General features: G+C 36.0%; 2 protein-coding genes across 2 annotated transcripts; both read right to left on the bottom strand.

Annotated features, from left to right (window-relative positions):
* Positions 1–28,181: 28,181 nt before the first annotated feature.
* Positions 28,182–35,770, bottom strand: LOC132179747 (ABC transporter G family member 1). Its single transcript, XM_059592512.2, has 8 exons — positions 35,402–35,770; positions 34,817–34,896; positions 33,197–33,667; positions 32,505–32,591; positions 32,070–32,195; positions 30,924–31,118; positions 30,741–30,827; positions 28,182–29,004 (listed from the first exon to the last, which is right to left on the bottom strand). The coding sequence occupies exons 1-8, from the start codon at positions 35,712–35,714 to the stop codon at positions 28,345–28,347; spliced, it is 2,019 nt and encodes a 672-aa protein (XP_059448495.2). The 5' UTR covers positions 35,715–35,770; the 3' UTR covers positions 28,182–28,344.
* Positions 35,771–43,420: 7,650 nt separating this feature from the next.
* Positions 43,421–50,451, bottom strand: LOC132179748 (ABC transporter G family member 1-like). Its single transcript, XM_059592513.2, has 8 exons — positions 50,112–50,451; positions 49,554–49,633; positions 47,911–48,381; positions 47,220–47,306; positions 46,786–46,911; positions 45,831–46,025; positions 45,646–45,732; positions 43,421–44,278 (listed from the first exon to the last, which is right to left on the bottom strand). Exons 1-8 carry the CDS (start codon positions 50,422–50,424, stop codon positions 43,619–43,621), a joined length of 2,019 nt encoding a protein of 672 aa, XP_059448496.2. The 5' UTR covers positions 50,425–50,451; the 3' UTR covers positions 43,421–43,618.
* Between the last annotated feature and the right edge of the window lie 21,638 nt (positions 50,452–72,089).

Below are 72,089 nucleotides of genomic sequence, written 5' to 3'. Positions count from 1 at the left end.
TGGGCAATTGGAAGCAACAAACAAAACTATATTCAAACTCCTGAAGAAAAAGCTCGGTGAGCGCAAAGGAAACTGGGCAGAGGATCTTCCAGAGGTTTTATGGGCGTATTGCACCACCAGAAGAACTCCAACTGAGGAAAATCCTTATGCTTTAGCTTTTGGAATCGAGGCTGTCATTCCAACTGAAATCGGGTCAGGAAGTTTTCGTGTAAAAACTTTTCATTCTGAGTTTAACAATGAAGGTCTGAAACTACATCTCGATATGTTGTAAGAAAAATGAGATCAAGCTCAAATAACTATGGCAGCGTATCAATAGAGAATAGCTCGGTATTTTAATCAACGAGTCAGACATCACAGTTTTCAAGTTGGCGATTTGGTCTTGAAAAAAGTAACTATTACAACCAGAGATTCAATTGATGGAAAGTTAGCACCGAACTGGGAAGGACCATACAAAGTGATTGAATGTTCAAGAGCAGGAGCATATCATCTTACAGATTCAGAAGGCAAACGACTCCAGAGACCATGGAATGCTGAACATCTTAAGAATATTTTGTATAAAAATTATGATTTCAGAGATTCATCTTTTCTTATCCTGCTATTGTAAAATAAGTGTTTTATGAATAAAGAATCTTCTAAAGTTATGATTACACAAAAAACTTAATGTCAATAGCAAACCAGGTGTTCTACTTTACACTCGGAAAATATAGTTGAACAAAGCGCTTTTCGAACTTAACCTTTACACAAAGGTTACCCTTAGTGAAATATAGCATAGTTGCTTTCCTGAGCATAACTCGGAGAAATATAGCCAACACGCTTTCCTAAGGCAAAAGTCCTTAGAAAAATATAGCTGAACCAAGTGCTTTCCTGAGGCACCACTTGGCGAAATATAGCCACGACGCTTTCTCGAGTTTCACTTGGAGAAAAATAGCCAAAGCGCTTTCCTAAGGCAAAGACCTCGGTGAAAAATAGCTGAACTAAGCGCTTTCCCGAGGCAAATGTTCAACTACTACAGTTGAACCGAGTATTCTCTCAACCAAACATTCTCGATGAAACATTGTTGAATCAAGTTCTTCCCGAGACCGAGTATCATGCAACACAATCACAATGGTTAAATTCTTACCCTGTAATTTATAAAGATTCCCATTGTTTATTAATTGAACTTATAACCTATGGGAATCGGGGGGTACACATGTATAAAGCATATGAAGCCATTCATTCACAACACAGCACAAATCACAGAGTAAGAAAAGCAAAATGCAAAAAAATTTTATTCATTGTCAAAAAATGGAAGAAACAGAAATTCATTTCATTGCAAAGGATTACATTTGGGACTTCACTTATCTCCATCCGATACATGGTCCCATTCTTCATCTAATACACTCACTGATTTTTCCGAGTTATCATTAGATGAAGATTCTTCGTGATGCGTTTTAGTAGTAGAAGGTTCCCCAACTTCATATTTGGCAAATGGGTTAAAATCGAAAAATGTAATGCCTTTGCAGTCTGGCATTTGTTCTTGGCCGACTATAGCAATCTTCGTAATAGCTTCTTCGGTAGGGGGAATATCTTCGGGTTTAATTGTATCAAGGTCAACACCTTCAGGAGGTTTTTTGACCAGCTCCAAAAAGTTTCAAAACCCGAGATGAAACCTATGCCCCAACCGTAATCTCAACCCCAGGAAACAAATGAAAGCTGCTTGTAGAAACCCTGAGCTTTATCTTTATATCTGATCACTTGCTCTTTAGCTCAGGAAAATTTTCTTTTAAAACTTGTAGTCTTTTTCTCAGCAGCCTTAAGCTTCTTCTCGGTTGATTTTTGTTTCTTCCCAATAGCCAGAAGTTGTTCTTCGGCTATTTTCAGCTTTCCCTCAGCTACCTCAGCTCAAGTACATTGAACAGCAGAATATCTCTGTGCTTCTTCAAGTTCTTCAGAAACTGAGTTAATACGAGATTCGGTAGCTCGGCATTCAAGCTCAGCATCAGCATGCTTCTCTTTAAACTGATTAGCTTCATCTTCAAGAGTTAAGTAATGTGACGTCCCACATCGCCTGGGTATGGAGATGGGATGTGCTTAAATGTATATTACACCCTTCATGACAACAACGCATTTTAAAGCAATGATGGTCATGATCCTATCAGAACTCCGCAGTTAAGCGTGCTTTTGCTGGAGTAGTACCAGGATGGGTGACCTCCTGGGAAGTCTGGTTCGAGGGGAGCCAAAAGCGAACAATATTGTGTGTCATTGGGGTGAGATGTTACATATGGTATCAGAGCCAATGCTCAGCCTAAGATGGGGGGAGCTTGCACAAGCCCATGAAGGTCGCTAGCGGGCGCTCGCTGGGGCGGACGCCAAGAATCGGCTAATCCCATGAGGGTCGCCAGCGAGGACGCTGGGTCCTAAGAGGGAGTGCTTGCAATGTCCCACATCGTCTGGGTATGGAGATGGGGATGTGCTTAAATGTATACTACACCCTTCATGACAACAACGCGTTTTAAAGCCGTGATGGTCATGATCCCATCGGAACTCCGCAGTTAAGCATGCTTCTGCTGGAGTAGTACCAGGATGGGTGACCTCCTGGAAGTCTGGCTTGAGGGGAGCCAAAAGCCGACAATATTATGTGTCATTGGGGTGGGATGTTACAAGTAATCAGTTAGCAACCTCTCGTTTTTGGCCTTTTCAGCAACTAACTCAGTCTCTAATTCTCGGATCCGAGAATTTGCCTAAACGGATTGAGCCTCCAATTCGATTATTTGCTCTCCAGGAAGAAGAAGCTCACTCTCATGCTGAGATGATATTTCTTGTAGCCGTTTAATTTTAGCCTCAGCATCTTCAAGTCTCTTTTTTGCATTCTTGGTTTCCAGAGCTGAACTCTCAGCAGACCTTCTGAAGTGGAGATAGTAGTTCATGCTGTGCATTGATCCCTACAAAGAAAAGAAGTTTATCAGAATAAGAATATTATAATCAAGGGAAAATTACAGTTTACCCCCCCCCCCCCAAAGTTGACAATGCTTTTCAATTCAAACACCAAAGTTTCATTTTTTGCAATCCACCCCTACAAAGTTCCAATTTTTTTCAATTCGACCAATCTTATCCCAAAATTTCCATATTGCCCCTAATTTTTATTTTTTATGAAAAAATAAATAAATTTAGGTCTGCAAAAATAGCCAGATTAGCCACCCTGAATTTTTTTTAAAAGTTTTTATAAAAAATAAAATAAAAATTAGGGGCAATATGTGAAGTTTTCGATACAATTGGTCAAATTGCAAAATTTTGGAACTTTGGGGTGGTGGATTGCAAAAATTGAAACTTTGGTGTTCGAATTGAAAAACACTGTCAACTTTAGGGGGGTAAACTGTAATTTTCCCTATAATCAAAAATTCAGAAAGACAAAGGGATGTTTACCTCAAGTTGGTGGTATAGCATGTGCTCCATTACTTCCTTGGGGAATTGAGCGCTAATATTTGGTGCATGGTTAGCCTGGATTAAATCAGCCAAGGCAACACAGGGATTACCAAACCAGTAGTCATCCAACCAAGAAAGAGGGTCCCCGAATGTCCAAGTGATTAGCTCAAGTGTACGGTTTATCGAGGAACCAGCTGCTTGTGAAGTCTCGGCAGGATTCTGTGCATTATTACCAACTGGGTTATTTCTTGGCAACTGAGTTAGTTCCTCAAGGTTAATTGATTCCCCACCAGTTGGGTTATTTCTTGGCAGTTGAGATGATTCTTTAGGGTTAACTGACTCACTACCAGTTGGAAAATTAAAATCATCCTCTTCAAGTCCACTGGCTGCTACTACAGGTTCAGCACCCAATTGTTCGATAACTGCAGCTTCAGTTACCTCACATTCAGCAGTCACGTTCTCAGCAATTGTATGCTCAGCAATTATAGATTCTGTCATTACTAGCATATTATCAGCAGGTTTGGTAACCAAAGGTTCAGCAATCACAGGTTCCTCGGCTACAAGTCTAGCAGCTGTAAATTTAGAAACTACAGGATCAGTGCTAGCAACCTCAGGATGCACAGATGAACTTTCCACTTCAATTTGCCCTGGGAGGATCATTGCAAGTGGTTCTATCATTGGCATCCTTGAAGCAAGATCCCTGAGGATACAACCTACATCTACAGGGCTTCCTTCTTCAGAATCAGAAGCACTCAGGTGCACAGCTTCAGTAGGAGTTGAGGAAAGAGGCACAACAGAGAGTGGTTCAACTTTAAATGCCGCAGAAGAAGGAAGCTCGATCCTTGTTGGTGTAAGGGAAGATGATCGGGAAGGTCGGTTTTCAAGAAGGACATCTTGAACTGATGTATCTTTTGTGCCCAGAAACTTCCTAATGCCACCGAGAACATTAGAATATGCTCTAACATGCGGAGCAGGTGCTTTTACTTCAGGGACAGTCCTCTTTCCACCTGCTCCCGAATCACATGTTGTCCTAGTTTCTTCTTCTTCAGGGAGAACATCAGATACTGCTCCCACAGCTTCTAATCCCGAGTTTATCTCAAGCCCCTATGGCTCCAAATCAATAACTGGCGTCACTGTTTTTTAGCCATGTTAAGTGCTAAAATATTCATATTTTAGCCCTTAACTTACATTTGTTAATCCTTTAGTTTTGAATAATTTATGCCATTTTTGTTCTTTTATGTGTTTTCTTTGTTTTTGTAGGTTGTTGGAAGACAAGGAAGCAATTTTGGAAGTTTTGAGCATGAAAGAGCTATTTTGGGAAAATTGGAGGCTTTGGTAGTGTGATTGATCGCAGGGGGGCTACAATCGAGCACACTACAGGCGAAGACCACGAGCGCAAAGCGTGTGGTCATGCGCACCAGAGGAAGCCTCGATCGCACCATTGATCGACCGCCAGCACGAAAGATTGATCACATACCTGCGATTGATCGCACACTGGCTGCAATCGAGCGCACCCGTGCGTGAAGAGCAAGCCAGCCGCCAGCCTTCATATGGAAAGTGTGATTTTTAGGGTTTTCTAGCTTTGTACAGACTAGGGCTTAAACCCTACATTTTTTAGGGTTTCTAGAGTATTCCTAAGGCTTATAAATAGACCCTTAAACCTCCAGACTAGACAGATAATTTCCAAGGAGAAGAATTGGAGCTCTTCAAGTTCAAGTTTCAGGTTTATTCTTTTATTTTCTATTTTTATTTTATGAAGATGTTTAACATCAAACTTATGTGTAACTAATTTACTTAGTAGGGCTAGATTGAAGCCCTAGTTATGTTTATTTAATATTCAATATTTGCGTCTTTGTGATGATCATGTTGTGATATTTAATAAAAGTAACAAAAAAAATCCACACCGAGTTCTTGAGTTAATCAACATGAAAAACCGAGAGTATACACCCATGCCCTAGGTTCCATGTGTTTGTCGATTTTCATAGAATCATGCTTTCTTAAAGAACAACTTAGTATACACCCATGCTAAATCCTTTAAGAAATAAAAGAGTTAGAGTATACACCCATGTCCTTAGTTGATAAACATTAAGTATTCATAACATGATCAAAGAATTGGCATATTGATATATTATGTAAGCATGATTTGTGGTGGATATCAAAGCCCTACCTTTTATTATTATCAAATCAAAATTAATCTTTGTTTTTTTTTATTTAAGGAATTTATTTTAAGCAAAATTTAGCAATCCTCTTGGGATTGACCCCGTACTTGCATCATATACTACTATATTGACCTTGTGCACTTATGGGTAAAATGTACAATTATTTGCCTATTAATTTAGGTAGATATTTGCACAATAAGCCACCCTCGGTTTTCTTTGTTTTCTTCTTTTTCTTCTTTAGAAGTGAAATATTAGGATCTTCAGGCTCATCAGCAATCACCAGAGAAACTCTAGCAGCAATTGGAAGTCTTGCCGAAGATTTCTTCGGGAAGGCATCTCCAACATTCCTTTTGCCTTTTTCCTTTAGAAGGCTCTTCAACTCTATTAGTTCTTTTCCTCAGAGGCTCGATAGACTCGGCAGTTGATCTTCTCGAAGCCTCAGTAGATGACATCCTCGGTGGAGCAGCTTCTACTAATCTCACAGGTGTGGGGGGGGGGGGGGTCCACAAGTATAGCCTCTTATTCTCCTCAGTCATAATAGCATCATAATCCATCTCCAATGGATGTAGTTCAGTATAATCCAGAACTTGCCTCACTCGCCTCGCCTTTTCTCTAGTTAAAGAAGGTTCTTGTTGACCTGAAAATAAAACAAGTTAAGATTAGCTTTTCTGCAAAAAGAAAAAAGAAAAACAAGTAATACAATGTTCAGTTTATACCTCGATTTGAAAGGGCAATGGTTTCCCGAGGGACACTCAGATCTCTGATTACTTCTAAAGGTGCAAATTCCTAGTCACCTTGAACAATGAAAAATTCATCTTTCCACCCTTTGTTGCTGGTATAAGTGCTCCTGAAGGTGAGAAGCTTTAATCTTTTCCGAGTTTGAAAGGTCAACAAATGGTCGGTTCTAGGACCCTTTGACAGTCGGTATTCCTTCAGAAACTCCATTGCAGTAAGAGGCTGTTCTGCCCCAAGGATCCCTGGCCAGACAATTATACAAGCAAAGAAGGTTCTCCAACCATTTGGCATAACTTGATGAGGAGCTATTCAAATGTAGCTCAATAGTTCACGGACTATCCTCAGAAAAGGTAATGTCAAACCTATCCGAAACATATCCATATAAACACAAACTTCATTTCTATCAACATCAACCACCACTCCAGTTCCTTTATTATCAAAACGTAGCTGTATCGAATCAGGGATGTGACAGGTTTGACAAACTTTAGGTTCATCTTTATCTGATAAGATTACCTCCCATGCAGCTGGGTATGAATTACCCAACACACTGGGACCAGCACCACCTCTACGACTCATCAGGTATTGAAATTAGGGAACTAATTGACGAGGAATAAAAGGATAACCTTGCCGAATTAGAAGATGGGTAACACTTAAACGAAGATGACCAACCGATGGTTCAATCAAAGGAAGAAGAAAATCTAAATAGTGGAGTATTGGGCAGTTTGGATGGACAAAAGGTTCGGCAGAAGGGACAAACTCAACCGCAGTTCTGAAATAGACTACTCTTAAGAAATAGTACTGAGAAGAGCAATCCGAATGAAAGAGCGCCAGTTGTAAAAACTCAAACAAAAACTTGAAGAAGAGCAACAATGGCTTCTATTGGAATGAAAATGGGGGCTGAACGAAGGTGAAAACGGTTTAAAAAGGCTTCGGGAAGGTGAAACGCAAGCGGTGCATTTAAAACCCTAGTGGTTAGGGTTCCTCGAGAAGGCGTGTCATTTAATTCTTACCCCTTGTGCAGATGGTGACACGTGGTTGCTTGATTTTTTAACCGCAAGAAGCTCGACACCTAGTTTAAAAAGGGGGGAGGTAAATCGTTTATCGCTCCAAATATTCCCTTTCAAAATTCAAAAGTTCTGAAATTTGAATTTTGAGAGCCAACTCACCTTGTTTTACCGAAGACAAGGCCGAACTTATGAAAACTGACCCATTCTAAAAAATATGAAATTTCCATAGTCTTTCAAACTAGGAAATTGGGGGGTAACTATTGGATCATGGATCAGCCATACTAAGCCCAGTAAAACAATCATTCGGCCCACAATACAAGCTCAATTATTTACACATGTTTACTGAACTTAAGCTCCGTAATCTTATACCCACCTAAGTTCGATACACAACGCTCAGTTCAAAGGCTCAGTAAACCGAGTCTAACATATACTCCCAAAGGTTACCCTTGGGAGGCTTGATTCACTTACGTGGCATTCTCTTACTATTCATCAACACAATACATGACACGTGGATCCTCGGTAGGACCACAATGCCAGATAAGTAGCTACTATCTGATGCCTATAAAAGGAGGTCTCATCTCAGGTTTTGGTAACTACTCTTTTTCCATAATCGGATATCCTCTATTCTCTTCATCACATCTATCATTCTCAAAGTTATATTTCTCTTAAACACAATGATTGATTTAGGCATCGGAGCTATTCCCCATCGGCCAACACCGGCAGCTTTGATCCTTTTCTTACTATTTTGTAGTTAGGTGATTCTTCGGGCATCACAACATTCACAGGGTTCATCATGTATCTCCATGGCACAACTTCAACATGTATCTCCATATGATAAACTCTTACATAGACCTCCTGATTATCAATTTCTCAAATTTTTTGATTGCACCTGCTTTCCTCATTTGGTGCCCTATAATCGACACAAGCTGCTGCCTAAGTCTACCAAATGTGTGTTTCTTGGCTATGACAATAATCACAAAGGGTGCCGTTACATGGACCTTCTTACCAGCCGATTTTACATCTCTCAGTATGTTACATTTGACGAGTCCCACATCCCGTACAAGGCCCAAGCAGTCTCATCATCTTCCCAAGTGCCTTCACCTCCACGGTCTAGGCCAGCTACTCTACAACTTGTGCCCACTACTTCAAACACGCCAATATCTCCCTCTCTGACTCCTCAGACTCTACCATCTCCATCAGAATCACCTGCTGCTGCTGGACCTTCAAACACACCAATATCTCCATCTCTGACTCCCCCCACTCCGCCATCTCCACTAGAATCATCTGATGCTGCTGAACCACCCTCTCTTCTTGTCGCAGCCACCTCCCTTCCTGAGCCTCAAGAGTCACCCTCCTTTTCCACCACCAAATCCCCCTCCCTTCCTAGTTCTTCCCCGCCACCAAGGAAGTGCAAAAGCATTAACACACTTGTTTATGGAACATCCCCTTATCACTTACCCCATGCCATGACCACCCACCTTACTGATCCTCTAGACAGTCAACCCACCTCCTATACTCAAGCCTCTCAATTTCCTCATTGGCGACTTGCCATGCAAGAAGAATATGCACTCTTCTCCACAATCACACTTGGTCTCTTGTACCTACCACATCCTCAATGAATGTAGTTGGCTATCGATGGGTCTTCAAAATCAAGCAATAGGATGATGGCTCCGTTGAGTGCTACAAAGCCTGCTTACTGGCCAAAGGGTATAACCAGAAAGAAGGATTGGACTATGATGAAACCTTTAGCTCTGTGATAAAACCCTCAGCTATTTGAATTGTCCTGGCACTTGCTCTTTCATGTAATTGGCCTCTCAAATAGATTGATGTTCGCAATGCCTTCTTGAATGGTTTTCTACAGGAAGAAGTCTAAATGAAAAAACCATTTGGGTTCTCTGATCCTCTTCAACCACATCATGTATGCAAGCTTCATCGAGCTCTTTATGGACTCAAGCAAGCCCCTCATACGTGGTTTCATCATCTTCATTCCCTTTTACTCAACAATGGTTTCTTCAATAGTCAATCTGATGCTTCTCTCTTTATCCGACACTCTTCTGCTCACTCCATCTACTTATTGGTTTATGTTGATGATTTAATTATCACTGGTACTAATTTATCTATTGTTGAAGGCTTTATTGAGACACTTTGCTCCAACTTCGACAATCGTCAAGTGGGTGATCATGGATATTTTCTCAGGATGGAAGTAACTCAAAATGCTACCACTTTCCATCTCTCACAATCTCGGCATGCTACTATTTTGTTATCTAAGTTTAACATATTGTCTTGCAAACCATACCCCACCCCACTTTCCTTCAGCATTTTTCCTCTCCCTCCTCGACCATGAAGCCTTGGATGATCCTACCTTGTAACGTAGCATGGTTGGCGGACTACAATATCTTACCCTTTCTAGACCAAACATTGCATTCGCAGCCAACCAAGTTTGTTAGTTCATGCACCATCCACGAACCTCTCATCTCCAAGCTGTTAAGCGAATCTATCGCTATGTCAAAGGCACCATAGAGCATGGTCTCTCCTTTCATTCCTCTAATGGCTACATCCTCACATCCTTCTCTGATTCAGATTGGGCCGGCTCCTTGGATGATCATCGATCCACCATAGGTTCTTGTATCTTCCTTGGTCCCAATCCTATCACATGGATTGCCAAGAAGCAATCCACTATGTCACAATCTAGTGCGGAAGCAGAATATCGAGCAGTTGCTACTACTACTGTGGAATTACGATGGTTTGGTTATCTCTTTCGTGAACTGGGAATTCCCTTTCATACTCCACCACGTATATTCTATGACAATATTTCCGCACTACATATCGCCTCTAACCCAGTCTTTCATGCCAAAACCTGCCATATTGAAGTTGATTATCATTTTATCCGAGAGGTTCTTGCCTGTGGTGCTCTCCATGTTCGTTATGTTTCCTCCGCGAACCAATTAGTAGACATCTTTAGCAAAGGACTCACATGTGAACGGTTGCGGGGGCGTGAAAGAAATAACACATAATCTCTGGATTTTCTCCTCAATCCCATAATCCTCTCCTCAATTAGAATCCCTTGATTAGAATCCCATGATTGTCTGCCTATCAATTGTACAGATTTCCTTAAGATCTGTTATACTAATTCTAATATTGTAATCTATCAATAAATAATGGAAAATACGACACACCAAATGTGAGTTTTCAGTCCTTTCTCTTCTATTTCTTCTACAGAGGCTGCCAAGCAAATCAACCACTTGGCAGCTCAGAAGCCCCCATGGTGGTCGCCACACAAATCCGGTAGCTTCCACCCTTGGAGGCCAACCTTCACCTAGAAAAATAAAAGTATAAGTAACAAGGCAGCCTCCACACCTGAAAAATGAATAAGTGTTTTCAAAACATTCCTATATAAAGGTGTGATATGTTTTGCAAAAAGTGTTTTGGAATTCATTTTGAAAAGTGTGTTAGTAGTAACCGCCATATATGAAAATCCATTTGGTATCTACTGTCTGAAAAGTGTTTTTCAGTGTTTGAAAAGTGAAAACACTTCTCAAAAAGTTTTCCAAGCAAGAGATTAGTGCATGTTTGTTAAAGTATATTTTGTTTTTTGTTCAAAAAAATATTATTATGTAACATAAATGTGACAATTATTTTTGTGTTTTTAGAAGTATTTTGTGTTTTGGTTTGTTTGTTAATGTTTTTGTTTTGAGAACACAAACCGAAAGACAAAAAAAATATATTAACAAACATAACCTTAGTCTTTTATTAAACAAACTAGATTTGAGATACTAAAAATATTTTGTAAGCTCTTTGACATAATCCCAAGCATGTCCTAAGAGTTTTTTGAGTCATGGTTCTCTAACCAACTATTAAGCTATATTCGGTATACTGTAATCGTAATTTCTTAGGTATAGGAAGGATTGTTACTAAGAATACAAGAATCATGTAGGGAATGATTTTTATATTCTTTTGTTTGGTGACAACGTAAGTGTAATACCTCGCACTGAATTAGGATCAAAGACACTCTAATTAGTACTTAAGTGTTTATAATAGAGGCAAGTTAGATTAGTTATAAATTCCAAAATGGGGTGAAAATAGGATTTTAAACACATAAGAGTAATTTTATACGAAATCTGCATAAACAGTAGGTAACAAAAAAACAATAAAGAGGTTCGGTCATCATCTGAATCGTCTAAAGACCGTTCAAATGGTGATAGTCTGCATGCGAACTAGATAATGTCAATACTACAAAGATGAAGTAGGGGGTCTTTCAAAACCCCATTATGAACCCTAAGGCACCATTTGGGGTGCACCCTAGCCTCTTGAAAGAGATAAAGTGAGAGAGGAAAAGGAAGATGGATATTTCTTTTTTGTTTAAGCTCAAATCTTCTAGTGGGCAGGCCACACACCTCTTCCCTTGGCTTTATTTTTCAAAATACTTCAATTGGTATGTGCAAGAAATAATCCAATTCAGCAACTTTTTGCTCACTTTCTCGTGAAGTCAATCTCATTTATATTTTGTTTTTAATGTTGTCTTTAGATGCTATGATGAATTTATTTTCGCGTGTATGAGTGTGTTTTGGAATGTAAAAGCTGAGTTTTTGTGATGAAAGTTGGGGACTTTAGAATTAGAGGGTTGAGTTTTGTCAATAATGCGTTCTATTGTGAATGCATGATTGTATAAGAGTAAATCTCTAACTTAAACGGTATTGTGGTGTAGATCCTTGGATTTTTGGAGTGTTATTAAAGAAAGTTTTGGTTTTGGGTACAAAAAATGTTTGATTTTGGGATAAAGATTGAGACTTTAGTGTTTGAGCTTCATATTTGGTTGTGTTTAATGTCTAGATTAGTAAAAGAAAGCCTTTTTAAGCCTTAAGAACTTGTTAAATGGCAAAAGAGTAGGATTTTTCAGAATTAGGAGTTTCTGTCTTTGTCCTAATTGTCCAAGAACCGTCTTGACAGGGAAAACGTTTCAATGGTAGATGATTGTCTTGACGGTGTGTAGTGCCCCGAGTTATTACTAGGTTGTAATTAGTTTAAGTGGGAGGGTTAACGAGTTTATTACATTCATTAAGGTTCATTGAAAATAAAAATTTTTGAACTTTTGGTTTTGACCGAACATTTGACACTGGACCTCCAAACGTTCGACCTGCAACATTAGAACCATTGGGTAATAGTATACTGAATGTTTGACTGGCGACCACCGAATGTTCAACCTGCAACCCTAGAACCGTTGGATAAGTACACTGAACGTTTGACCCTAGACCACTGAATGTTCAACCATCTGCAGAATTGAGAAAGTTGTGTCCTCAGCTTTTCCAACCCTATATTTACCCCTCCTCCATTTGACCCCTAAGCCTCATTCAGCGCATGTTGCCTTGTGAAACCTCTTTTTAAGAAGAGAATGAGAGATTTCTTTGAGGTTTTGCTTTAAGGAGGTAATATTCTTCATTTAACCCATTCCTTACTTAATTATTATGTTGTTTAAGTGTTTTTTATAGTTTAGTTAGAGGTTTAAACTTGTAGTTATTGGCTTTGTTAGGCTTTAGTTTGCCTGTATTCAATGCAAATGTCCTATGATTAAATTTGCTGTTTAAAACCATGGGTTAAGTGTGGAAGATTATGAGCATATTGGCAACTTTCTGGTTTTCCGTCAGATGGGCGTCATGGCAGGCTCGTGACGGCACCTAAATGAGTACTCACTATTTTCTCGTCAAAAGGCAAGTCATGACGGGCTTGTGACAGCACTTGGAGATGTGCTTACTGTTTTCTCGTCAGATGGCAAGTCATGAAGGGTTTGTGACGGCACCTAGAGATGTGCTTACTGTTTTCTCATCAAATTCATCGTCAAGACAATTACATGATGTGACTGAAGAATGAGCTCCCTGGTTTCTTATCAGATGGATCATCAAGACGGGACACATAACGTGACTAAAGAACGAGCGCCATGTTCTCCCGTTAGATGGTTCGTCAGGACGGACTTGTGACGAGGTTGAGCTAATTTTACTCTTCATGTCATGACGAGATTCCTTTCCCGTTAAGACTTGGACATTTCTAGATCTCAAATCTGTGTATTTTGTTCATCACGTCTTAACGCGAAATGAGTCACATTAAGATGTTGTAAGTAAAAATTCTTCCTTATAAAATCTTTTTTCCTATTACTATTCAAAGCATATTTTTTCGGTATTTTTCTCGATAGTCTCAAAGGTTTTCCTCCGAGCTGTAAGTTCTCGTGAGTTGGTTTCCAAGAGTGGGCGTGGTGAAAACTTCATGCTGTCCTTTCTCTTGATGTGTTGATCGTTGTTCCACAATCTACAACTATGCTTGTTCTACAACCGTCAAGAAGTCTACCGAAGGGTCTGTAAAGAAATGCGCTCCATGAAGATGGTCGGCTAGGAAACAAGCAAGTGAGCTTGTTGTACTTAAAGAATCTAGAGATTCACAAGGGTTTGTGAGTATTTTCTACTGTTAGCAATCTGAACATTCGTATAGTGATTTCCCGAGTTTGACTACTCTAGAGTGGTTTTTCCCATTAACTGGTTCAAAGGGTTTTTCACTTCGTTAAAAAGTTTTGGTGTTGTGGTTGTGATGTTTTAATTTCTGATGTGCATGATTATTTTGTGTTTGCGTTATCTTTCGTTTTAATTGGTAGTTCACTTACTATAAAAGTTAACTCTATAATCAAATGTGTGAAACATATGGGCCTTAGATCCAATGGTTGTTCATGACCAGTGCAACCATGTTTGATTGGTGAGTCACTACATGATGTACATCGTTAGTAGCGTAGACCACCCGAGGTCAGACTTGTTTGGGATGCTAGTGTTATAGACGGTAGCATGCAATATCTGAGGCGCCAATATTGTATTTCGGGTCACCTAGGACAGCGCCAACCTTGCTGAGAATGGGTAATATCTCGGATAGACCATACGGTTTGAACTATGACATGATTCTCATATTGCAACACACACACACACACACACACAGATATATATATATATATATCTGTGTGTGTGTTCTTGTGTTGGCCTAATTCAGTTCTAAAATGCAGAGGCTACAGTTCACGAGCTCAAACACTGGTATAGAATGTTCAGAATTCAATCTCCATCGTTCATAATGTAGACTCATGTGTTATGAACATCCCTGCAAAATTTCAGCTCAATCGGACCACAAACGCCCATCGATCGGAGCTGTTGATCAAGACTGGACAGCATTTCCAAAATGTTGTTTCGCCCATTGCATGCCCTGGCCGGACAGCCCATTAACCTGTCTGGACACCCTGTAAGTTTTAGGTCCAAAAACGTGATTTTAAGTGGGTTAGGTCTAGGGTTTTGTCGGGGGTATATATATATCATTATAGAAGAGAGAGGTACGAATTTTCACCCCCAGAGAGTTCGTCGAAGGCTGTGCTAAGAGAGATCATATGTGGTGAGCATTAAATTGAATCTCTTAGAGTTTTAGTTATTCCTTTGATAAATCTACGGTTGAGAAGTCTATCGGAAGAGTCCAATAAAGGAGAATCACGTTGAAGAAGATTGTTGGCAAGGACACGAGTTGTAGGCTTGTCGAACTTATAGAGCCAAGGTCTTGCAAAGGGTTGTAAGTGTTCCTAGTGTCTATAATCTCTGGATAATCTTTTGATAGTGATTTCCTGGGTTTGATTGCCCCGGAGAGGTTTTACTTTTAGATCGGTTTCTAAAAGGTTTCCTCTTTGTAACCGAAATATCTGTGTCTGCCTCTTTATTGCTTTATATATTTTGGGTGATTGAATTGTTTATTGCTTCATAATATTAACTCCGCATAAATTGTAATAAACAAGTTTTTGGAGTCGGCATAGGATTTTTTCAATTGGTATCAGAGCGAGTTCACTCTGTTTGGTTTAAATTCCTGAGTGAGATCTGTTGACTCCTGTTTGCTATGAATACATCTCAGTCCCTTGTCATTGACTCTTTTGGTTTTGATGATCTTGACGATGTGTACAAGATCCTCTCTAATGAGTATAGTCAACTGTCCTACAGATACAAAAAGATTTGTAAGAATTTTAAAACTATAAAACAGGAAAAAGAGTCTTTGGCGAATGAATTGTCTAAATCACATGCCTTGATTGATTCTTTAAATTCTGAGATGTCTGTGCTTGTTAAAAAGAATATATCACTTGAGAATGATTTGAAAGAACTCTCACAAAAATTCTCTAGCGATAATCTGAACAGTTTTTTCTGTGTAGACAACAAGTATAGTATGATTGTTGATAATGGTGTTTGCTCTACTTTGCATGCTTCTAAATCTGAAAGAAAGACCTTATTTGTTAAGCCTGTGAATGTTAAAGAAGTCAAGGCCACTACAGTCTGTTTGGATAAGGGCAAAACCTCTTGTTTGAATAATTATGTAAAGCCCAAATCGAAGACTTCTTCTAAGAAACAAACTCAAGCTAAGTTTGTTCCGACATGCCACCATTGTGGGATTATTGGTCACATCAAACTAAACTGTTTTCAGTTTAAATCCCAAAGACTTTGGAAAAACTCGACTTTTCCTAAAAAAGAAAAATGTGATAGAGTCGAGTTTGCCTAGATGAAAGTCTAAATATATCCCGCCTCATAAAAGACAACATTCTCAAAGGTTTGTTCCCACCTGTCATCATTGTGGCAAAGTTGGTCATATTGGACCAAATTGTTTTAAATTGAGACCCCATGTATGTCATAAATTTGGTCCTAAGATTGTTCAAGAGTTGGTTAGGAAGGATTATAACATTCACCCATTGAGGGGGAGTGGTAGTGATCTCACATAGAGTTAGGTGAGTCATTAACAGGCCTAGGATTGAGTGTTTTGCCTATTTTTGAATATCCTAGACCATGTTATTTTTCTTTTCTTTGCATTTTTTTTTGCTTTTGCTTTCTAGTTTATGCATTGCAATTTTTTTGTTGTTACACTTTTTGTGTCAAGAGTGTATACATGTTAATTTTGGGATTCTTATTATGAGGCATATTCATAAAGGAAATTTCAAGAAATTCATATATCATGATCTTTGAAAGGCTTATAGATGAAATTTTGTGTGTGGACCACCAAGATTTTTGTCTACTTGCTAATCAAGTGTTCATGAATGTGTAATGTCTTGTGAAGACCTAGAAGTAGTTATTAAACCAAATCATTATTTTGTAGTGGGACCTATAAGATGTGATGAAAGTTTAATGCTAAAGGACGTTCATGTATTGCCTGTTGTAATCTCAATTCAAGCATGTTGTTTTTTTTTCTTTATGCATTGCATTTTTGTTTGTTTTGCATTTCTTTTTCGTTCGTGTGCATTTCTTTTGTGAAAATTTTCAAATAGACAAAAATATGTTACTTTGATTCTTTTCTTTTCTTTTCTTTAGTCCTATGCGCCTAGATAGTCCATTAATTTCTCATGTTGCTTTTATGGATTTAATTCCTTGCGTCTTGGAATATTCTTAATATGCAGGAGATGAAAATTTGTGTCAATGGACTTGTTTTTGTGGTTACCTAAAACTTGAGCTTATGTGGTACATTTTGCCTATGCTTTATCTCTTGTGCACAGTTAAGCTTAAATTTAGGTTTTGTTTTACTTTATTTGTGAGGTCTGTTAGGTAACCATATAAGGTTTTTGACTATTCATATTTTTCAAATTGACCATATGCTAGTTGAACCTAGGGCTTAAAAATTTCTACTTTCCCTTTTGTGATAAGCACTAAAAGTTTAAGGACATCTTCTCAAAGAGAAAAATAAACAAAATAGTGAAACAAATAAAATCGAAAGATCATATTCCAAAAGGAATTTATTTCACTATGTAAAACTTGTGCAAAATGTTTTACAAAGAGAAATGTATAGGATGAGAGTGGCTAGGCCCTAGTATGATAAGGTTTGACTTTTGATTTGATATACTTGTCAAAACCTGATGGTGGTGAAACTTTCTCCTCATTTTGTAAGTTGAAATTTTTTTTCTTTGGATGGCTTACACACACACACCACACAAGCATGGGTTGAATGGAACATTTTTCTTTGCTTGGGTTAACCAATATGAGTTTCTTGCCATTTCTAGTCTCATGTATATTTTGCATATTTGGAACATGTTTGAGATATTCATTGTGCAATACATGAGTCATTGATGTGTTATCATTTGTGTTCATTTGACTTTTGAGGGGGAGAAACATGTTTTGCATTTTTTAGCTTCTTGTTGATTATTGAGTCATATGGGGAGATGATGGGATTGGCTCGGCATTTTGGTTTTTTCACTGAATTGCCAAAGGGAGAGTTTGTTAGTTCTTGTGTTGGCTTAATTCAGTTCCAAAATGTAGAGGCTATTGTTCATGGGCTCAAACACTGGTATAGAATGCTCAGAATCCAATCTCCACCGTTCATAATGTAGATTCATGTGTTATGAACATCCTTGCAAAATTTCAGATCAATCCGACCACAAACGCCCATCGATCGGAGTTGTTGATCAAAACTGAACAGCATTTCCAAAATGCTGTTTTAACCATTGCATGCCCTGTCCAGACAGGCCTTCCCCGGGTCCAGACCACATTTCCAGAAACTCTGTTTCTGCTCCGTATAGCCCTATCCGGACAGCCCATTAACCTGTCCGGACACCCCGTAAGTTTTAGGCCCAAAAATGTGATTTTAATTGGGTTAGGTCTAGGGTTTTTTCGGGGATATATATACATCATTATAGAAGAGATAGGTACGAATTTCACCCCCAGAGAGTTCATTGGAGGCTGTGCAAAGAGAGATCATATGTAGTGAGCGTTAAATTGAATCTCTTAGAGTTTTAATTATTCATTTGATAAATCTACGGTTGAGAAGTCTATCGGAAGAGTCTGGTAAAAGAGAATCACGTTAAAGAAGATTGTGAGCAAGGAGACGAGTTGTTGGCTTGTCGATCTTACAGAGCCAAGGTCTTGCAAAGAGTTGTAAGTGTTCCTAGTGTCTGTAAACTCTGGATAATCTTTTGATAGTGATTTCTTGAGTTTGGCTGCCCCGGAGAGGTTTTACTTTTAAATCGGTTTCTAAAAGGTTTCCTCTTCGTAATCAAAATATCTGTGTCTGCCGCTTTATTGCTTTATATATTTTGGGAGATTGAATTGTTTATTGCTTCATAGTATTAATTTCGCATAAATTGTGATAAATAAGTTTTTTGAGTCGGCATAACGTTTTTTCAATTGGTATCAGAGAGAGTTCACTCTGTTTGGTTTAAATTCCTGAGTAAGATCTGTTGACTCATGTTTGCTATAAATACATCTCAGTCCCTTGTCATTGACTCTTTCGGTTTTGATGATCTTGACGATGTGTACAAGATCCTCTCTAATGAGTATAGTCAACTGTCCTACAGATTCAAAAAGATTTGTAAGAATTTTAAAACAGTAGAACAGGAAAAAGTGTCTTTGGCGAATGAATTGTCTAAATCACATGCCATGATTGATTCTTTAAATTCTGAGATGTCTGTGCTTGTTAAAAAGAATGTATCAGTTGAGAATGATTTGAAAGAACTCTCACAAAAATTCTCTAGCGATAATCTGAACAGTTTTTTCTATGTAGACAACAAGCATAGTATGATTGTTGATAATGGTGTTTGCTCTACTTTGCATGCTTCTAAATTTGAAAGAAAGACCTTATTTGTTAAGCCTGTGAATGTTAAAGAAGTCAAGGCTACTACACTCTGTTTGGATAAGGGCAAAACCTCTTGTTTGAATAATTGTGTGAAGCTCAAATTGAAGACTTCTTCTAAGAAACAAACGCAAGCTAAGTTTGTTCCGACATGCCACCATTGTGGGATTATTGGTCACGTCAGACTAAACTGTTTTCAGTTTAAATCCCAAAGACTTTGGAGAAACTCGGCTTTTCCTAAGAAAGAAAAATGTGATATAGAGTCAAGTTTGCCTAGATCAAAGTCTAAATATATCCCTCCTCATAAAAGACAACCTTCTCAAAGGTTTGTTCCCACCTGTCATCGTTGTGGCAAAGTTGGTCATATTCGACCAAATTGTTTTAAATTGAGACCCCATGTGCATCATAAATCTGGTCCTAAGATTGTTCAAGTGTGGGTTAGGAAGGATTATAACATTCACCCATTGAGGGGAGTGGTAGTGATCTCACCTAGAGTTTGGTGAGTCATTAACTGGCCTAAGATTGAGTGTTTTGCCTATTTTTGAATATCCTAGAGCATGTTATTTTTTTTTTCTTTGCATTTTTTTTTTGTTTGTTTTTGCTTTCTAGTTTATGCATTGCAATTTTTTTGTTGTTACACTTTTTGTGTGAAGAGTGTATACATGTTAATTTTGAGATTCTTGTTATGAGGCATATTCATAAAGGACTTTTCAAGAAATTCATATATCATGATCTTTGAAAGGCTTATAGATGAGATGTTGTGTGTGGACCACCAAAATTTTTGTCTACTTGCTAATCAAGTGTTCATGAATGTGTAATCTCTTGTGAAGACCTAGAAGTAGTTATTAACCAAATCATTATTTTGTAGTGGGACCTATAAGATGTGATGAAAGTTTAATGCTAAAGGACATTCATGTATTGCCTGTTGGAATCTCAATTCAAGCATGTTGTTTTTTTTCTTTATGCATTGCATCCTTGTTTGTTTTGCATTTGTTTTTCGTTCGTGTGCATTTCTTTTGTGAAAATTTTCAAAAAGACAAAAATATGTTACTTTGAATGTTTTCTTTTCTTTCTTTTGTCTTATGCACCTAGATAATCCATTAATTTCTCATGTTGCTTTTTATGGATTTAATTCCTTGCGTCTTGGAATGTTCTTAATATGCATGAGATGAAAATTTGTGTCAATGGACTTGTTTTTGTGGTGACCTAAAGCCTGAGCTTATGTGATACATTTTGCCTATGTTTTATCTCTTGTGCACAGTTAAGCTTAAATTGAGGTTTTGTTTCACTTTATTTGTGAGGTCTGTTAGGTAACCATATGAGGTTTTTGACAAGTCATATTTTTCAAATTGACCATATGCTAGTTGAACCTAGGGCTTAAAAATTTCTGCTTTCTCTTTTGTGATAAGCATCAAAAGTTTAAGGACATTTTCTCAAAAGAGAAAAATAAACAAAATAGTGAAACAAATAAAATTGAAAGATCATATTTCAAAAGGAATTTATTTAACTGTGTCAAACTTGTGTAAAATGTTTTACAAAGAGAAATGTATAGGACGAGAGTGGCTAGGCCCTAGTATGATAAGGTTTGACTTTTGATTTGATATACTTGTCAAAACCTCATGGTGGTAAAACTTTCTCCTCATTTTGTAAGTTGAAATTTTTTCTCTTTGGATGACTTACACACACACCACACAAGCATGGGTTGAATGGAACATTTTTCTTTGCTTGGGTTGAGCAATATGAGTTTGTTGCCATTTCTAGTCTCATGTATATTTTGCATATTTGGAGCATGTTTGAGATATTCATTGTGCAATACATGAGTCATTGATGTGTTATCATTTGTGTTCATTTGACTTTTAAGGGAGAGAAACATGTTTTGCATTTTTTAGCTTCTTGTTGATTATTGAGTCATATGTTGAGGGGGAGGGGGAGTTTTTGGTGATGTATGTTCATGATCTTGCATTCTACGTCATTTTTTTGTGATCATGAGTTTTATTTCTGTATTCTTGTTCCACATATGTCTTGATGTATTTTGTGAAGTGTTTCAGGAAATATGAAGACCTTTTGTCATTCTGTGACAAAAAGAGGGAGTAAATATGGGGAGATGATGGGATTGGTTCGGCATTTTGGTTGTCACTGAATTGCCAAATGGGGAGTTTGTTAGTTCTTGTGTTGGCTTAATTCAGTTCCAAAATGCAAAGGCTATTGTTCAAGGGCTCAAACACTGGTATATAATGCTCAGAATCCAATCTCCACCATTCATAATGTAGATTCATGTGTTATGAACGTCCCTGCAAAATTGCAGCTCAATCGGACAACAAACGCTCATCTATCAAAGCTGTTGATCAAGACTGGACAGCATTTCCAGAATGCTGTTTTACCCATTGCATGCCTTGTCCAGACAGGCCTTCCCCAGGTCCGGACCACATTTCCAGAAACTCTGTTTCTGCTCCATAAAGCCCTATCCGGACAGCCCATTAACCTGTCCGGACACCCATAAGTTTTAGGCCCAAAAACGTGATTTTAATTGGGTTAGGTCTAGGGTTTTGTCGGGGATATATATACATCATTATAGAAGAGAGAGATACGAATTTCACCCCCAGAGAGTTCGTCGGAGGCTGTGCTAAGAGAGATCATATGTAGTGAGCGTTAAATTGAATTTCTTAGAGTTTTAATTATTCATTTGATAAATCTACGGTTGAGAAGTCTATCGGAAGAGTCTGGTAAAGGAGAATCACGTTAAAGAAGATTGTGAGCAAGGAGACGAGTTGTTGGCTTGTCGATCTTACAGAGCCAAGGTCTTACAAAGAGTTGTAAGTGTTCCTAGTGTCTATAATCTCTGGATAATCTTTTGATAGTGATTTCCTGGGTTTGGCTGCCCCGGAGAAGTTTTACTTTTAGATCGGTTTCTAAAAGGTTTCTTCTTCGTAACCAAAATATCTGTGTCTGCCTCTTTATTGCTTTATATATTTTGGGTGATTGAATTGTTTATTGCTTCATAGTATTAATTCGGCATAAATTGTGATAAAAAAAGTTTTTTGAGTCGGCATAGCGTTTTTGCAATATATATATATATGATAAAGTGTAACCTCATAATACTGCATGTGATCTATAAACAATTGATTTCACCATTTAATGACATGTACATCATGTGTATTTTTACTCACTAAGTTGTCGAGCTCGCTTTTGTATTCCTTTCCTCTATACTGCATGTGATCTATAAACAATTGATTTCACCATTTAATGACATGTACATCATGTGTATTTTTTAGGGGTGTCAACCCGGTCCGGTTTCCCGGTTTTTGGCCAAAACCGGAACCGGAACCGGGGTACCCCGGTTCTTGGTTTTGGGAAACCGGAACCGGAACCGGGACCCCGGTTAACCGGGGTCCCGGTTCCCGGCCGGTTCCGGTTTTATCCGGTCCGGTACCCGGTTTTTGAAAATAATTAGTGTTTGGGGCTTATTTTAGGTATTGGGCCTAAAATAAGCCCATTATTTTTTTCATAAGTTAGCTCATTTAAAAAAGAAACTATTAATCTTTTTGTCTAAATTAAAGAGGCTTTATTGTGATTGTTTCAAATAATTAAAAAATAAACCTAAAAAAGCATAAAAATCCTAAATAATCAATGTTTTTGCCTATATAAGCCTTAAAAATAAAAATTCAAATTTTTTAAAATACCCTAAACATAATTTTAAATTAGATACATAAAGAAAACATTAAAACAATAAAAAGTATTGTTTTATATATATACTGAGTATTGCGTAATACTAAGAGTAAAAGAATTAAAATATATATATATATTTTATTTTATTTAATACCCGGTTCCGGTTTTCCCGGTTTTGACCGGGTGCCAAAAACCGGGACCGGAACCGGGGTCCCGGTTTTTTTTTTTTTTTGAAACCGGAACCGGAACCGGGTCCCGGTTTTCCGGTTTCCGGTCCCGGTTCCGGTTTCCCGGTTATTTTTGACACCCCTAGTATTTTTACTCACTAAGTTGTCGAGCTCACTTTTGTATTCCTTTCCTCTATATGTCCCATGTATTGTTATAGATAGTTTAGCTAAAAATGGATCCTGGGAGGCATCTGGTCTTTGTGAAGGACTTGATCTGAATCATTTTTCAGACCTAGATCTCATGTGACTCAAGTACATGTGAGACGCTAATGGAGCTACTCGTCAAGATATGATTGAGATTATTTTTATGTTGTATCTTGTTAAGTCTAGGCTTTGATGATATTTCCGAACAATTAGATGTGGTTTGTAACATATTTTGGATGACTAGTTTCTCACCGCAACATTTGGGAGCTAATATGTGTTATGAGGATTTAAGTTTCACTTTGGTTACTTGTGATTATGAATTTTAAATTATACCTATCTCTGTTGTTTAGTGAAAGTCTTCTGCTACAGACTCTCTTCGGAGAGGATGAGATTCCCGAGTCTTGTTTCTCATGAAATAAGGCTATGAAGCGAGCCATAGAGTACTCAATTATCAATTAATAGATAGGGTTGTTAAGTGAGCGAAGCGTCTCGCGAGCAAGCTCGGGCTCGGCTCGCATAAGCTCGGCTCGTGCTCGACTCGAATATTAAGTGAAGCACTTCGTGAACACAAATCCTAGCTCGAATATTAAATGAAACAAGCTCGGCTCGACTCGGCTAACTCGTGAGCAGCTCGTGAGCTCGGCTCGTATAAGGCTCGTCTCGCTTATTAAGCTCGGCTCGTATATTTTTTATTAAGTAATAAATAACAATATATAATCAATATTACTCATTTACTCAATAATAACAAATATATTATATACCTTTGTTTTTTTTTTTTGTTATTTATATATATGTGTGTATATATATTATATATATAATATATGTATATATTAATATAAAAACACACACACACACACACACACACACACACACACACACATATATATATATATATATTAATCATTTTATCATATGATATAATTATATAGTACAAGTGTACAACCGCACAAGTTATTGTGTCATTTAATACAAATATTATAATTAGATAGTTTATACTTTGGAAATTGGAAATTGGAATCGTATATATCACATAATCATTAATCATTATATAATCATATGGTATATCTGCATAAGTTATTGTGTTATTTAATCAATACATTATAATTATATACTTTATTCTTATAAAACATATATGATGTATCACATGATCTTAGATCTAAGATAATATTAATATTAATTGTGAGATAATATGATCATAAAATTTAAGTATGAGTGTACGACCATTAGATCATATGAATTTATTACTTAGAGTTTGAGTATTTCGGTTTTCTTGCTTCTGTTTTGTAATTAGGCTTGGCCACTTGATCTGCCTGCTTGGATGTGAACTGAACTTTGATCCAGATCTTTTAGGTCGTGGATGTGAATTTTAGTCCAAACCTTCGAGTGGACTAAAATTAACTGAAAATTAGTCATAGGTTAGCGAAGGTTTTAGGTGATGTTGTATCCTTATAGCTTCGGCTATAATTTGCATTTTTAGGGCTTTGTGCTCCTGCGATGTACGACTGTAAGAGCATTATACTCATGATTATTATCAATGAAATTGGAATGTATTTATTTCAAAAAAAAAAAAAAAAAAGATTAATAATTAAGTAACTAATATGTTTCTTTTAATTTATACATTATAATCAAAATTTACGGTAAATAAAAACTTAACAATTTGAATTTAAATCATATATCATGAATCGTAATAATAAGAAGTTAAGAACATATAATATAAGTATATAAGTTATAACAATTAACATTGACCCATAACCATTACCCATATAAATTAGATAATGATACAACCATATACCCATAAAAAGTATATAAATGTTTACATATAAAATATAATATATATTAATATTGACATTATATAATTGACCCGTGTTAAGCATTAACATTTTAACATATTAACTAAATAATACTATATGTAATATGATAATAGTGATTAGTGTGTGTAAGTGTGTGACATAAAGCATTAAAGCGTTTTACATTGTGATTTAAAAAATAATTAATCTACAATAATAAGAAAAAAAAATACGCGATTAAAAAAACACAATTTTTAAAATTGTAATTATTGAAATTAAAATAACAAACTTCCCTAAATAATACTACATAACACAATTTTTATTCATAATTCCCAAATTTTGAATTTTGAATTTGATATATGGAATATAATTATATTAGTGTAATCGTAGCCGTCCAAAATGTTTTGATGATCTAATAGCCGTTGGATGATATTAATGGATGACAACTATCAAGCATTTACTAAGAAAAATGTATATGGTGTAACAGAGACACCGTAAGCTTGCCTTGTTTGATCTAATCTGACTAGTAATATTAAATGTTGAAAACGTTTATATGATCAATGGATCATATTAAACAAGCACAACAGATCAGAGTAGAAACAGCCACATGGGATACATTTTTGGTAAAACAAATCAAACCGTTAATATTTAAAATTTAATTATTTTTCCAAATCTAACGGTTGCAAATCAAAGAACCCAAATTTAACCTAAATCTGATCTCTATTCTCTCCGTTCTCTTCTCTCGAGTCTCGCCTCTCCTCTCACTGTCTCCACCATCCTCCTCGCCTCCTATCTCTGTTGCCGCTCCTACCACTACCCAGTGCCCTCAACAACAACCACCACCATCACCGCAGCAACCACACACCTTGACGCCTGGCTGAAGCTGAACGGATCGTGCCCGGTTTCCAGGAACTTGCCGCTGCCAACCCCGCTATCCACGCCGCTCTCGGAGGTCGTTTCACTCTTGCAGACTCGCAGTACGCCGCGGATCGGAGGCGGAGGAGGTGAGAAGATTTATGGGTTTTTCTTTTCTCTTTGGGTTATTTCTTTTTCCGTTTCTTCTTGGGTGGTCGGTGGTTTGGGGTTTCGCTACACGGGTGGTAATTACTGTGATTTTTTTTTGGGGGGGTTTTGTATTTTAGTTCTTGTTGGTTTTATTCATTGTTTTGGTTGATGGGAGAACTTGGGTGATTGACCCATTTTCTAAGAAATAGCTTAGTTGACCTTGTCGACCTTCTGGAAGGGAAAAAGTAGTGGATGTGGGAAAAGAGAAAACTTAAGATAAGAGCGTGTTGAAATCTGAAAAAAATGAAAGCAATACCCCTTGAATTCAAAGAAAGACAATAAAATATAAGGATTTGTGCGTTGGTCATCAAGACTTGGTTGTGCGTTGGTCATCAAGAATAACAACTTGGTTGTGCGTTGGTAAACTTAAGATTTGTGCGTTGGTCATCAAGAATAACAACTCACAGAAAATAGGTTGTTATTCTTTGGAAAATGAATGCGATGGATTACATCATTTGTAGAAAATATACTTAATTTTGCAACTAGACTTAGACTATTCCTAAAGACAATATTACATCCTAAAATAATCAAATGATTGAAGACTAAAGACTACTATTAACATAATTCTCTATACTTTTGCAACTAGACTTGGACTATAGAGGAGGAATATACTCCTAAAGAAGATATTATATAGTCAATGATAAATTACTATGTGGGGCTGATTGGGTGAGAGCAATGTATGGGCTAAAAAGAGGTGGTTCGGTAAGTTTTAATTTTTCCTAAATTATTTTTATTATTTTCAGTTTCTTAATATCTTGTATTTGAAGTAATTACTTTGCATTTGTTATATTAGGTGGAGGATACGGATGATGATGAGATGGTGGAGATTGATCTGCCAGATGGAAAATAATTGTTATTGTACAATGTTGCATTTTAGTTGATTGTGTATGGAATTGTGAGGTGGAGTTTAATATGTTATGTTTGTTTAATGTTCTTAAACATTTTAGTTGATTCTGTATGGATAACCGTAATGTTGGGATTAATCTGTAATGTTTGTTTAATGTCTTTTAGCATTTTAGACTTTTAGTTGATTCTGTATGGATGACTGTAATGTTGGGATTAATCTGTAATGTTTGTTTAATGTTCTTTAGCATTTTAGTTGATTATGTTAGTTGATTGTGTATGGAATTGTAAGGTGGAGATTAATATGTAATGTTTGTTTAATATTCTTTAGCATTTTAGTTGATTATGTTAGTTGATTGTGTATGGAATTGTAAGGTGGAGATTAATATGTTATGTTTGCTTAATGTTTTTTAACATTTTAGTTGATTTTGTATGGATGATTGTAATGTTGGGATTAACATGTTGTATTTGTTTAATGTTCTTTAGCATTTTAGTTGATTTTGTTAGTTTTAATTGTAAGATTGACATTAATCTGATATGTTTGTTTAGTATTTTTTAGTATTTTAAGGTACAAAATATTCTGGATGATTTTTGTAATTTAATACATTTAAATTACCCAAAAAAATAACAAAAAAACAAAGTCGAGCTCGAGCCTGGCTCGAGCTCGAGCTCGAGCAAAATAGTCGAGCTCGAGCTCGAGCTCGAGCAGGGTGCATACTCTGTCGAGCCGAGCTCGAGCAGCAAAGTCAGGCTCGACTCGAGCTCGAGCTCGAGCCTGACTCCAAAATAGACGAGCCGAGCCTGGACAGCCAAAGCTCGCCCAAGCTCGGCTCGTTTACAGCCCTATTAATAGATGAGAGAGTATTTGGATCTAGATAATGAAGATACATTTAAGACTCCTAGCTAAACTCCTCCATCCTTACCTTGTGTATGAGGAGATTGATTTGGATTTGATATGGACGTATCTGATTGCTTAGATAAGAAGATACCTGATGGCTTGTTAGGCTTATCCTTAACAGTTTATACTGATTGAAAAAACTATTTCTTTAATTGATTGGCATGTTTAAAACATGATTAACATGTTAGAAACATTGAGTTAATGTTCTAGAACCGTTCTCGACATGTTTTTCCAATTATGTTGATCGATTTGATTTTGTTTGATCATCCTAGAAGGTTTGTTTCTTTAATTATATATAACATTAGATGGAGGAAATACAAGCTTGGCCAAGTAAAAAAGTTGAGTAGCAAAGAACCAAATTTGAAGTCTTAAAGGCCTTGTTTGGCAAAGCCTTTTTTTAAAAAAATCAACGTAAAAACATTTCAACTTTTTTCACTTTTTATATTACACTATTTACTTTTTATTACCATTCAAATAAAAAAATCATCACAAAACAAAAAAATTTTCACTTTTTCATTTTATTTTTAACCAAACATTCTTACTTTTTTCTTTTTTTCACATTAATCTACATCAACTACAGTGATTAAGGGAAAAGGCTTTCAAACGAAGCCGCTAACATCTTTTAGATAATTATGTCTGCTTCGATGATCTCAGATACTACAACATTTATAAAGCATACATTCAACTGCTAATAGGAGTTTTTACATTTTGCAAAATACACCAAACAACTAGCTTTCTCAGTACTGATCTACACAGCAACTCCCCCCACACCAAAAGCAGCTTTAAGAAACCTACACCATTACCAAACAAGCCCTACAGCTTCCCTCCATGCAAGGGTGTAGAAGAAGGATTCACCATAACCTGCGTAGTTTTCTTGGACATGAAAGCCTTAATCATCAAAGGCTTGAACTTCTCAGTACCCTTTACAATGCCCAGAAACAGAAGTCGATAAAAGGCAATCATCCCTAGCAAAACGGCAAGATCACCCCACTTGGAATAACCCATTTCAGCATGCCACGTGTTTCTCAGAATATCATCTCCATTTTGGTGATTGGGAAACATTTTCCCTCCAAACTCGTTTTTGAACATTCCTTGGTAGGCATACTTGTGAAAAGCGATTTCATGCAAAGGGTATTTCCACAATGGCTTTGGAATATCGTTTGGCAATCTGAAGAATCCACCGACCAAGATCATTAGGCCTTGAATTCCTGCACCAGTTATTATGCCCATGAGGTAATTGGGCACGATGCTTGCAACAATCATCATCAGGCTCTCCACCAGCATCATGCAAGCAAAAAGCACAAGAGCAAAGTAGAGAAAGAATTGTAGGCCGCTGCGAAGGCCAGGGAGGAAATAAGCAATTGCTCCAGGAATGACTGAAACCAGGACAAGGTATGGGAGAGCAGAGAGTGTGTTGCTGATTACAAATGCAGTAGCACCATAATGCCCGTTTAATCTCTCTCTTTCAAATATCTGGATCAAGGAGAAGTTGTGTATAATCAAGGAAAACTTTATAAAACTCCCTATAAACTTCTACTCGTTTTGACACTACCCTAAAGTTTAAGTCGTAAACTTTCAGTTTCTTTCAATTGCCTTATTCTGTTAGGATTTTCTATTATATTTTGTCAAAATTTCTAAAATACCATTTTTTTTTTTTTAATAAATTGAAATATGTTTTTTTCATCCTAGAATGTATTTTGAGAATTTTGAAAATATTTAACAGAAAATTCTAATGAAATGAGATAATTGAAAGAAATTGAAAATTCGATACCCTTAATTGAGAGTTTTTGAATTTCAGGAAGTACTTTTAAAACATGTGAAAGTTCATGGGAGTTTTATGAAGTTTAACCTAAAATTTAAAAGAAATTTTCAAAATTTTATGACATTTTTTAACTTTTGGAGGGGCCAAAACCCCCAAGGCTACGGGCGGTTCTACCCCTACAAATAATGTTAGAAAACATTTAAATTTTGGATATTTCAAATGATGAATATCGGGTAGATACAAAGAAGTCAACTAGTTTAAGAAAGAATCATTTTCACTTAACAATAAATTGAGTGATGGAAAAGAGAGCTAGTCACTCGCATAAACCGGGGCTTTGGGCTCTATGAGACGCACTTTGCACTATGAGCAATTAAGGAGCTCTATTTTATTTTTGGAAATCAAAAGTTGACTAAAACTAGTCTTGATATTCTACTCTATAATGCATAACACTAAATAATTTTATTTTTTTAAATTATTAATAAATTATAATTTAATAATAATAATTGAAAAAATTACCTCACATTTTGAAAAACTCTAAAATTATTCTAATTATTCTAATCATCCCTATAATACTATTCGAAGTTGAGAGTGCATATACTGTTCCTCTAACCTTAACCATCTCGGTGAAAAAGAGTTTACCATGACTTCAAAATTCGAACCCTTTAGGCCTTTACGCAGCCGCCCACAAATCATTGGTGGTGAGGTGAACAACTTTTGTGTTACCCTTTTTCTTTTTCTTTTTTCATTGATCATAATTGAAAGCATAAAAAAAATCAGAGTAAAAGGACAGGAAGAGCTGTTTGTCAAAATAAAAAAATAAATTAAAATTAAAAATTAAAAATCTATAAAATTTATTTTGTAGGCATGTTTGATAATTTTTTTAAAAAATAAATATTTTAAATTTTATTGCTTCAATATTTATCATATTTAAATAATGAAATCAAAATAATTTAATTTTAAATAAAATAAATCATTACTCATATTAAAATCCAATGACGAAGTTATATTTGAGATAAAAATTTTAATTTAATTTTTTCATATATGTTTTGTAGAGATATTTACATATTAAAAAAAAAAAAAGAGGGAAATTTTATGATTTTTGGTAACCTATTATATCCCGTAAAGGCAACCGGGAACCTCGCGCCCCGACAAGCCAACCATGGTCCAGCTAATTGCCCAGTTTTGTCAATCGTAGTCCGTGAAAGGGTCCCACACACTCCCCACCATCAAACGTCTCGAGACCACCAAAACACTGCTTATCCCAACATATAATGCATAACACTAAATATTCAATGGACGGAATCATGATATTCTACTCTATCCTAACTTCTTTTTTGTGGATATCTTTTTCTTTTATTTAAGAGAGCTTTTTTTCTTTTTGGTCAAAGTGGGAAAGGGAAAGTCAATAAAAGCTGCAACCAATAAAAAAAAAAAAAGTTGAAAATACCTTCATATCCTCCACAAAGGATGGAAATCCACCAATGGCCATGAATGTCAGAAATGAAGCTATAAAGGTCACCAGTGAACCTCTAGCCTGAAAGAATCAAAAGCACAAAAATATTATTCAGTTTTCAATCCTCTCAAGTAACCTTAATTTGCAAGAATAAAATGAAATTATATATTCTACGACCTGCACTGAGCCATCACCATCCCCAATATTGTAAAACACAGTACCAAGGCCTACAGCTAATGCAATATATATTGCTAGCCGCAGCCAATAGTAGCCCAAATCACGAAACATGTTCACAAAAGATCTTTTTGTCAGAACAAGACATTGATTAATGAAGCTTGCACGCTTTCTCTTCCTCTCCATTTCTCCATAGCTCTGAAACACCAGAAAATATCAGACATATATATATATATATATATATATATATCTCGCATGTTGTCCTTGTTGGTATAAATATATAATAAGATATATGATAGAGAAAAATATTAGTTTTTGGATGTCGCGTCTTTAAGTCAGTTTTCACTTTTCAAGTGATAAGTTTTATCCCAAAATATCATTTAGTATCATAGCCATGAATCATGTCACACGTTCAGCTTACAATATATTAACTTATATTACATAATACAAAAGGTGTCTCTATTTATAAGGAAAAAGTAATAGGTGAATATAATAATCTAGAGTAAATAAGGAAGAGAATTAATTATAAACCTATAAGAAAATTAAACGAAAAAGTACATACTTCTCTCAAATTATCAATTGTGTCAATATTTTCCTGAACTATCAACAAATGTTAATGTTCTCCCTAAGGATAGCAAAAAGACAAAAACATCTTTATAAATTAGAAAAAAAAAAATTAATTATTTTTTAAAATTCTTATAAATTGGTTTTTCTTTTTTTTTTTTCTTTTTAATTTTTTTTATATATATTTTTAAAAAAATTAGAAAACAAATTTAAAAAATTAAAAAATATCCTTATAAATTGTTTTTTTTTTGACCTTTTAATTTTTTCTATATTTTTTTTTTCAAAAAGTAAAAAGTTTGATTTAAAAATTAATATATATTTTTAAAATATCCTTATAAATTGGATTTTTTTTCTTCCATTTCACTATTGTTTTTCAAAAAAAATTAAAAAATTAAAAATAATAATAATTTTTTAAAACATATCGGATATCCTTATAAATTGGATTTTTAAAAAAAAATTTCTTTTTTTTTTTAAAAAAAAAAGAAAATAATATAGGAAATATTATAACGGCCAAAAGTATAAATTAAACTATTAACTAATTTACTTGCTTACTTTCTTTTTTTTTTGAAAAATTTACTTGCTTACTTGTTTACGTATTTCAGCTACTTCCTTTGTTACTTGTTGCCGCCTGCCTGATGATTCATACGACCTAATAAGTATTTCAATTGCTTCCTCTGCGGATATTGCTCCAGGCACACCTTCTTCGATGTCCTAATAAAACAAAAAAAATTATTATCATTATAAAGATTCTTTTGTTCAATCTTTGTATTTTTTTGCTGTTCGAATTGCTAATAATTTGATTATTAAATGTGAGAGAGTTCTTATAGAGTTTATCTGCTCAAACAGGTCTCGAACAATTTGTTTCTGTTCAGACAAATAAACTCTCACATATTTACTGTTCAAATTATTAACAATCTAGATATAAAATTGTTCGGAGATTTGAAGTCTACATAAAGAGACTTTGAGCTCATTTGTATGGTATCATCTCTAAGAAAAGATCAAATATGAGGAAAATCTTACCTTGTCGAAATCCTTGTTGATGGTTTTCAGGTAGTGGTCGGATGGATTTTGGAGAGTAGGGCAGGGGAAACCACTTAGAGCGAAGAACTACGTACATAGAATTGGAAGAGTGGCTAATTAGTTGCGTATTCCATCTCTAATTAATATGCTCCAAAAATACTAAAACATTTGCCAAAACTTCATTTACACTCACAAAATATTGACGATTTTGCAATTATTAATTTCGAATTCTTCAAAAAAAAAAAAAAATTATTAATTTCGAATTATCAATTTTTACAATATCGGTATCCCAAGTTTTAATTCCTTTATTACCAAAAAACCAAAAAAGGGTTTTGGTCCCTTTTAATTTTACTCCAAAGGTTTAGAGTTAAATCAAACCGTAAAAAGATGAAATGTCTCTTATATCCTTGTAAAATTTATTAAAATACAAATTTATCCTTAATTAAAAAATTAAACAAAAAAAATGTAAATCGTCATGGGTCACTACCCAATTTTAATATATTTTTTTTTAAAAAAAAAAATCAAAATGGGGTTATTTTAGACATTTCCGTACCCTCCATTAAGATTTAATAAAAAAATTATCATGTGGATGAAATTAAAAAGAGTTCATTAATTAATGAGATACCAACATTATAAAAATTGATAAGTTGAAGTTATAATTACAAAAAGGTGTTAAAATTAAAAAACATTACCTCATTTGCTGCAGAAGCAGGACCAAAGTAAACGGTTTTACCAGAAGACAGGAGACACAGATGGTGGAAGAGCTGAAAGACTTCACTGCTGGGCTGATGAATGGAGGCGACAATGGTTCTTCGGACCCCATCTCTCTGACCGAGTCGCGCTATTCGACTCATCACATAATAGGATGCCGCACTGTCGAGCCCACTCGTCGGCTCGTCCAGAAATAGAAGCTTCGGGCGCGTCAAGATCTCCATGCAAATGCTAACTCTCCTCTTCTGCCCGCCGCTGATGCCTTTCACTCCCCACCCACCGATTCTGGTGTTCACCGATTCCTGCAAACCCATCTCCCTCATCGTCGTGTCTGCTCTCTCCTTCTTCTCCGATTTAGTCATGGAGTCCGGTAGCTGGAGCTGAGCCGAGTAGTACACAGCTTCTCTCACCGTCAAAGTCATCATCAGAGTGTCATCTTGTGTTACGTACGCCTAAATCCAACACAATTGAAGATTATTAGATTTTCAATTTTTTATTGATGTTAAATTATTAATTATTTTAAAAGTTTAGATTAATAATTTTATTTTGTTTTATATTTTGTTAGTGGTCGGGTGGGATTTTAGTTTTGATGGGCCAAGTTTAAATAGGGTATAATGAAGCATGCTAGATATAGATTGGTCAGGATTTGAGTTGTAATATTTTTAAAATTTTATATATATATATATATATATATATATATATATATATAAAGTGAAGTCAAATTTAAATTATTAAAAAAATTATAATAACATTTTATCCAATCGTCTACCCTTGCATCGGACCTAACCCATTACCCATGGTGGGTGGCCCGGTAGGCAGTGGGCAGCCCGCTAAAAATGGTCATCATTTCCTAGAATACACACCCACAAAGTCCAAAATCAGGAGTTTGAGTGAGGAAAATAGTAAACCCTCTCTCTCTCTCTATCTCTCTCAATCCGCCCCCGGAAAGGAGGTAATGCAGTAAATCGAGTTTGGTGGAGGTAAAATTAAAAAAATTTAAGGGTTAAGTTTTTTAAATTTTTTGAGAAAACGCAGTTCCGCCCCCGGAAAGGAGGTATGGCTTTCATCCGCCTCCTCCTCTCTATCCCGCGGTCTCTTTCCCCTTCCTTTCTCTTCCTCTTGATTTTCTCTGTTTTTTTCATTTTTCCTTGTATATATCCCTCTCAACATAGCGCTAGCTGGTTCCCTCTCCGATGCACTTCGTTGGGTTTTCCCTCGCTCTCCACCATAACACCGCCGATCTCAACCTTCTCTCCACCCTCCATCTGTCCTACGCTGCTCAACACCGAAAAATGACGAGATTTATAGACTTGAATATCCAAAATTACTTGCAATTGGGTCCCGTGACCCTTACTTTGTTTTACTAACCGCTTTGCGCGTCCCTTTAGATAGATCCAAGTATTTTTTGACCAATTTCTTACGATTTGGTTATTTTTCATGCACTGTATTTTTTGTTTTGAATTTGTTATTGAGGAACCAATCCTTTTTCGGTATTTTCTTATTTACTTAGAAGAAAAATAAAATAAATAAATAAGTCATCCACTTGGAAAAAGAAGTAAAAAAAAATATTGAATGGACCAGCGATTATCTTCTTTCCATACCGAAGTTCCATAAGCGAGGACCTGCTTATGACCATTGATCAGAATTTCTCCTGTTTGCCTTATGTTTGAACCCAACCTCCCTGCAATATCAACAATACAAGTAATTATAGTCTTTACAGAGTATATATATATATATATATATATATATATATATACACACAATATAACGACTATATATGATATTATTTCCAATTATTATCATATATCATAATCATCATAGTCCTTTTTATTCACCTCTAAAAGCAAGAGTTCAGGCAAATCTCACAAGTAAAGTAAACCTCTTATACCACTCTTTTATATTCCACAATGTTATGAAAAAGACCCGCTATGCCAAATATATATATAGAGAACTTGTTTTGGAGGAAGTTTAAAAAATACTTTTTTAGTACCGAAAAACCGTTTAATTAATACATCAAAGCAAAAACAGAACAGATCAGTTTGGCATAAAACAAGCCTGGAAGCTTTTTCTCAAAAACATATTTCGGACTTTTTATATAAACAAAAGCTTTATTTTTCAAACAGGGTCTTACGTTACCTAAACGCAAGCAAATATGCTGTGTTTTTGTAATATGTAAATGCTCATACCGGCCAATGCATCAAGAAGCGTGGACTTGCCGCAACCGGAAGGACCCATTATGGCGAGAAGCTCTCCGGGTCGGGCATGACCGGTTAGACCCTGAAGGATCGATTTCGTGCCATTTTTTCCGTTGGAAACAGTCACGTATAGATCCTCCCATGTCAGGAAAACACCATCCTCCGACCGCCTCTGAACCGTCGCCGTTTTAAAAGCATCAACGTCTCGTTTGTTTTGAACCGGATTCCTGGTTTCCATTTCTAATGCGACGTTGATTTCTGAGTCGGTGTTGGGATGGGGAGTGGAGGGAAAAAGAGACGCCATGAAGATGAAGATGAAGATGATAGAGAGAGAGAGACATGGGCAGTGAAGAGGAAAGGGGTTGTGTTGTGTATATATAAGCTTTAGATTATATTAGGAAAAAAAAAAAATTAAGATGCTTAGCTTAGGTTAGGCAAATTAGCGGTGAGATGGTGGAAGACAGAATGATGATTGGACAAATGAAGGTGAAGGCATATCTTTAATTTCTTTGTGGGAAGTGGGCCTCATATTTTGACAAATATCATCTCTTGCTTGGAAGCTTCATTAAGTGATGTCACTTATGTGACATCATTTATTCATTTACATATGGTCTAATCAGATTTTTACTATATTTTTATTTTATAATGTGATATAATAGCTTTAATCAATTTTTTTTTAATTTTTAAATTAAGAGTTGATTAAGACTGTCATGTTAGCATTGTGAAATAATTGTGAAAGAAAAATGTGACTGCTAGTATAGCTAATGTACATGCATTTTGAAGTACTTATTTAATTTGAAGTGTATACTTACTAATGTAATAGTGAAAATTATTATTAAATTTTGAATGTATTACCATTGAATCCAAAATTCAATAATAGCTACGTCAGAAAGCCTATGATAGAGAGAGAGTAAGCACGCTTCTAACATTTTTTTTTCTAAGCCAAAAAAGGTAAGTGATGGAAACTAACTGTGGCTAGATCATAGAGTAGAAAGTCGCATGAGATGGGTTTAGACAGTGAGAATCTCATGTCTTTTCTCAAGTCTGATTAAGTCATAGCATGTCCAAATTCCACCAAGACATTATCAATGAGAACTAAAATGATAGACACTAATTAGACACATAAATTCCTTTTGCAAGATTTGAAGCAATGTCATGTAACATTCTTTCTTTTATTCAAATACCAACTTTTGAATATTGAAATCGAAAAAGCACATTTTAAAGGAGTTTAACTTTTCAAATATAAATGTTACTATATATGACTAAAAAGTGAGGTAGAGACTAGAGTAATTTTAGGTGGCTTACTTGTGTTCTACTTGTGTCTTACTAAAAATGATGTGACTATTAAAATCACCATTGTGCTTGTGACAGATCATTATTGAATTTTGATCAAAGGTGATTTTAATAGCCACATCATTCTTAATGGAATACAAATATAACACAAGTAGGCCACACAATGATTTTCTTTTGTACTTTAAATTTATTATTTTACCTTTACTTTTTGTTCATCGTGATTTAGTTAGATAAGGTTATTTTTGTCTTTTGATATTTCTTTAGATTGTGAAATTACTAATTTGCCATTCCTGAATCTAATGAATTTAAAAAATTGTCGGAATATTTTTGTCTTTTACATTTAAATTATCATTTTGCCTTCTGAGTATGTAAAGAGTCAAACTTTTTGAAAAAGGTTTTTTGGTCTTTTATGAAGGAAGCTTCAAAAGAAATTAATGGGCGGAAGGAATGGACAAGAAAGAAAAGCAATTTTTTTTTTTTTTTTTTTTTTTTTTCAGTTGCTACAAAGAAGTGTACAGAAGTCAAGAACAAAATTTACCTAAAACAATTTTTGTATTCAGAGAAGGAATGGAGGTGAAAGGAGTCAAAAACAAAATCTTCAATTTTTTTTGTCAAAATTACCAACTCTTTTAGAGAGATGCTAAGATACATCTACCAACTCTATCACCAACCTCCTGGATTTCCGGCTAAAAATCAAGGGTCTTTGGTCGTGAAAGATATAAGTGAGACTCAGATAAAAACCAAAAATAAATTCCCATCCTTTTGCTATTGCTGAAGAGAGAAGCAGCTGTTCATCACAAACTCTCTCCACTGTAAGGTATATTTTTCTCTTCGATTGTAATTCTTTGCTCTAAAATATATGAAAATAACTTTTATAAGGTTATGGCATAAATCAAGCATTTTGTGCTCTTCGATAAGAAGTTGACACATCAACCTCGAACAAGAAAAGTAAATGCACTGAAAACACTGGATCTAACCTCTAAAATTCCTCATCTACACGAATTTCATTAAAAAAACCTATCTTCAAATTTTCTCTTATCGCCACTGAGAAAACTCCACCGGCACCGCCCAGGCTAACCCCACCGCTTGGCCGTTAAAGTTCATGTGCTATGATGAACATTAAAATGTGCTCCTGGGCAATATATGGACCTTGGAGAGATTATTGTTCTTGGTTTTGTATATCAAGTCGCATTGTTTTCCTCTGCAATCCAATTGAAAATTTTCTCTGTTGACATAATTGGTCAATTCCACTTAATATTTAGTTATTTATAAAATAATCCGCTTTTGCTTTTGCTTTTGCCCATGTGCAGGAAGAAGAAAGAAATTAGGAAGAACATGCTCTCTTTGCTCAGAAAAATTGCAGACCTTCCAAATTCGGAGATTGTGGACCAAAAATGAGTTCACCCAATCAGTTGAAAGAAACAAAAATCAAGGCATAGAAAAAAAAAATATAAAAAATTAAAAAAGAAAGGGAGGTTTTTCTATGAAATTGTCGGAGATGAAGGATTTTTGGAGGAAAGATCCAGTGTTTTGAGAGTATATGCATTTCTTGTTTCAAGTAATGTGTTAACTTCTTATTCAAGGGTACAAAAGGCTTGATTTATATCACAATCTTACGAGATTGACTAAGAAACTGTGATGGATAAGAATCACAAAGGAATGGGAAATGATGAGGCTAGTCTTCATTGCCGCTATTCTTTTGACTTACTTTTCCAAGTCTTGAGTGGGTTTAGTCGTCCTTCGCTTTCTCCGCAACGAATTTGAATGAAAGGACGAAGACTAAGACTATATATATATATATGCTTTCAAAGACTTCGAGAAGAGGGGTAGAGATTCCGTGCAATATATTTTATTCGAACGGTTGAGATCGTAAGAGTAAGTTAATGAGGATTTACAAATTGATTTTTCTAATTTAGTTGAATTTTAATCAGAAAAGAACTTTCATTACATCTTTAAAAATAAGGCAAAAGTGCACTTTACCCCCTCAAAGTTTGGGGCGATTTTCAATTCAACTTTCAATGTTTCAATTTTTGCAATGCACCCTCCCAAACTTGTAAATTTTTTTTCAATTCGGCCAATGTCATCTCAAAATTCTCATATTGCCCCTAATTTATTTTTTTATTTTTTATAAAAAAAATTTGAAAAAAAAAATATTTGGGGTGTCCGTAGCCACCCCTTTGGCCATTTGGCCATTTTTGCACCCCCAAATTTTCTTCATTTTTTTTTTATAAAAAATAAATAAAAAAATTAGAGGCAATATGAAAATTTTGAGTTGATATTGGTCGAATTGAAAAAAATTTGCAAGTTTGGGGGGGTGCATTGCAAAAATTGAAATATTAGTGGTCGAATTGAAAATCGCCCCAAACTTTGGGGGGGCTAAAGTGTAATTTTCCCTAAAAATAAAGACTCATGATTTCTATCGGAATGTAGTGTAAAACTCTTTTTTGCGGCCTTTAATAAAAATTTGATACATTAGGCAAAAATATCAAATACAATGGAAAAAAAAAAGTGTTATATTTTTAATTCAAGTCAACTCTATGAACTTTTTCATTCATTTTAACTCAGCGCCAATTCCCGAACGCCCTACTCACTTCTAAGTTTTTGACACCGGAGTTTATAAAATTAACTAAGATAGTAGTTATGTGAGTTTTAAAGTACTCGCAAGTGCACGAGTCGTTTGCAATATAGTTTATGTAAGTGCGAGGTCAAATTCACAGGGAATTGTATCGTGAAAGTCAATTTTTATCTAAACTAATTCTATCTTAACCTAGTTCCAAATTGTTTTTTATTTTGAAAATAAGCAAACATAAACTAAATAAAATAAAAATAATCACAAGATAAAAATACTAAAGTTGTGGAATCCACACCCACCAAGTCGAAACAACTCATTCATGTTCATCAATAAAATCTTAAGTTCTCACAAATACAAACCTATGTATGTCTTGCTATGCCTCACAAATCAATCAAAAGATCTAATGTAAACATCTATTGTACAAAATCACAAAAGATATTCGGATTTAACTAAATCATCAATTGTATCCGTCAGACAATAAACAAATAGATATCTAATTTTATTTTAATCAAGATCCAAGCAAACAATTATATTAAATTCTCCTAAAACATCACATGTATCCGAGAATCACAATAGATATCCAAAAGTAGTTTCAATAATTGAATTAAAGCAAAACAATTGAAACTTTAAAAACCCATAAAATCATAATAATATTGCCTTACAAAAATGTTATCGTTCTTCATCGGTGGGGCTTCATCCTTAACCTTAGTTGATAATTTAGTTCCACATAATTATTGAAAATAAATCTAAACCTAAGGAAAACTAAACTAAAGAGAGAAAAACTGTAGAAAATTGGACTTTATCACCAATCTCCTCTTCTTGAAGCTTAACATTGTATTTATAGGGGCTTCTAGGATTTAAAACCCTAAAATCGGCGCTTAAATGAGTTTTTGACAGGTCATTGTGCTTGATCGCACACTAGTTACACTTGAGCGCACTCGAGTATGAGTTTTCTCATGTAGCGCATGTGTGCTCGCGCGCTGGTGCGACTCTTGGCCGTGGGTGCACTCGATCCAATGGCCAGTGCACTCAAGCGCACCAACGCATGTAGAACCTTTTGCTGCGCATTTGTGCTCACGTGATACTGCTCCTTGGTGGCTTTCTTCTAAAACTCGGTATTTTTCATTTTAAATGTAGGCCTCGTTTGGTTCGCGGATTGTCTAATCCATTGGAAAATGATTAGCTACCACTGGGATTAGCTGCCACTGGGAATAGATTAGCTAGTCCTATTCCTTTGTTTGGTTGTAATGCTGGAATAGACTACCTAATCCCATTCTTTCATTTGGTACAATGCAATATGTTGATGAATAGAATCGTATTATGATCTTATTTCCTAAAATACCCTTATAATATAAATACAATTTATATTATTAAGGACTTTCATTCTTTTCTTTTTATTGAAAGATAAACAATTTTACTACTATTGTTTTTTTAGTTATGTCATGTATATATAATTTTATATATATATACACGCTTGAACAGGTATGACTAACCTGTGTTCAAGCGTGTGTGTGTATATATATATATATATACACGCTTGAACACAGGTTGTACGCTTAAACAACCTGTGTTCAAGCGTGTATATATATATATATATATATATATATATATATATAACTGAATTAAAAATCAAACTGAAAAAGTATAGAGAAAGAGAGATGGAGAAACAAAATAAAAAAAATAAAAAAAAACCCTAAACAGAATCAAAGAGAAACGATACAGAGAAATAAAAGAAATAAAAAAATAAAAAACTCAGAAACGTTTTGGGTATATATATAGATATATATACACGCTTGAACACAGGTTATATATATAACTGGATTAAAAATCAAACTGAGAAAGTATAGAGAAAGAGAGATAGAGAAACAGAATTAAAAAAAAAAAAAAAAAAAAAAAAAAAAAAAAAAAACCTAAACAGAATCAAAGAGAAACGATAAAGAGAATCAAAAGAAAAGAAAAAAAAAAAAAACCGAGAAACGTTACAAAGAAAAAAAAAAAATTCAAGAAACAGAGAGAGAATGAAATAACCAAGAAACAAAGAAGAAAAATCGAAGAGAAGAGAGCAGGAGAGAGATACCTTGCGCAAAGAAGAGAGATCGTTGCTCTTTGAGAGATGGAGATCGTTTTGCAAAGTCTCCTTGAGAGACGTGAGTGCTAGAAAGGTGGGGTTTTTGTGGGCAATTTACACGATAATTTTAATCCCACAGGAAAGGATTAGCTAAGCCACTCGTTTTTTAGTGGCTTAGCTAACCCTGTGTGTATAGGATTAGTAATCCCATGAGAATAGATTATTCCCAGGAATAGAGTGTTACCAAACAAAGGACTAGCTATACCTAGTGTTAGCTAGTCCAATCCAAGGGTCTAATCCGCGAACCAAACGAGGCCGTAATGTTTTCCTTCAACAACCTAAAAACACTAAAAACATAAAACTAACACAAAGCATTAGATTACGACACAGTTAAAGGCTTAACTAATGTAAATTAAGGGGTCTAAATGTGCAATACTTGGCACACATCAAGTAGCTTTGGTAATTTTGTCGATGGTTTTGTCAATGAGTATTTTGCCTAAGAGATGTTTTATCAAGAAAAAGAACATTATTTGGTGTGGAGGCAGCGGCGGAGCCAAAATCTTCTTATTGTAGGGGTGGGATGTAAGACTAATATTTAAGTAATATAAAATAATATTATATTATACTATAGTTTTTTTTTTCGTTATTTCAAAGTTTGAAACACTTAGAAAAAATATTGCATGTCAAATTAATTGCTTTTAATATTTAATTATTTATTAATAATATGTAATTATTTTTGAGTTATTTTATTTAACGATTAGAAAACATATTCACATTAATTGATAGAAGACCACTCTTTATCAAATTGTATTTTTCTTATGGGCTAAATACTAAATACTTCCTGCGGTTTCATAACTTTATTTTCCCCCCCCCTAAGGTTTCATTTTTATCATAGGAGATCCCTGTGGTTTTGATAATAGATCAAATTAGTCATTCTGTCAGTTGACTTAACGGAATTCCACATGAACCAATCAAATGTTAACATGTGGCACCCACTTAATTTTTTTTTTAATTTTTTTTAAATTAAAAAAAAATGGCCACCCCCATCTGGCCGAATGGGGGTGGCTCGGCCACCCCCAGTACCCACTGGGGGTGGGTTTCGGCCACCCCGTTAGAGCCAAGGGGGTGGCTGAAACCACCCCCAATGGTGGTTGGGGGTGGTTTCGGCCACTCCCTAGGCTCCATGGGGGTGGCCGAGCCACCCCCAGTACCCACTTGGGGTGGTTTCGGCCACCCCCTTGGCCACCCCAAATTTTTTTTCCTTTATATATATATATATATATATATATATATATATATATACACTAAATACATTTTTTTAATTTTAACAAAAATTAAGTGGATGCCACGTGTTAACATTTGATTGGTCCACGTGAAATTCCGTTAAGTCAACTGACAGAATGACTAATTTGGTCTATTATCAAAACCACATGGACCTCCTGTGATAAAAATGAAACTCTAGAAAATAAAAAATAAAATTATAAAACCCCATAAAGTATTTAGTATTTAACCCATTTTGTCCTCTTAAGAGTGGCCGTGTAGGCTAAAAAAAAAAAAAAAAAAAGAAGGAAAGTGGGTCTATGATATTCCACATAGAGAGAGAAAGTTCCAGAGTGGAGAAACAAACTGTTTGAGAAAAATAGCATTGTCATTTTATCTCAAGGCAGTGTCATTTGACTCATACGTCATAATGATCTAACATTAATACAACCATGTAGATAACCTAACATTTAATGATCTTTAATTATATATAACATTACATGGAGGAAATACAATCTTGGCCAAGTAAAAAAGTTGAGTAGCAAAGAACCAAATTTGAAGTCTTAAGGCTTTGTTTGGCAAATCTTTTTTTTTTTAAAAAAAAAATCAACATAAAAACATTTCAACGTTTTTCACTTTTTATTACTATTTAAATAAAAAAATCATCACAAAATAAAATTTTTTCACTTTTTTATACCATTTATTTTTTATTTTTTTTAATCAAACATTCTTACTTTTTTTTTTCTTTTTTTTCACATTAATCTACGTCAAGTACAGGGCTTAAGGGAAAAGGCTTTCAAACAAAGCCGCTAGCATCTTTTAGATAATTATGTCTGCTTCGATAATCTCAGACACTACAACATTTATAAAGCATGCATTCAACTGCTAATACTAGTTTTTACATTTTGCAAAATACACCAAACAGCTAGCTTTCTCAGCTACTGATCGATCTACACAGCAACTCCCCCCACACCAAAAGCAGCTTTAAGAAACCTACACCATTACCAAACAAGCCCTACAGCTTCCCTCCATGCAAGGGTGTAGAAGAAGGATTCATCATAACCTGCGTATTTTTCTTTGACATGAAAGCCTTAATCATCAAAGGCTTGAACTTCTCGGTACCCTTTACAATGCCCAGAAACAGAAGTCGATAAAAGGCAATCATCCCTAGCAAAACGGCAAGATCACCCCACTTGGAATAACCCATTTCAGCATGCCACGTGTTTCTCAGAATATCATCTCCATTTTGGTGATTGGGAAACATTTTCCCTCCAAACTCGTTTTTGAACATTCCTTGGTAGGCATACTTGTGAAAAGCGATTTCATGCAAAGGGTATTTCCACAATGGCTTTGGAAGATCGTTTGGCAATCTGAAGAATCCACCGACCAAGATCATTAGGCCTTGAATTCCTGCACCAGTTATTATGCCCATGAGGTAATTGGGCACGATGCTTGCAACAATCATCATCAGGCTCTCCACCAGCACCATGGAAGCAAAAAGCACAAGAGCAAAGTAGAGAAAGAATTGTAGGCCGCTGCGAAGGCCAGGGAGGAAATAAGCAATTGCTCCAGGAATGACTGAAACCAGGACAAGGTATGGGAGGGCAGAGAGTGTGTTGCTGATTACAAATGCAGTAGCACCATAATGCCCGTTTAATCTTTCTCTTTCAAATATCTGGATCAAGGTTGAAGAAAAGTTTAGGAGAAGTTGTATATAATCAGGGGCGGGACTAGAATTTTAGGAGAAGGCGGGGGACAAAACTAAAAAAAAATAAAATTTTTGGGGTAAAAATTAATTTTGGAAGGTACATTTCATAAAGATACTTAAAGTTTAAGGCAAAGTTTATAAAACTCCCTATAAACTTTTACTTAAGTTTGACACTACATACCTTAAAGTTTAACATTACGTACCTCAAAGTTTAAAAACTCTCGACTAAGAGCCTGTTTGAGATTGTGTTTGAAAAATAGTGTTTTTAAGTCAAAAAAAGCTTTTGAGCAAAAGCTTCATTTACTAAGAGCATGTTTGAGATTGCGTTTAAGAAATCGTGTTTTTAAGTCAAAAAAAGCTTTTAAGCAAAAGCTTCATTTTTAAGCTTTTGCCAAAAGTGTTTTTTTGGCCATTTTGAGGCTTTTTGGACCCTTAAAAACGCTTTTAATTTATTTTACCAAACTGGTACTTTTTTCTTCAAACGGACTTTTTGAGTGTTAAAAACACTTTTACACCCCTTAATCCCAAAAAGACCCCAAGGGTATTGAGCTTTGAATTTCTTTCAATCACCTTCTTTTGTTATGATTTTTTGTTAAATTTTGACAAAATTTTCAAAATGCCAATTGTTTTTTAATAAAAAAAAATAAAAAATTGAAAATATGTTTTCTTTTTATTAAAAAAAAAAAAAACATATGAATCTTTATAATTTTTATTATATTTTATTTAATAAAAACAAAGGTATTTTGAGAATATGTAACTGAAAATTTTAATGGAATGTAATAATTAAAAGAAATTGAAAGTCAAATACTCTTAATTAAGAGTTTTGTGAATTTCGGGGGTAGTTTAAAAATATGTGAAAGTGAAGGAGAGTTTTATTAAGTTTGACCTAAAATTTAAAAGAAATTTTCAAAATTTTATGACATTTTTTTAACTTTTGGAGGGGCTAAAACCCCCCAAGGCCAGGGGTGGCTCCCCCGCTGCATATAATGTTAGAAAACATTTAAATTTTGAGTATTTCGAATGATATATATTGGCAAGAAGCAAAGAAGTCAACTAATTTTTTTTTAAAAAAAAACATTCTCACTTAACAATAAATTGAGTAATAAAAAAGAGAGCTAGCCGCGGGCATAAACCGGGGCTATGAGAAGCTATGAGCAATTAACAAGCTCTATTTTATTTTGGAAATCAAAAGTTGACTACAAATAGTTCCTAAGTTCTTTTTTGTGGATATCTTTTTCTTTTATTTAAGAGAGCTTTTTTTCTTTTTGGTCAAAGTGGGAAAGGGAAAGTCAATAAAAGCTGCAACCAAAAGAAAAAGAAGAAGTTGAAAATACCTTCATATCCTCCACAAAGGATGGAAATCCACCAATGGCCATGAATGTCAGAAATGAAGCTATAAAGGTCACCAGTGAACCTCTAGCCTGAATGAATCGAAAGCACAAAAATATTATTCAATTTTCGATCCTCTCAAGTAACACCTTAATTTGCAAGAATAAAATGAAATTATATATTCTACCACCTGCACTGAGCCATCACCATCCCCAATATTGTAAAACACAGTACCAAGGCCTACAGCCAATGCAATATATATTGCTAGCCGCAGCCAATAGTAGCCCAAATCACGAAACATGTTCACAAAAGATCTTTTTGTCAGAACAAGACATTGATTAATGAAGCTTGCACGCTTTCTCTTCCTCTCCATTTCTCCATAGCTCTGAAACACCAGAAAATATCAGACATATATATATCGCATGTTTTCTATGTATGTATAAATATATAATAAGATATATGATAGAGAAAAATAATAGTTTTTGGGTGTAGTCTCTTTATGTCGGTTTTCAAAGAAACTTTAAGGAGAAAAAAATAAAGTTGTGAAATTTTAGGTGGTTCTGAAGTATTTAATTTTTTTTTTTTTTAGGAAGTAAAAAGTTTGATTTAAAAATTAATATATATTTAAAAAATATCCTTATAAATTGAATTTTTTTTCTTCCATTTCACTATTGTTTTTCAAAAAAAAAAAAAAATCAAAAATTAAAAAAAATAATAATTTTTTAAAACATTTCAAAATAATATAGGAAATATTACATGTCAAAAGTATTAATTAAAGGGGAAAATTCACTTTACCCCCTTAAGTTTTAGGAGTTTTTCAATTTGAACCCCAAATTTTAAAAATTGGCAATGTACCTCCCTAATGTTTCAAAAATTTTCAATTTAAACCTTTTGTTACTAATTTCCGTTAAATTTGACGAAATTTTTTTTAAAAAAGCCTAAGAGTAATTAGGTAATTTCATAGATTTCTGTCCAATTTGACGAAAATTAATAACGGAAGGTTTAATTTGAAAATTTTTGAAACATTAGGGAGATACATTGCCAATTTTTAAACTTTGGGGTTCAAATTGAAAAATTCTTGAAACTTCATAGGAGTAAAGTGGATTTTTCCCTAAATTAAACTATTAACTAATTTACTTGCTTACTTGTTTACGTATTTCAGCTACTTCCTTTGTTACTTGTTGCCGCCTGCCTGTTGATTCATACGACCTTATAAGTATTTCAATTGCTTCCTCTGCGGATATTGCTCCAGGCACACCCTCTTCGATGTCCTAATAAAACAAAAAAAATTCTAATCATTATAAAGATTCTTTTGTTCAATCTTAGTATTTTTTTGCTGTTCCAATTGCTAATAATTTGATTATTAAATGAGAGAAAATCTTTATAGGGTATATCTGCTCAAACAGATCTCGAACAATTTGTTTTTGTTTAGAGAAATAAACTCTTACACATTTTCTGTTGAAATTATTAGCGATCTAGATATAAAATTGTTCGGAGATTTGAAGTCGATATAGAGAGACTTTGAGCTCATTTGTATAGTATCATCTCTAAGAAAGATCAAATATGAGGAAAATCTTACCTTGTCGAAATCCTTGTTGATGGTTTTCAGGTAGTGGTCGGATGGATTTTGGAGAGTAGAGCAGGGGAAACCACTTAGAGCGAAGAACTACGTACATAGAATTAGAAGAGTGGCTAATCAGTTGCGTTTTTCCGTCTTTAATATGCTCCAAAAATACTAATTTTTTTTTGCAAAAACTTCATTTACCCTCGCAAAATATTGACGATTTTGCAATTATTAATTTTGAATTATCAATTTTTACAATGTCGGTATCTCTGGTTTTAATTCCTTTATTACCAAAAAACCAAAAAAGGGTTTTGGTCCCTTTTAATTTTATTCTACAGGGTTTAAAGTTAAATCAAACAGTAAAAAGATGAAATATCTCTTATATCCTTGTAAAATATATTAAAATACAAATTTATCGTTAATTAAAAAATTAAACAAAAACAAATGTAAATCATCATGGGTCACTAGCCAATTTTAATTTTTTAATTTTTTTTTTTAAAAAAAATCAAAATGGGGGTATTTTAGACATTTCAGTACCTTCCATTAAGATTTAATAAAACAAAAATTATCATGTGGATGAAATTAAAAAGAGTTCATTAATTAATGAGATACCAAGATTATAAAAATTGATAATTTGAAGTTATAATTACAAAAAGGTGTTAATTTTTATTTTATTTTATTTATAAAAAAAAAGGGTTTAATTTACCTCATTTGCTTCAGAAGCAGGACCAAAATAAACGGTTTTACCAGAAGACAGGAGACACAGATGGTGGAAGAGCTGAAAGACTTCACTGCTGGGCTGATGAATGGAGGCGACAATGGTTCTTCTGACCCCATCTCTCTGACTGAGTTGTGTGATTCCACTCATCACATAATACGACGCCGCACTGTCGAGCCCACTCGTCGGCTCGTCCAGAAACAGAAGCTTCGGCCGCATCAACATCTCCATGCAAATGCTGACTCTCCTCTTCTGTCCGCCGCTGATGCCTTTCACTCCCCACCCGCCAATTCTGGTGTTCATTGATTCCTGCAAACCCATCTCCCTCATAGTCGTGTCTGCTCTCTCCTTCTTCTCCGATTTAGTCATGGAGTCCGGTAGCTGGAGCTGAGCCGAGTAGTACACGGCTTCTCTCACCGTTAAAGTCATCATCAGAGTGTCATCTTGTGTTACGTACGCCTAAATCCAACACAATTGAAGGTTATTAGATTTTAAATTTTTCATTGATGTTAAATTATTAATTATATTAAAAGTTTAGGTTAATAATTTTATTTTGTTTTATATTTTGTTAGTGGTCGGGTGGGATTTTAGTTTTGTTGGGCCATGTTTAAATAGGGCATAATGAAGCATGCTAGATATAGATTGGTTAGGATTGACTTGTAATATTTTAAAAATTATATATATATATATATATATATATATATATAAAGTGAAGTTAAATTTAAATTATTAAAATAATTATAATAACATTTTATTTATTTATTATTTTATGGCTTAAACCAAATCCGATCCGATCGTGTACCCTTGCATCGTACCTAACCCATTACCCATGGTGGGTGGGCCGGGTAGGCAGTGGGCAGCCCACCAAAAATGGTCACCATTTCCTAGAATACACACCCACAAAGGGCCGAACACCCACAAAGTCCAAAATCAGGAGTTTGAGTGAGTGAAATAGTAAACCCTCTCTCTCTCTCTATCTCTCTCAACCATTTGGTTCTTTTCAGTCTCTTTCATTGCGATTTTTCCTATGAGTGCTTTTTGGAAAGATGCACCGTTAAACTAGCATTTGAAGTTTGGAGAGATAAAATTAAAAAATTTAGAAGTAAATCGAGTTTGGTGGAGGTAAAATTAAAAAAATTTAAGGGTAAGTTTTTTAAACTTTATAAGAAAACGTAGTTCCGCCCTGGAAAGGAGGTATGGCTTTCATCCTCCTCCTGTCTATCGCGCGATCTCTTTCCCCTTCCTTTCTCTTCCTCTTGATTTTCTCTGTTTTTTCATTTTTCCTTGTATATATCCCTCTCAACATAGCGCTAGCTGGTTCCCTCTCCGACGCACTTCGTTGGGTTTTCCCTCGCTCTCCACCATAACACTGCCGATCTCGACCTTCTCTCCACCCTCCATTTGTCCTACGCTGCTCTCAACATCGAAAAATGACGAGATTTATAGACTTGAATATCCAAAATTACTTGTAATTGGGTCCTGTGACCCTTTGTTTTACTAACCACTTTGTGCACTGTATTCTTTGTTTTGAATTTGTTATCGACAATCAACCCTTTTTCGGTATTTTCTTATTTAATTAGAAGAAAAAAAAAAAAAAATTGCATGGACCAGCGATTATCTTCTTTCCATACCGAAGTTCCATAAGCGAGGACCTGCATACGACCATTGATCAGAATTTCTCCTGTTTGCCTTATGTTCGAACCCAACCTCCCTGCAATATCAACAATACAAGTAATTATAGTCTTTACAGAGTATAATACCATATATATAGAACGACTATGTATGATATTATTTCCAATTATTATCATATATCATAGTCCTTTATATTCACGTCTATAATAAGCAAGAGTTCAGGCAAAGCTCACAAGTAAAGTAAACCTTTTATACCACTCTTTTATATTCCACAATGTTACGTAAAAGACCAGCTATGCCAAATATAGAGAACTTGTTTTGGAGGAAGTTTAAAAAAATACTTTTTAGTACCGAAAAACCGTGTCAAACAAAAAATTTGTCTGTTCCATAAAGTTTAAAAATATTTCTTTGATTTTTTTTGTTTTTAATCTAAAAAAACAAAACGTATTTTTTGAAAAAACTTTTTATCAAAGCAACTCTCTCTGATTTTAAAAAACCAAACGTTACCTAAACGCAAGCAAATATTCTGTGTTTTCGTAATATGTAAATGCTCATACCGGCCAATGCATCAAGAAGCGTGGACTTGCCGCAACCGGAAGGACCCATTATGGCGAGAAGCTCTCCGGGTCGGGCATGACCGGTTAGGCCCTGAAGGATCACTTTCGTGCCATTTTTTCCGTTGGAAACAGTCACGTACAGATCCTCCCATGTCAGGAAAACACCATCCTCCGACCGCCTCTGAACCGTCGCCGTTTTAAATGCATCAACGTCTCTTTTGTTTTGAACCGGATTTCCGGTTTCAATTTCTAATGCGACGTTTATTTCTGGGTCGGTGTTGGGATGGGGAGTGGAGGGAAAAAGAGATGCCATGAAGATGAAGATGAAGATGAAGATGAGAGAGAGAGAGAGATATGGGCAGTGAAGAGGAAAGGGGTTGTGTTGTGTATATATAAGCTTAGCTTAGGTTAGGCTGGCTAATTAACGGTGAGATCGTGGTAGACAGAATGATGATCGGACAAATGAAGGTGAAGGCATATCTATACTTCCTATGTGGGCCTCATATTTTGACTAAATAATATCATCTCTTGCTTGGAAGCTTCCTTAAGTGATGTTACTTATGTGACATCATTTATTAATTCATGTACATATGATCTAATCAGATTTTTACTATATTTTTATTTTAGGGATAAATGTATAATCAGGTTGGCCTTAATTACAAAACGTTCCGGTGGTATCAAAATGTACTTAGAGGTCTTTGGAATATCCAAAAAAAAAAAAAAAAAAAAAAAAAAAGAAAGATTTAATTCCTATAATCAAATTCTGTTAAATATATTAAATATATATAAAAAAATTTAAATAAATAATAATAATTTGTTTAAAAATAAAAAATAAAAAGCAAAGGGGTGGCTGCCCAACCGGGAGCCACCCAGCCTTGCCGCCACCCCTAGATCTGCTGGGTGACCCTGGCCCGATTTTTCAAAACCCTGCAAGCAACAAAAAAATAAAACCCCAGGTGGTGCTGAATCTGGTTTTAGGAAGGAGGATGTGGTTAGCACTATGCTTGCTAAGAGCTTTATATTAGGCAAAGATGCAGTCAATAAAGCAAAGACCTTTGATGAGAAGCACCAGTTATCTTCAACGGCCACAAAGTTGCTTCCATTGACCACAAAATCGGGTTCAGTGAGAAAATAAGCGTTGGAGCTTCTATGGTCGGTGATAAAGTACGATAAGTGGATCCGAAATTTCAGGTTTCAGAGAAAACCAAATCAGGATTTGCAGTTGCAGAGGAAAAAGTTAGTAGTGCAGGATCTACAATAATGAAGAACCGCAAGATCAATTGGGGTGGCCTGCGCCTCTGGGGGTGGCGGCTAGGGTGGCTCACAGGTCACCCTTTTTTTTTTTTTTTTTTTTAAAAAATTATTATTTTTTGTTTTAACTTTTATATATTTAATATATTTATATTTTTTTATTAAGAGCAATATGTGTCACCATTTCATTAGTGCTGATGTGGCAACTAACGGAATCTGTTAAATTTTTTAACGGGATTTGACTACAGGAACTAAATCCTTTTTTTGGCATACCAAAATAACTTCAGAGTTCATTTTGATATCACATGGAACGTTTTGTAATTTAGGTCAACTACATAGACTAATTATGCATTTATCCCTTTATTTTATAATGTCGATATAATAGTTTTAATCAATTTTTGTTTGTTTGTTTTTTTTTTTTTTTAAAAAAAAAAAAATTAAGAGTTGATTGTGACTATCATGCTAGTATTGTGAAATAATTGTAAAAGAAAAATGTGAGTTCTAGTATAACTAATGTACATGCATTTGGAAGTACTTATTTTGAACTGTACCCTTACTAATGCAACAGTAAAATTATTATTAAATTTTAAATGTACTACCATTGAATCCAAAATTCAATAATAGCTACGTTAGAAAACCTACAATAAAGAGAGTAAGCATGCTTCTAACATTTTTTTTCCTAAGCCAAAAATGCAAGAGCGGTTTAATTTATACCTATTGAGAGTCACATAAGAGCGGTTTAGACAGTAAGAATCGTATATCCTTTCTTAAGTCTTATTAAGTCATAGTATGACCAAATCCCACTAAAACATCATCAATATACACATATAATTAGACACATAAATTCCTATTTATTCATTTACCAACTTTTGAATATTGAAATTGAAAAAGCACATTTTAAAGGAGTTTAACTTTTCAAATATAAATGTTACTATATATGACTAAAAAGAGACGTAGAGACTACGCTAATCTAATCTATATAATTTATGACTGTGACTATAAATAGCTAGATATGACGTATGAGTCAAATTACACTGCCTTGAGACAAAATGACACTGCTCTTTTTCTCCATTTTTCTCAAACAGCTTGTTTCTCCTCTATGGAACTTTCTTTCTCTCTCTGGAATATGAGAGACCCACTTTTCCTCTCTTTTTTTTTCAGCCTACCACGTGTATGGCCACTCTTAAGAGGACAAACCCACTTTCCTTCTTCTTTTTTCAGCCTACCACGTGTATGACCACTCTTAAGAGGACAAATAAGAAAAATACAATTTGATAAAGATTCTGGCTCCGCCATTGCCTTCACACCAAAAAAAATTTCCTTTCTCTTGATAAAACATTTCATTGGCAAAATACTCATTGACAAAACTATCAACAAAATTACCGAAGCTACTTGATGTGTGCCAAGTATTGCACATTTGGACTCTTTAATATACATTAGTTAATCATTTAGCTGTGTCATAATCTAATGCTTTGTGTTAGTTTTATGTTTTTTTTTTTTTTTTTGACATGTCTGTACAAGAGGAGGAGGGGGATTCGAACTAGTGATCTCTGCTTTATGAGGTTTGGCCCCTGTCAATTGTGCTACTTATTGAGGACGTTGTTAGTGCTTTTAGGTTGTTGAAGAAAAACATTGCATTTAAAGTGAAAAATACAGAGTTTTGAAAATAAGCCACCAAGGACCAGCATCGCGTGAGTACAAATGCGCAGCAAAGGGTTCTACATGCGTTGGTGCACTCGAGCGCATTGGCCATGCGATTGAGCGCACCCACGGCCAAGACTCGCACCAGCACACAAACACACATGAACTGCAGGAGAAAACTCATGCTCGAGTGCGCTCGAGCTCACCTAGTATGCTATCGAACGCAATAACCTGATAGAAACTTATTTAAGCGCAAGGTTTTAAACCTTAGAAGCTCCTATAAATACAATATTAAGCTTCAAGAAGAGGAGGCTGGTGACAAAGTCCGATTTTCTACAGTTTTTCTGTCTTTAGTTTAGTTTTCCTTAGGTTTAGATTTATTTTCAATAATCATATGGAGCTAAATTCTCAACTAAGGTTGAGGATAAAGCCCCACCGATAAAGAACGACAACACTTTTGTAAGTCAATATTATTATGATTTTATAAGTTTTTAAAGTTTCAACTGTTTTGCTTTAATTCAATTATTGAAATTATTTTTGGATAGCTATTGTGATTCTCGGATACATGTGATGTTTTAAGAGAATTTCATATAATTGTTTGCTTGGATCTTAATTAAAATAAAATTAGATATCTATTTGTTTTTTGTCTGATGGATACAATTGATGATTTAGTTAAATCCGGATATCTTTTGTGATTTTGTAAAATGGATGGATACATTAGATCTTTTGATTGATTTGTGAAGCATAGCAAGACATACATAGGTTTGTATTTGTAAGAACTTAAGATTTTATTGATGAACATGAATGTGTTGTTCCGACTTAGTGGGTGTGGATTCCACAATTTTAGTATTTTTATCTTGTGATTATTTTTATTTTTATTTAGTTTATGTTAGTTTATTTTCAAAATAAAAAACAATTTGGAACTAGGTTAAGATAGAATTAGTTTAGATAAAAATTGACTTTCATGACACAATTTCCTGTGGATTCGACTTTGCATTTGCATAAATTATATTGCAAACGACTCGTGCACTTGCGAGTACTTTAAAACTCACATCATTACTGTCTTAGTTAATTTTAAGAAAACGGGGTCTGAAACTCAAAAGTGAGTGGGGCGTTCAGTGGTTGGTGCCGGGTTAAAATGAATGAAAAAAATTCATAGAGTTCACTTGAATTAAAAATCTAATACTTTTATCTCCATTATATTTGATATTTTTGCCTAATGTATCAAATTTTTATTAAAGGCCGCAAAAAAGAGTTTTACACTGCATTCCGATAAAAATCATGAGTCTTTATTTTTAAAGATGTAATGAAAGTTCTTTTCTCATTAAAATTCAACTAAATTAGAAAAATCAATTTATTAATTAATCCTCTTTAACTTACTCTTACGATCTCAACCGTTCGAATAAAATATATTGCACGGAATCTCTACCCCTCTTCTCGAAGTCTTTGAAAGCATATATATAGTCTTAGTCCTCGTCCTTTCATTCAAATTCGTTGCGTGAAGAAAACTGGTGCGTATATTGCCGGAGAAAGAAAAGGACGACTAAACCCACCCAAGACTTGGAAAAGTAAGTCAAAAGAATAGCGGCAATGAAGACTAGCCTCGTCATTTCCCATTCCTTTGTGATTCTTATCCATCACAGTTTCTAAGTCAATCTCATATTCGTCGTTCACATCTAGATGGGGATTTTATTATTATATTCGTCCATAATTATGAACTATTATTCTCTATTTTTATGACTATTTTATTTCCTACCAACCAACAGAGAAAAGAAAGAGAGTACTGCGAATGACGAAACTTCAAATGTAAGACTTCTTGAAAATAATTTTGAATGGTAGACAAAATTATTTATAAAATAAAATAATATTAATTTAAAAATTAATAATAAAATAAATAAATTATAAAAGATGAAAAAGTAGAATATGAAAAGATCTTACAATTCTATACAATCATATAAGAGCGTTATTTTTAAAAGTTGATTTGTGCGTTTCAGAACATATAACTCGGTGCGATCAAATCTTTTGACTCATAACCTCGCAAAATTATACTATAGTGTATACCTACTTGACACAACCTCGCAAAATTATACTGTAGTTTATACCTGCATTTTAAAAAACGAAGACTAATATAACATCGTTTGCTTGAAAGATTGAGGACAAAGATGAAGAAAATTGCGCACAAAACAAAAACTCCATCTATCTCTTCAGTAGTGAACCATTATAAAATCAAGGTGGAAAACTTAATAAAAGCACTTGTCCTTAGCAAAAGTAAAAGACTCGCTAAAATGTACGACATTTTTTTGATAGCTTTTCCTTTACAAAGGTGAATCCTTTTATATACAAAATGTGGTAGGCTATTACCAGGATTTGACCAGGACTTTACCATGACTTAACCATGACTCGATCGGGACTCAACTGAGGTCTAACTAAGACTTTATTGAAACTTGATTAGGACTTGATCGGAACCGTGCCAAGACCTGACCTGGATCCTGTTGAGGCCCAACCGGGACTTGATCGGAACCGCAAGGAGAAAAAAAAAAAATATATATATATATATATATATATATATATATATATATATAGTGACCAGAAATTTGTAGGACTTCCATATGCATGAAGCAAAAGAACATTTACATCTGTTTGTTTCTTCTTCTTCTTCTTCTTCTTTTTTTTTTCAATGTCCTACTTTCAGCAACAGATCCATGGTATATTATTATCCTTATTTGTAAAATAAACAAATACTAGTGTCAAGTGAAAAGAAACTATTGTTCAACTTTGGTAGGGGTTTCACCAGCAAATATTTGGTTCGGTGAGTTCATCGGATCGTAGGTTTGTCTGATTGTGGAAGAACGGTGGGTTGGGTTCGGCGGATTGTGGGATCTAGGGTTGGGTTGGAAGGGTTTGGGGGTATCTGATTGTGGAAGAACGGTGGGTTGGGTTCGTCGGAAGTATCGTGGCCGGAGATTGTGAAATCTTCGTCGCCGGAGACTAGGATGTGTTGGTGGCCGGAGACTGGGGTTGTGTTGGGTTCGTCACCGGAACCTAGGAGCCAAGTTCTACATCGAATGGGTTTGAGGTATCAGATATATCTAGCATTGAGAAGGAACTTGATTGATTCGAATGGCTTGTTTTAATTCAAGGGTATTCAATTTTAATTTTGAATTTTAATACTTTTTTTATTTTTATTTTTTTTAAATCAGGTCACAGGGGTACATATCTAGTTATATTAGATGATTTGACACTTATGACAGGTGTCGAAAATTAATTGGTTCACCTGTCAGTGACGTGCATTTTCGTCAAGTCTTCTAACGACAGATGGATGGAGATATCATCTCCGTCTTTATGAAAAGCACAAGTACCTCCTGTAATAAAAAGTAAACCATAAGGGAGAAAAAATAAAGAGTAAACCTCGGGGGAATAAAGTATTTAACCTTTAACATATATTATAAATCTTGAGAAATGTGCCATTAGTTACTAGCCTTTTTAATTTTTTTTATTAATTTAATTTAAAAATTAAATCTAAAAAAAAAAAAAATTGAAGGACTCAGGGATTTATAATATATTTGTTAAGCACACTGCATCTCTTGATAATCCTACTCCTGATGATCCTGTTGTTCCTACAACAGATGTTCCAGCCACACAACCTGCTGATGATGATCTTGTTGTTCCTACGGCAAACGTTCTAGCATCACAACACGATTGAGCTTGAGCGCATCCTCCATAGAGATCGAGCGCACTAGTAACAACTACTAGTAACAGCTAGAACGTCTGCCGTAGGAACAATTGAGCGTACTAGTAATAGCTAGTAGTAACGGCTACTTACCAGGTTGGGCTGGCTCGAGCGTAGTCATTAGTGCGCTCGAGCCCAGTCATGATCCGCCATGAAATATCTACTTCTACGTAACTTCTCTTCTATCATTGAATGTAAATGTCATTTGTTGGCATTCAATCACATCTCTTGTAATTATTTATGAATTAGATCTCTCATGTGTATTAGGTCTTCTATTGTAATTAGTTTACTTAGATAGTTATCTGATCACATCAAACTTATCTTGTTAAGTTTTGATGATTCATTGTAATTGTAACACTAGTCTTATTTAAGCTCAATGAGAAGGCTGCTGAAAGTATTTCGCCAAAATCTATTTCTCTAAGAAATCTTTTATGGTATCAGAGCACTTGTAGGCACATGCCCCAAATTTCTTATTCTTCTCCTTTATCATCACCAACTTGCCTTTCAATGGCAATTCCAACATCTTCTTCTGCATCAACCTTCTCTCCACCTACACTTTCCCAATTCAATGGAAAGCTTGAAGGTCCAAGCTACCTTGGTTGGACAACACAATTTCTTCCTATCTTGCTCATCCATGATCTGGTAGGCATAGTTGATGGATTTGAACCATGCCCTCCCAAACTGATCAAAGATGACAGTGGGAACGAAACTTCAATCCAAAATTCACCATCTAGAACAGAAAGGATCAATGTATCCCCAGTTGGATCAATCCGACACTCTTTAAGAAAGTTTTGTTCACAGTTTATGGACTGATACTTCTAGACAAGTCTGGTCCACTTTAGCAACTAAGTTTCCTAATGATTCTAGGTCTCGAATTACCAATATCAAAAGACAATTGCTAAGTCTCTACCAAGGCTCCTTGACCTGTTCAAATTACATTCAATGAACCAAGGAATGGTCTAATCAATTAGCAGCAGTAGGGAAACCTATCCCTGATTAGGATCTGATTTCTTTTCTCCTTAGTGGTCTCAATCCCTCCTTCAATAATTTTGTTACTACTGTCTCTCTGCTAACCAGAGAGAGACAACTCATACTGGATGATTTTCAAGAGGAGCTTATCAATCATGAAACACTGCTCAACCAGCAGCAAGCATCATATGCAGACACCTCGACTTTTGCCTTGTTCACACAAAAACAAGGACAAAAGTCCTTCAGAGGCTGTGGACAATACCCTGCCAAGTTTCCAGCAAGGAACTTCAGCCCTAGACCACCTCCTCCTGCTAATAGGTTCTCCACCAACAATTCCAGTGCAGCACCAAGGTACAATACCTCTCCTGGGTATAATACTTCTCATGCTCCAAGGTATAACACCTCTGCTGGCTTACTACCACAACCATGCTCAAGTCAAACATCTCCTTTCAACTCTGCTCCTTGAGTTCCATGCCAAATATGTGGTAAGGTAAACCACCTAGCCTTGGACTACTACCATAAGATGGACTATTCCTTCCAAGGGAGACATCCAGCTCCTCAACTAGTTGTAATGGTGGCTCAATCCAACACTATCTATGAAGATCCACAGTGGTATGCAGACAGTGCATCCAATGCACGCATCACTCAAGACTTGGAGAACCTCAACATTCAACAGCCCTTCCAACACAATGAAACTGTTGCTGTGGGGAATGGAACAACCCTTACTATAGCTAATTCTGGTTCTACAACCCTCCACTCCTCTAACTCTACTTTTCAACTCAATAATGTTTTGCATTGTCCACAATCTGCTGCAAACCTTGTATCCATACAAAGATTCTGTTATGATAACTCTTGTTTCTTTATTTTGACATCCTCTAACTTGTATATCATTCATTTTTAGATCAGAACAATCCTCCTGGAAGGGAAGAGTGAGAATGACATGTATCCTCTATGGTTGGGCAAAAAGTCTCACAAAGGCAACAAGTCATTTATAGCTTTATTAGGAATAAGAACCTCTTCTTTAGTATGGCACTTTGGGTTAGGTCACCCTACTATTGATTTAGTTACTCCAGTTGTTAGAGATAACAATCTCCCTCTTTTACTTTCAAATTCTGTTTCAGATTCAATTTTCAATAAAAGTATCCTTTGTGAATCATGTCAATTGGGAAAAAGTAAGAAACAATCTTTCTGTGCATCTAACTGTGTATCTTTATCTCCTCTACAGCTCATTCATACTGATATATGGACTTCTCTAGTAATGTCAATCACTGGTTACAAATATTACATTATTTTTATGGATGATTTTTCAAGATTCACATGGACTTATCCCTTATAGGGGTGTCAAAAATTACAGGAAAACCGGGAAACCGGAGAACCGGTTTCGGTTCTGGTTGGGAAAAACCAAAACCGGGGACCCCGGTTCCGGTCCTGGTTTTTGGCACCCAGTTTTAACCTGGGATACCGGAACTGGGTGCATATATATAATAATATTTTTTTTTAATAATATATATATAATATTAAAAAAAATATTATTATATATATGCACCCAGTTCCGGTATTAATTTTTGTTTTCGTTTTTATTTTTACTTTAGGGTTTTCTTTCTCTCGGATCGCATTTCTTGTTCATTTTCCGCCATTCTGAACAATTCTACCGGCAAGCCTAAAGCTTTATCACAAAATACACCCAAAAAAATCGCATCCTACACCAATCCCATCAGAATCTTAAATCTTATTTCAAGCTAGAACACACCAAAAAATGACAAATGTGAAAAAGGGTTTGTAAAAGAACCTGTAATCCTTCCAATCTCTTGGTTCCCAGAATCAAATAAAGCTTCAATAACCTTTCAAACTGGAAATTATCACTAACATTTACTCGAAGACTCTGTTTTTTTCATAAAACATAGACTAAATCTTCCTATACAAGAAAAAAAGAATGTCGACTTGAAGAGTAAACCCCAAATGAGTTGGCCAAAACCGGTTACCCGGTCCGGAAAACCGGGTGGAAACCGGAACCAGCTGGTAACCAGGACTTGGTTTCCGGTTCCGGTTTTCCAAAAACAAGAACTGGGGTACCCCGGTTTCGGTCTCCGATTTTAGCCAAAAACTGGGAAACCGGACCAGGTTGACACTCCTAATCCCTTACATACCAAGTCTGAAACTTATGAAATATTTCTAAAATTCAAACTACTTGTGGAAAATCAATTCTCCACAATAATTAAAGAACTCCAATATGATGGAGGAGGTGAATATACCGCTCTTCAATTCCAATCTATTCTCAAAATCAATGGCATTGTTCATAGAAAAAGCTGTCCATACACTTCTCCACAAAATGGTCTTGCAGAAAGAAAGCTAAGGCACATCATTGAGACTGGATTAACATTGTTAGCTCACTCTCATCTTTCCAATAGGTATTGGGTAGAATCCTTCCTCACTGTTGTGTATGTCATAAATAGATTGCCTACACCTGTCCTCCAAAACATGTCTCCATACTCTAAACTATACACCAAAGCCCCTGACTACCAGAAACTTAGAGTTTTTGGATGCATGTGTTATCCCCTACTGTGGCCTTGCAATGCTCACAAACTAGATTATAGGTCTAAACCTTGTATCTTCTTAGGTTATAACTTTGCAGGTTACAAATGTCTTGATCCAGTCACCAATAAGGCCTACCTTTCAAGACATGTTGTGTTTGATGAGAATTCTTTTCCTGCCAAGGATCTTGCTACATCACACTTTCCATCCAGGTTACACTCCACAGGTGATTCTCCCTTTCCTTTACCTACTATATCTTCTTTTATTAATGAATCACCATCCTGTACTAACTCTACAATTCAACAGTCATAAAACACAGTGTGTCAACAATATGCAGATTGTTCACACACTGTAGAACAACCAACCTTACCCCTTGTAGACCTAAACCTTACTCTGCCTATTGCACCAATGCCATCCCACCCTATGATTACAATATCTAGAACTCAACTTTTAAGCACAACACCTACTACACCTACTGCAGAATCCTCCTCTACTACAACACCTTCATCTGTAGATCATCCTTCCAAACCTATAATTGAACCTATTGCTCAACCTATAGCTGAACTTGCAGTGACCCAAATAATTAACTAAGCTTAGGTAGCTTAGTTAGGGGGTTAATTTGGGCTTTGGGTCATTAAGGACAGTAAAAGGGTAATTTGGACTTTTGGACTGAACGTACACTAGGGTTAGTGGACGTACGCTTCTATTCATAGTTTGGACGTACACGGGGGGACCACTGTACGTATGCTCTATAAATAGTACAAGGACGTACGCGGGACCACACAGACGTACGCTAATTTTTGGAATACCCTTTGGATAATACCTGGACGTATGAGACAGCCTTTGGACCGCTGTGTAAATAGTACCGGACGTACGCTAGGGTTGGCGAATGTTCGCTGCTTTTCTAGAGAGTTGGAAGCCCCCCTTAGCTATAAATACCCCCTACCCCCTTTAGTTTTCATACCTCTCTCTCGCCCCTAGGCTGCTAGAAACCTTTTGTGAGATTGTGAGCGTTTGGTGCTAACAGAAGGGAAGTTCTTGAAGTTTTGCTTAAAGGAGGTAACACTCTTAAGCCTAGCTCGTTTTTACGTTGTTATGCTATTTAAACGTTGTCTTAGTTATTGTTTGAGCTGATAGTCTAGCTTTACCTAGATTATGCTTTAAATCTTGCTTAGAATAGCATTGTCTTGACTTAGCCTGATTTCGTTTGCTTGAAGATGTTTTTAGTTAGGAGACCTTAGAAAGCCCTTTGATAGCCTTAGAATTTGGTTGTGGAGAATAGGAGGATGAGTGGACAAAATAAGGTTCTCCCTAAAAACCTCGAAGCGGACGTACAGTCCCAATCCCGGATGTACAGCTAGGAGTATGACAGGGGACTTTATTTTGACCAGTCGTTTGATAGCTCCTATTTTCTTGTTTTAGAGTTGTTTTGATAGAAATAGGACTAATAGAAGGTTTTTCACAGATTTGGGGAACCCGAATCATTTGGAATACTTGAAGACGTTATACGACCCAGGTGAGTTTTAACTTACATAATGCTCATTGTTATTTTCCATGCACTACACGACTATTTTGTGTACCAATAACATGCATATTTGCAACTCTCACGATTTATACTTACTGCACATGAACTCTAGCATTTTTGAGAAAAATGTTGTGCTAAATATGTTAAGAAAGTGAGACATGTAAAAGCATGCATGTAAAATACAGATAAGATAATTTGCATCGTATGACATGGTACACCGTTACGTGCGATATAATGGCCATAGGCTTACTATACATGTTACTTTTATGGTCAAATGTATAAGTGTTATGTTGGCTTTGGATCCAATGGTTTTGTGACCTGGTGCAGCCATTCCCAAATGGCTAGGTTACTATAGGACGGACATCATTAACGGTGTGGGCCATTCGAGTTCGGACTCAGTCGTGCCGCTAGTGTTATGTATAGTAGCATATAATGGCTGGGGCACTGGTATTGTATTACAGGTCCCTCGGGACAGCACCAACCTTGCTGAGAATAGGTAATATCTCGGGTAGACCATACTGTTGAACTATGATTGTCACTCTATATCATATGCATATATCATAAATCTATACCACATTCTTGATAAAAACTATCTTATGGAATTGTTTCTTGCTTTATGAAAATAGAATTCATTACTAAACTGGCATAGGCATTATTTGCATTAATATTCACTAAGTCTTAGACTTACCCCCCTTTTTATTTATGTTTTCCCCTATCATTACGAATGTCTACGTGGTTTAGCTATCCTAGAAGCGGTTGCTGTCAGAGTCGACTTGGTTGATAGCACAGGACTTGATTCGGGTCATTTTTTAGGACATGGACCCGGTTTGGTTGAAGTCTATGTGGAAGGATAGAGGAACTGCCCGTGATGATATGATCGAGATTTTAATCTCGTTAGCCCTACTTAAGCTTAGATCTAGGATTTGATCTGTTGATCTTTTGTTGGAACAATGTTATGATATTATGTTAGGGTTTGAAATCCTATTTTGATGACGGTCTGATAACCGGTATCGTTGATGGTTATCGTTATATTATGAGGACTTATATTTACTCTGGTGTATGTTGTGTGGATGTTAAATTTATTACTCTCTATTTCCTATAGTTTTCGAAAGTCTTCTACTGAGATTTTCTCATTTCGACGAAAACGGTTGAAATCCCTAAGTCTTGTCCTGCGAGGGATAGGGCTGGGAGACGAACCATGGGGTCAATTACTAGTTAATTGATTTGCCCATCGGGGTAGGTACAAAACCACCTCCTTCTTTCCCATCCCACTCCATGATCACTAGGTCCATAACAGGAAACCAAAAACCCAAAAACTTCTCAGACTTCAAAATGTTTCAATCCAGATATCCCCTTCTAGGCTACCACACTATCCTACCTGAATCTGAACCATCATGCTATAGTAGAGCTGCTACTGACCCACGATGGCAACAATGTGTCTGGAATTTGAGGCCCTTCTCTCCAACAAAACATGGACACTCTGTCCTAGGCCTTCACACCAACATGTAATTCATAACAAGTGGGTGTACAAGATTAAGAGAAAGTCAGATGGTGCAATAGACAGGTTTAAGGCCAGATTTGTTGCTAAAGGGTTTGAGTAAACATTTGGGGTGGATTATATTGACACATTCATTCCAGTAATTAAGCCATCTACCATTCGGGTCATTCTAGCATTGGAAGTGTACTTCAATTGGATGATTACGCAGTTTGACATCTCTGATGCTTTTTCTTCATGGTTCTTTATTTGAGGAAGTCTACATGGAACAGACAATGGGTTTTGTTGACAAGAACCATCCTTACTCAGTGTGCAAATTGCAGAAGGCCATCTATGGACTTAAACAAGCTCCAAGAGCTTGGTTTAATATACTTTCTACCTATTTATTAGATATTGACTTCACTACATCTCTTATGGATAACTCTCTCTTTATTTTTATATCTGGCAATGTTCAAATATTTATGCTAATCTATGTCGATGACATAATCATTACAGGGACACACCCTGATATGATTAACACTTTAGTCCAACTCATGCAGCAGGAATTTTCTGTAAAGGACTTAGGATCACTGAGCTTCTTCCTTGGCATTCAGGTCACTGGTGGTCATGTAGGTATTCATCTCTACCGATCAAAATACATCTCTGACCTACTCAACAAAACTCAAAGGACTGGAGCAAAGTCTACAAAGTCCCCTTATCCCTCTAGTTCTCAACTTTCCAGACTAGATGGTGAAATATTACTTGATCCCTCTGAATACATAAGTGTAGAAGGAGCCTTGCAATATTGCATATTGACAAGACCTGATGTAGCATTTTCTGTGAACCAGCTTTGCACCATCCCATTGCCACCCATTGGTCTGTAGCAAAGAGAGTCTTAAGGTTCCTTAAGAACTCATAAGATTATGGCATGTTTTCCTCCAAGACTACTCTCTAGCTGAATCCTTTTTGTGACTCACATTGGGCAAGTTGCCCTGATCACAAAAGATCCACATCTGGCTTTGCTGTATTTCTTGGTGATTGCTTGGTATCTTGGAGTGCCAAGAAAGAGTCAGTGGTCTCTAGATCAAGCACTGAGGCTGAGTATTGATCCCTTGCTATTGTTACCACTGAACTGTATTGGTTAAGAATGTTGTTTCATGAAATTCAAATCCCTCTCTCAGTTGCTCCAATTGTATGGTGTGACAATGTGAGTACCCTATCTTTGGCTGCCAATCTAGTTTACCATGCTTGAACAAAGCACATAGAAGTTGACTATCACTATGTTAGAGAAAAAGTACTCAACAGAGATATCACAGTCTCTTTATCTCTACAACAGATCAAATTGAAGATGTTTTTACCAAAGGATTATCTTGAGCACGTTTTCTTTATCTCAAGTCCAAGCTCAAAGTGATTCCATCCACTTTTTTCTTGAGGGGGCATGTTAAGCACACTGCATCTCTTGATAATCCTACTCCTGATGATCCTGCTGTTCCTACAACAGATGTTCCAGCAACACAACTTGCTCATGATGATCCTGTTGTTCCTACGATAGACGTTCTAGCATCACAACACGACTGAGCTCGAGTGCATCCTCTAGAGAGATCGAGCTCACTAGCAATGGCTACTAGCATCCTCAAGAATTCTATTACAAATTCATGTTTTAAACATACAACTCACTAATTAACTCCTTGATACATCCATGGAAATAAGCGTTTGACACAGTTGACATCTATAGTAGCCTACATGTAACTGCATTACCTTTTTTTTAGTACTGAAGCCTCTCTCAAGCATTCCTCAATTAGCATGGTTTTTGCAGGTTTTGAATATATTAAATGCCCGCGTTTGCTAGCTTTTGAGTGCCTCAATATATTTAGAAAGCTTTTGAATATCTCTATCAAGTTGACCAAGAGCATTGTGCACTTCCTTTTTAACATAAAGACCAAAATGAGCATGTGACTCTCTTCAAATGATCAAACGCAAATTCAATTTTAAATCTTGAAAATTGCAGGGTTTTCAAGTATGCCCACCTGCCAAGAAGTACATCAGGTATTTCTCAAGAGATCTATGCACTCATATAACATGCAAAAGGAAAAAGATGTCAACTTAGGACCTAAGGTGGATTTGGCACCAATATGCCGGTGCTTAGAAAGCAAGTGGCCTATGATTGGGGCCAACTTATGCAGGGACGAAGCCAAAGCTTGAGATGGGTATGGGCCAAGGGCCAAAACTTTTAGAGGGTAGAGGCTAATAGGCTAAAAAAAAATTTACCCTTTATAATTTTTTTTTTCTTTGGGTTGGGGTTGAGGGGGGGGGGGGGGGGGGGGGGAGCATGGCCTACACCAGCCATCCCCTAGCTCCGTCCCTACTAACGAATAGTCATGTAATTCCCAACATTGGCAACCTCTTCTTTTGTACGAGAAAAAAGATTCAAATGATAAGAAAACTTGTTATAAGAAACCTTAGATTGATTGAGAAACTTCATGAAATGTACGTGTATAAGTCTTATCAGAAAACATTATAATTTCCTCTATTTTACTACACATGTTACTAATGGTTAAATTAGCAGACCTAGAGAGTTCCTTTAGAGACGTGTTGTAGCATGTCCTTGTAGCCACATGATCTCTTTTAACTTCTCCAATCCCTTCTTCGGTTGGGAACTTCATCTTCAGGTGGTAAGTTAAAGTTGCAGCCTTCAACTTATTGAACAATGGATGCCCCATGATAGTGTTGTATGCAGATGGCTGAGCAACCACTAGAAAGTCCATCATTATGGTTGCTTGCTTGGGGGCTATCTCTGCTGTAACTGCATGGGAAATTAGCCCCATAGGTTGAACTTTCTCTCTAGCAAACCCAACCAAGGGTGATCCAAACGACTTGATCCTTTTCCGATTAATGTTCATATGCTTGAAAATCAGCCAGTACAAGATATCAGTCGAGCTTCTGTTGTCAGCCAGGATCCGATGGATAGCATGTGTAACACCCCACCCCAATGACACACAATATTGTCTCCTTTTGGCTCCCCTTGAAGCAGATTTCCTAGGAGGTCACCCATCCTGGTACTACTCCAGCAAAAGCACGCTTAACTGCGGAGTTCTGATGGGATCATGACCATCATGGCTTTAAAATGCGTTGTTGTCATTAAGGGTGTAGTATACATTTAAGCACATTCCCATCTCCATACCCAGGCGATGTGGGACGTCACAATCACCCCCTCTTAGGACCCAGCATCCCTGGAAGCGACCTTCATGGGATTAGCCCATTCTTGGCGTCAGTCCCAACGAGTGCCCGCTAACGACCTTCATGGGCTTGTGTACGCTCCCCCCATCTCAGGCTGGGCAATGACTCTGATACCATTTGTAATACCACACCCCAATGACACACAATATTGTCCAATTTTGGCTCCCCCTCGAACTCGACTTCCCAGCAGGTCTTCCATCTTGATACTACTCCAGCAAAAGCACGCTTAACTGTGGAGTTCTGATAGGATCATGACCATCATGGCTTTAAAATGCATTTTTGTCATTAAGGGTGTAGAATACATTTAGGCACATCCCCATCTCCATTCCCAGGCGATGTGGGACATCACAGCATGGTTTGCTATAGTCATCACCACCACCAAAGCATCATCGTGGGGCATCGAAACTCCCACTTCATCCTCATCGGAGAATGAGAGAATTATCGGTTCCTTCTTTAAGCCTTTCAAGAAGAATAATATCCTCTACGTTCACTCTCCTGGCATGAGCCTTCCAGGTGGAGTTGGATTCTCCTCCAGCAGCTAATTCCCCCGAGATCGTGTGAATCTCGGCTCTCACATCTTGATTCTGAGGGTTCTACTGGTTAGCTCGACCACCCCTTGGGTCATCTCGCCTTCGCCTCTGCTCCCCTTGTCCCCGCCTAGTATTGTTGTTGCATGCCTCTTACTACAGAGGCTGGTTTTCTTGAGGGTTTCTCTCCTTCTTTCTTTCTCTAGCTAAGAATCTAACCAATCTACCATTCTTGATGAAATTCTCTATCTCCAACCGTAAGGATATGCAATCCTCGTTTGTATGACCGTGGTCATTGTGGTAATTGTAAAACTTCTGGTTGTTGCATTTCTGAGGTGAAGCCCTCATCTTTCCTAGCGATCGGAAATGTGGATCGCTCTTAATCTCCATGAATACCTTGATAACACTTGTATTCAGTGGAGTCAGCTTGTGCTCCTGTTAATAAAACGTGTTCGCAGCTTTTTTCTCGGGTCTCTTCTGGCTTCTTTTTCTAGTTTCCTGAAACTTCCTCTTCTTTCCCTATTCCTCGTTTACCTTTCTGCTGCTACCCGCCTCACCTTGGCCACCTTGTCCCTTTGACTTTAGCAAGCCACTGATGATTTCCTCCTTGTTTATGAACTCTTCGGCTTTGCTCATAAATTGGTGAAGAGTTGTCAACGCAGGTCTTTGAGCTAACTTGGTCATCAGCTTCCCCTCGGTTCTTATCCCATTCATTAGGGCAGCCAGAACCATTTCCTCCTTTGGGTTATCCACGCCCAACTTCTCTCGGTTGAACCTAATCATGTAATCCTTCAAGGATTCGTTCTTTCCCTGAGTTAGGGACAACAAGTAGGCAAGAGACTTCTTCCTCTTCGGGACCGCCAAGAATTGGGTTAAGAACTGGCATCCGAGAAACTTGAAGCGATCTATAGACTTGGGAAGCAGCTTCCCAAACCATTCTCCATATAATCCGTCGAATCTCCATTCTTATCATATCTGTCTCATCACCCGATCAGTGAATGGCAAATTCATGTTTTGCATTAGGTCAACCACAACTGATCGATCCTCTCCTCCTTGAGCCATTTGTCTGGCTATCTCCACGTACTTCAGCTTTAGATCCTTCAGTTCATCATTGACATTTAGGGTCTCTTGATCCCTCTCTTGCCGAGAACAGCCATGTACATTTCTTCATGGTCTCGAGAGGAACTTTGTTGATCGACTTCTCTGCACTTTTCTCTACGTCATGCCTCACGTTCCCGATCTCTCCTCATAGGGAGTTGGGAAATGAGATCTGCATTTTGTTTCCAAAGAATCTCCATGTCTTCGGACATTCGCTTCATACGATCCTCCAGCAAAGCTATCCGACCGTTCAGATTAGCGGAGGTTCCTGGTTGTCCAGCTTGCAAATTTGGTTCGGGAATCTCCCTTGAGCATGTAGTTACCATTTTGGATTTTGTTATGGAACTGAGAGAATTCTCGTATCCCATAGACGGCGCCAATTTGTTGATGACAGTTTTGTGAGCGGTGACGTGACACTAAATTTGAGAGATGCTAGTCTGTAAAAGAAGGAAATTGGATAAGGGCTTGCCGGGGTGTGCCAGCGAGGATAGCTCCGATGCTTAAGTCAGTTTGTGATTTGAGAGAAAGAGAGCAAGTGGGCACAATAGCTTCAGAATGATTAACAGAATACCTGGTTGTGGCTTCTCTTTTATAGGCATCGAATGGCAGTTATCATCCCGGAATTCTCTACCCCACGTTCCTAAGGATCAACTTTGAGAAATGTCAGAGAAGTGGATCATGGGGTTGTGGGTTACTCTACGATCATGAGATTGTGGAGTATGTTAGTGGCTCAGCCACGTTTGAGCAGAACGTGGGTGGCGCTCTTAGCTCGGGCATGCTCACACGTGGCTTTCTTTCTTGTAACTGCTTCTTGTCGTTTTACTCTTAGCGGGCCGATACAACTTTGGGCTTGGGCCTTTTTGATGGGTTTGCTTAGTGTGAACAATCTTGGAGGTCCATTGGGTCTCGTTTGGCAGATCCATTACCCAACAATAACATGTATATATATATATATATATATATATATATATATATATATATATATATATATATATATATATATATATATATGCGTTGGCATTAGAGAGTGACCAAAGAAGTACTGCCCCTGATAGCAGTGCTCGGTGTCTTCTCTGTAGTTTCTTGCGTTCTCCGTTTTGGTGGTTTTGAAGTCTCGTGTGGATCTCACGCGCCAAGTTGTGTCTTCCCAGGATGTCTACGATGTGTGCTCCTTTGATGCTGCTTCTAGTGGGATTTTGTTGTTTTTAGTTTTTTGCTTTGATTTATTTTTTGTTTTTTGTCCTGGCTTTTGGGTTGAGGACATAAGTTGATTCCTGACCTTTGGGCCGAGGAGGATTAGATTGGAGTGGGGGATTATCTCTCACGGCTGGAAAATAAGTTTTGGGAATTTAGGCTACCCATGTCTTAGATTTAGTCTGTCTAGAGTAAATCTGTTTCATACTTGAAGTTGTACAGGGGTTAACGAAATCTGATGTCATAGATAGGACTTGATTGTAAGAATTTTCTTATTGTATTTATGACTTTGTAAGTTCGTAAATTCATGACATTTGATTATGTTTTATCAGAGCTTTATGCTCCATGATGTAAGGGCTATTATGCTCTTGATATTTTATCTATGAATTCTGAAAGATTCCCGTTTTTTTTTTTAAAAAAAGTACTGCCTTTTCAACATTTTTCTTACACTTATGATGACAGATTGAAGAAACGAAAGAGCAAATGCCCAGTCAACTTTGGCTAATTCTGTCCTTATTCTGCTTTTTTTGCTTTCTTCTCTAGCTCTCTCAATTATAATTTTATAAATGGAGGGAGAAACTTAGCGGCCCGTTTGACAATGGATTGGGCATGTAATTTTTAATTTGAAAGTGATTGATACGATATAAAGTGAATACAAGTTAAGGAATTTCTGTATGAAAGAGTGGAAAAAAAAAATTGTTTTATAGTGAATTTTTTATTTGAATAGTAATAAAATGTAATTCATGTAACAAAAAAAGTAAGAATGTTTGGGAGTTAAAAAAAAAAAGGGTTGGACTTTGGCTAGTTCATTGCCAAACAAGGCCACCAAGTGATGATAAAGATTTAACAGGGACGGTACCATTGGCAAGAGGTTCACACTCCGAGCAAGGTGCTTGGATAGTGAAAGTTCCTACACTTGCAGAAGAAAGCCCCATTGCGGCTCCAATTACATGCAGAATATTGGGGATTTCGACGGATTTTTTTACGCTTTCTTATTTTTTTAAGTGGTTCACACTCTAGCGGATCTCAACACTATTCACTTTAAAAAAACTATTATTAAAACATTCTCACTTTTTATATCATATCATTTACTTTTTATATCACGGTATTTACTTTTTACTATTATTTAAATAAATAAATAAAAAATCCATTCAAAACAAAACTTTTTTCTATTTTCCATACCACATTTTTTCTTTTTTATATCAAACATTTTTACTTTTTTCCACATCAATCCATGTTAGCGACAATGTCTAAGGAAAAAAGAGTTTAACAAACACACCCCAAATATAGCCATCTTACCTTACTTAAGAAATCAAAGTAAACTCATTTCATCATCATTTTTTTTTTCTTTTTTTATTTTTATTTTTTTCTAAGAAAATAAGGAGTGGGTACAAGGATTAAAACACCAAATAAGGGGTAGACTTCCCAACTATACACTCAAAATGAAAATTACAGTGCAATAAGTACACACAAATAGTAGGCAATGGGTCATAAATGACCCGGGCCTCTTTGAAAGGGCAGCTAAAAGCGGTTAAATAAGCAAAACCCATAGACACCCGAAGTTACCCCGCGAACAAGCAATGAGAAAGACATCCAAAAGGATGCCGGTGGAAGGAAGGCACTGATGATTTCCGAGATGGATCTGTCAGAGAAGCAAACCAGTATTTGACAACAAGAATCCTCGTAAACAAGCCCAAAGAAAGCAACACAAGGTAAAAATACAAATTAAAAAGTAGAAATAAAAATCCAAACCCAATAACCAGCAACATCTATGAAGTCGTCGGTGAAGTCGCACGGGCGCGTGAGACCCACGAGCAGGTGCGTGGCTGCCAGGAGGAGGAGGGGAAGGCGACGATGGGGACCATGAATGCTGGTGAAGACATCTAAGGCGCGTTGGTGGCCAGATCCCACATAGGAAGACGGATCTAGCTTCAAATGAGCCAAAACTGAAACCCAAAACAGATCTGAATGGAGGTGACGATTTGGCAGTGCAAAGGAGGCAGTACGATGACAATAAAGGTGTAGGTGTTGCAATTTTGGGAGGATAAGAGATAAATCGCACAAGGAAACTCATTTCATCATCTACTTGTTAGAATGCTCTGATGCCATGTTAAATATGCTTTGATACTATAATAGAATAATGGAGAGATGCAGAAGCGGAAGAATAATAGGGAGAGCGGAATCACACAATGAACTACATTGTATTGCTATTCTAATTATGATAATGAATACAGAGGTCTCTATTTACAGAGAGGCAAGTAACCTAATAAACTAAGGAAAGGTAAACCTAGTAGACTAAGGAAATGTAAACCTAATAGACTAATAATGCCTAAGAAGGTAAATAACCCTAACATAATATTCTTAACATCCCCTGTCAACATCAATGTGTAAACTTGAGTTTGGGTAAAATAAAATGGAAAGAAAAAATGAATTCGTCAAAAAAGCTGCTTGAGCTGAAAGAGTTGCCGGAGTGACGCCATAAAGGTTGCTAGAGACCGGTGGATTCTGCCTGAATTGAGCTATGCATTTAAGCTGAAGCTTGGTTCACTTGGTGATAATTTTACTTGAAAACTGATAAGTGCCAAATATTGCATACTTAGACCCCTTTATTTACATTAGTTAATCCTTTAGCTGTGTCGTTATTTAATATTTTGTGTTAGTTTTGTGTTTTTAGTATTTTGTAGGTCGTTGAAGAAAAACTACAGCTTTAAAGGAAAAAATGTGAAGTTTGGAAGAAAGCATACTTTGAGAAGACCTAGATGATGTGGTTAAGTTCAACCAAATCCAAGAAAAATGTTAA

Source organism: Corylus avellana, chromosome 4 (assembly GCF_965113065.1).
Source record: "Corylus avellana chromosome 4, dhCorAvel1.hap1.2, whole genome shotgun sequence".
Classification (NCBI taxonomy): domain Eukaryota; kingdom Viridiplantae; phylum Streptophyta; class Magnoliopsida; order Fagales; family Betulaceae; genus Corylus; species Corylus avellana.
This window is presented reverse-complemented; position numbering and strand designations above follow the sequence as displayed.

Coding starts and splice junctions, on each gene's coding strand:
- LOC132179747 (XM_059592512.2), bottom strand. CDS start 35,714: ATGGCGTCTCTTTTTCCCTCCACTCCCCATCCCAACACCGACTCAGAA. Junction 33,668..34,816: donor TCCTCGCTTATGGAACTTCG/GTATGGAAAGAA, acceptor TGTTGGATTTAG/GCGTACGTAACACAAGATGA. Junction 32,196..32,504: donor TCAACAAGGATTTCGACAAG/GTAAGATTTTCC, acceptor TTGTTTTATTAG/GACATCGAAGAAGGTGTGCC.
- LOC132179748 (XM_059592513.2), bottom strand. CDS start 50,424: ATGGCATCTCTTTTTCCCTCCACTCCCCATCCCAACACCGACCCAGAA. Junction 49,634..50,111: donor GCTTCTTGATGCATTGGCCG/GTATGAGCATTT, acceptor TTGATATTGCAG/GGAGGTTGGGTTCGAACATA. Junction 44,279..45,645: donor CCTTTGTGGAGGATATGAAG/GTATTTTCAACT, acceptor ACCTTGATCCAG/ATATTTGAAAGAGAAAGATT.